Source organism: Hydra vulgaris, chromosome 11 (genome assembly GCF_038396675.1).
Source record: "Hydra vulgaris chromosome 11, alternate assembly HydraT2T_AEP".
NCBI classification, from domain to species: domain Eukaryota; kingdom Metazoa; phylum Cnidaria; class Hydrozoa; order Anthoathecata; family Hydridae; genus Hydra; species Hydra vulgaris.
This window is the reverse complement of record NC_088930.1, coordinates 8,628,331-8,700,419: the sequence shown is the minus strand read 5'-3', so window position 1 is coordinate 8,700,419 and position 72,089 is coordinate 8,628,331. Positions and strand designations below refer to the sequence as shown.

Below are 72,089 nucleotides of genomic sequence, written 5' to 3'. Positions count from 1 at the left end.
TTTTTCTTAATTGTTCTTAATCTTTCATATTTTGGATCTATTTCTTTTTTCTCTTCTTTTACTGGATGTATTCTAGGTCTTCCAATTGGTTTTTTCTCATCACTTGCTTGTGTTGCTTTTGACATGATTGATTCTTTATCTACAGTATTGTGCAAATTAATTGCATCAAACATTTTTTTCTTTTTCTTTTTTGTTTTATACTGTGTTTTCTATAATTTAACTGTGATTAGAAGGATAAATAAATTTAAATAAAGTAAATAAATAAAGATGGACACTACACCAAGAAAAAGATCTAAAATATTAACTTTACTTCAATATTCTGATAAATCTCAAAGGGAGATAGCCAAGTTATGTTCAGTAAACCAATCTACAGTTAGCCGGGTTAAGAAGCCTTACATTGCAACAGGCAGCTTATCAACATTCATACAAGGAAAATTTGGTTGAGACTTAATAACAGTTAACTTGTTTTTTTATTGATTGCAGGTTTTATTTTTGGATGAATCACATTTTGAAGTGCAAGGCCAACGGTCACAGTTTGTTCGTCATTCTGATGGTGAGCCTATACGACCCGGACACATTGAGCAATATGCCAAGCATCCAGAAAAGAAGATGTTTTGGGGTTGTTTTTCTGCTTTTGGACCAGGAAGACTCTACCCAGTTACTAGACTGATGAACTCTGACACTTACATTGAGGCTCTGCAAACACATTTAATTCCAGAGATGTTAAAAGTGTTTCCAAATGGAAACAGGATATTTTTTTTTTTTAAACATCTTTGCTTCCAACAAGGCTGCAAGCAGCCACTAGTTAAAGTTGGAAGTTACTGAAAGAGAAAATATGAAGATTGTAGAGCAAGATAACGATTGACGGACGACTTAAAAGAATGCAAATTATATGAATGAAAGGAAGCGAATTCCAAAGAACTGATGTTCGAGAAAAAAAACTAGTTGAATAAGCGTTTTTGGAGCATATAGGAACAGTCACAGAAAAAGGATGACACTTAATTGAATGACGAGTAACATGAGAATGAATTTTAGTAGATGGCACTAGAGACGCTAGCTCTTTAGAGCAGTGCCCATTATAGTATTTGTAGAAAAGAGAAAGAGAAGCAACATTACAACGATGTGATAATGGTTGGAGGTTGGCTGCAAAACCAGGTCCAACTATGTTTACAATGCGTTTTTGCACCTTGTCTAAAAGAGAAAGGGCATCATTAGAAGATCCGCCCCAGATATGGCAATAGTATTCCATACAAGGCTGGATTTGAAATTTATAGAGATAGAGAATAGAATCCGAAGTAAGAAAGTGACGAGCTCGATAAAGAGATGCAACCTTAGCAGATGCTAATTTTGCAACTGATTAGATATATGGTTTCCAAGAAAGATTAGAAGTAAGAGTTAATCCTAGAAGATGAAGAGTAGGTGACTTATCGAGAAAATCACCGTTCATAAATATAGGAAGATCTAAATTATTGCGATAACGATTGGCTGAAAAAAATTGAGTTTTATCTTAAACAAAGTTCACCAGCCACTTTGAGCCCCATGCTGTAGCAGAAATGAGATCCTTTTCAAGCTCAAATGCCCCCTCCAAGCAATCAGAGGGTGTTGGTTTCTTATCACGACAAGAATAAATGGTAGTATCATCAGCAAACAATGCCACCTTAGATGTGAGAATATCTGGAAGATCGTTAATGTAAATTAAAAAGAGTATAGGGCCAAGGATAGAACCTTGAGGAACCCCTGAAGTTACAGAATAAGAAGAAGAGTGTTGTCCATCGAGGACAACTTTTATACTACGATTAGAAAGGAAGGATTCAATGATCTTAAAGATGTTGCCGGATACACCATAAGAAGAAAGCTTATGGAGAAGACCAACATGCCAAACTTTATCAAAAGCTTTTGAAATGTCAAGAGCGATGGCCATATTACAGCAGGATTTAGCCACATGCCATACTTCCAAAAAAGTCAAGAAATTCATGGTAAAAAATAATATTAAAACCCTTAAATGGCCTGGCAACTCCCCTGATCTTAATCCAATTGAGAATCTCTGGGCAATTGTAAAAAAAGACTTCAAAAACATGACTGCACAACTAAAACTAAGCTTACCACCACTATCCTTCAGATTTGGATTGAAGACACAGAAATCCAAAACATTTGTAAAAATTTAGTGGGCTGTCACCTTTGCATCTAGTGAGTTAATGTATGAACAAGTTAATGCAGAAACAAGTGCAAATATAAGAAGATGGAAAACAAATTATTTAATCAGATGTTATCACATAAGGTGAGTACAGGTCTTTTTCTAATAACGCGCACCAGTTACTAACTTTATATATAGATATAGATTTATCTATAGATAGATATTAGATATAGATATATATAGATAAACAATATTTTTTTAGACTTGTATTTTTATTTTGTACTTCTTTTTTTTTATTTATCTGTCGACTTTTTTGTTATATCTTTTTTTGTTAAATCCTTATTTACTTTTTAGCAATCAGAGTATAAAATTAGAAGGCAAATTACTTTTTTTATTTTTCTACATTGTATGTAGTATTGTTTTCTTAAAATTTAATGATTTAGATAAAAGAAAACAAATACCAACACTAGAAAATCTTGTTGCAAAAATAATTGGCAACTCACCAAGTAAGATTTGTTTTAAAAGTTTGTAATTTAAGATAATTATTAGATAATCATATTATTATTTAAGATTTTATTCGTTTCTTTTCAGCTAAATCAGGTTCATTAGATAAAATTTGATGCGTGCTTTTATAGGAGCTAAATATCGACTGATTCGTTAGATTATGTTTGAAGCGTGCTTTTATAGGAGAATATATCGACTGATTCGTTAGATTAAGTTTGAAGTGCGCTCTTTGTGGATTGAAACGTGCTCTTCGTAAGTTGCAGATCTATGACTTTGTACTTATTACTTATTGGATATAAGGAGGATATTTTAACAAAAGTGCAGCTTTTATTACAAGCTCAAAATGTTCATGTCAAGAACTAATATATTGACTAATAAAACCATGCAATTTAATACGTATTAAATATTTCCTCGACGATGAGTTTTTTTTCTTTACACGAATCCAAACACTTTGTTTTTATAAAGCATAATTATTGCTTAAATATTACGTGCCAAAATTAACGTAAAAAGCACGTCTTTTAGACAGTTCATTGGAACCAAAAAGTCACCTAAATATCACGTGCCAAAAGTAACTATCTACAAAAAGTAGTGAGCTATGTCCGACATCATCTTTTCAAAAGACAATCAATGTTTGTAGAACCAGGTGGGTTGAAAGAACTGATGGTCTTGAAGCCTTTATTGAATTACATCCAGCTATAGGTGCTATTTGTATCAAAGATGTGACATTTAACTATAAATCCAGAGGTGATGCTTCTGCATATGCGGCAATATGTTGTTCTTTTAAGTTTATCATCACCTTAACAACTCATGAAATAGAAAAATGTGGAGGTACCATTTTGGTATACAAGCGGGTATTGAAAAGTGCATACTAGAAAATCCAGAGTATTTTAATAATAATGATAGCATTAATTTACACATAAATGTGGATGGACAGTTTTGGCCGATATTGGGATATTTTGGTTGTCTTGACGTTTTTATAATTTCTTTGTTTTCTGGTAAGAGTAAGTCAGATTGTTTACATGAATTTCTGAGTGAATTCATTGCAGAATTTCAAAATTTAGCTGGAACAGTTATTATAAATGAAAAACGTTTTTCTCTTTTTTTAAAAAATTTGTTTTTTAAAGAAGATTGTTGGCACATATGTTCAACATAGAGTTGTTTTTAATTGTACAAATTTAAGAGAATATCGAACAACAGCAGACTTTAACCGATTTGCATATGCAGGTGTTCATCAAACTGGTCACTCTCCATTAAATCCCATAATAACATCAATTTATCATTGGATTCTATGCACCTCCTATTTCTTGGCGCTGTAAATAGATTGTTGACATTTCTGAAACAAGGTCCACATATATATTGGTTGTCAAGTGTTTTTCGCGTCACGGTAAGAAAGGAGGCGTGAACTTCCTGGTTAAATGCACTTCCGCGGTGCTCTGTGACAAGACCGTTAGGACTTCTTGGGGCACCTAAAATAAAAAATTGAAAAAAAAAAAAAAAGTGTTCAAATTCAAACAATTAACTGTAAACTAATAGAGCTCAGTGAAAATTTACCATTATTATTTATCATTATACCATATTGCACAACAACCACAGATTTGTATGGTCCAGCCTTCACTGAATACAATATGCATGAACTAGTACACTTGCATGAAGATGTTGAATTTTCAGCCAAGTCGCTAAATGAAATTTCAGCGTGCCTATTTGAAAACTTTATGAAATCAATCAAAAAAATCGTAAAAAATACGAACAACCCAATTGCACAAGTAGCGAAACGATTTTCAAAAACCGGATTGCAGAGATCAGTACACATTTGTTGACCTAAAATTTCAGTAAGAGAACGAGATTCTTTTTTTTTTTTTTGAGGAGGAGGAGGAGGAAAGGAGAATATGCAATCGTGATCAACGATGATCATTTCTAGTGTGATACCTTTATATTGGCAAAATGTGAAAACTTCTTTGTATCACCAATAAATTCTAAAGAATTAAACATATCAGTGATAAAAGATTTTAACAATTTGTCTTTCATACCAGTTATTTTAAACACTGCAGAATTATCATGTAAAGTTGCTCGTATAAAGTACCACAGAAGTAGTTGTAGCTCGTATAAACCACAGAAGCTATTGTAGGTTGTTTAAAATATAGTATAAAGTAACAATATTGATTTTGATTTCCCTTTTCCCTCATCACATTTTCTGTTTGTTCTCAAAGAATATGTTGCAATATTTTGAATAAAATGCTTTTTACTTAAAATAATTCCTGTTTCAAATTTGCATTTGCATTGTACAATAATATCAAAATTGGGAACATTTTTTTAAGCCCAAATGAAAACACTTTGTAATAATAAAAACACTACTATAATTGTTGGTTGTGTAATATTTTTTCTAGTTTGTCCATCAACTAATTTTAATTTAACATTATTATGTCTATTTTCCATTTGTAGTGTGTAAATTAGTAGTGTCGTTACTTTGTTAAATTAAAACTTTCAAATCTATGTTTTTTAATTGATTATTTTTAACTTTTTGATTATCTTTTTTAACTGGATTTGTTGCCTTCTAATTGAGTCAATATTACTATTATTTTGTTATTGGTAAATAGATAGGTAAATAAACAAATTCTTAAAATAAATAGTAAAGAAATAGTTGTTTTTACTTTGTTTTTAACAGTTATTGATTGTTTGTTGTAATCTCCACAAATAATTCTTTTTGTATGTTGTCTAATCCTACTCATTTGATGCAGTCATATTTCATTATAGACTCACCTTAATAATTTACTTTCACTCTCTTTAAAAGAAAAATTGTTATCATTTGTAGTATAGTATACATAAAAATGTGGTCTCTTGTTGCGTGGAAAGAAGATGGAAAGTTCATTTAAGATATAGTTCCATACGTTTGGATTGAAGGTGAAATACTTCGATGGTCACCAAAGGGTCTTTCTGCTGACCGTGCCTCATCAAAGAAAATGGTTCCAAAATATTACTGGAGACGCTACTCTATAATGAAAATCAAATTGACACATTGTAAGTATTTTGAAATGAAACAAAATTTGTTTGTTATTGCTCATTTTATTTCTCACGAGTGTTGGGATTCCAAATGTCTTTTCAGTTTTTATTGAAACAATCTATTATCGGGATTATAGTTACTAAAAATTTGAAAATGAAAATTACTTTTACTTATGATTGGGTTTAAATCCAAGTCGTATAGGTTTGTATCATAAATCTCTAATCCTTGGGCCTCGTTTTGATATACTATTTTATCAAAATGAGGACTTTTCATTTTTCTAGCTGATAAGGAAGAATGCATGACCTGCAAATACACTACAGCAGCGGATAGTACCAATAACGAAAAAAAGGTTAAGGAAAACTGTGATCAGAGAGTGGCTTTACCACAACCACCTGCACTTTATCAATCAAGTGGAAAAGAACGCAAGAAAAAAAGACCTGTTATTTGTTCTGAATTTGAAAGTGATGACAGTGAAGTACGCCAGAAGATACCTCAAAAACAAAAGAAACCCCATTTTGATGTAGCTGCAGGTACCATTTTACTTTTAAAAGTAACAACTAAGTTTTCATTAAACACTGTTTTATGAAATTGCTTTTTTGAAGTTGATTAAAGTACGACTTTTTTTCTTGTTTTGATAAGCATGTCTGACGATTGTTTGGAAGATGAGGAATTTGCACCTATGTAAAAATCAAGTGAGTATGACATTTATTTTTAGCTTCGTTTGTTTTAGTGTTTCTTAAAAAACGGTTCGTCTCAAATTAATGCAATGTTTAAAAGTTGGAAAAGATTGTAAACGCTATGTAAAGTTTAGGAATTTGTAACTAAAGCGCTTAGTTCTTTCCTTTCAACGCAAGGTCCTTTGTTGGATGCGCAACAACGGGGGCAGAGCTGGAAACAGTTTAATAAGCAGTCCAATTAACTGCTCCTTAATTAAGTATATGGACATGTTGAACACGACCGATGAGTTAAAGACACACTTCTATCAGTAAAAGTAAGGATGTTATTAACAATTCTTTAATAGATACTTGTATCCAGTTTATTCGGCACCTAAGAGTACATGTAAAATTCTATTTGTTTATTTTAAAATCCATTTAACTGGATTTTACACAGGAAAAGATAAAATTACATCTTTAATAGTGGCACAAAAAAAAACAGCAAAGAAATGTTTAGGGGATTTACATAAATTTTATGTTTAGGGGTGTAAACATAAATTTTAGGCTTTTCCTGTTTACAGCCCAATTAATTGAATCGTTATACATAAGATCTTCTTTTTTTTTTTTTTTTTTTTTTTTTTTAAATGAAGTTTTAGCCTAAACCGATCGTTTTTCACTCTAGCTGACGTATCTTCGCCAAGTAAATTATAAATTTATTTTTCGTCATTTTACACATTTTACAATGTTAGCTATAAATTTAAACAAATATATATAATTAAAAGCTGACTGGGGTAAGTCGAAATCAAAATGACTTATCATCAAGCCCCTTTGTGAAATACAAAAAAATACAATTAAATTTTACATCTTCCAATATTATATAAAAGAGTGAAATTAATAAGTTTAAAAAAAAAAAAGATTTGGTTAGAAATTTTAGAAGGTTAAAAAAGAACTTAAAGTTAAAAAAAGAACTTAAAGTTGAAAAAAGAAGAAATTTAAGATAAAGTTAAAATATAAAACAACAAATAAAAAATTACAAATCTGTACATATTCGTATACATATTAAAGACAATAAACAAAATTTAATTCGCTTCATATGCATATACATATTCAATCCAATATTAAAATTAAATAAAGTACATAAAAAATTAAAAATACAAAATTATTTCGATTTTTTTAAAAAAAATGAGAGAATGTACGTAATGTTTAAATTTAGTAAGTGTTTTTTTATAGTTCTTTTAAATGTAGCAACAAATTTTATTTTTTTCATATTTTCGTCAAGAACCGAATTCCACAAGCGTGGTCCCCGGCATATAGTCGAGAAGTCAGATTTTTTGAGTGATGTTAGTGGGATGTAGTAATTACTCATTGAATGTCTTGTTTCATATTTATGATTAATTCGAGTGAAACTTTTAAAAAAATATTTTGGAATCATTTCATTTTGAAGTTTAAACATAAATAACAAGTTATGGTATATATTTAGTTTGTATACATTTAAAGCATTTATTTCCTTGAGTAACGGCTCGGCACTTTCGTATCTACTTGCGTCCAAAACTAATCTACTTGCTTGCTTTTGTTTTGTATAAATAATTTTTAGGAAAGATAAACGATTGTTTGCCCAGGCAATACTACAATAGTTAATATAACTATGTATAAATGAAAAGTATAAATTTTTTAAACATAAATTATTTAAAAGATGTTTTGTCAAGTGAGTGGATGCAACTGGAAAGACTGCACCAAAAATATCATGAAACGTGTTCTGAGCAATGAGGTAATAGCTAATTTGAACATGCAGGGCCTTGGTAAAGGAACAAGTAGAAAAACTAAATTTGCGGATACGAAAATCGACCTTATATACAATGCTGTACTACATAAATTTCCGAAAACGGAAATTTTTGTAGTACAGCATGCTTTAGCACGCAAGAAAGCTGAACTAAAAAAATAATATATTGAAATAAATACTTACGTTTTAATTAGCTTTTATTGTATTGTACCTTCTAATACATGTGTATTGCATGTTTTTGAAATAATGCTTTTCATCTTTCCAATATAAAGTACTCATCTGATATTTATTTTACATAACACTAATTTAGTACAAATGTTTTATTATTTTTGTAACCTTTTTTAAAGCAAATTAGCAGTCTTCAAAATTACTGGTATGAGGTGTCTAGAAGACATCTGATAGGTGGTAGTCTCACAGATGACTAATTTGAGATGCCTCAAATACATCTGAATTCAGACGTCTAAAAGGGGTTAACAATTAGATTTCTTTTAGATGGCATTTAGTCACCAGTCTTAGACGTTGTTGAGATGTCTAATAGACATCTTGGTGCCCAACAAGATAGGTTATTTTAAAGTTTGATAAAGTTTATTGTAGGGATCCACAAGAAATAATATTTTATGAATCATAAAGAAATTCTTCTATAAGCGCACTTACTAAAATGGCCCATATGATTAATTTTGAAAAAAAAAATTAATTTTTATGAAATAGATTGCATGACACCAAATAAAGACTCAGACCCAGACAATAATTACTACTGTGATTTGCTTACTGACTGGTCTTATTAATATCCAAGCGAATTAGAAGAGTTTTTTTTTTGCAGAATAATTTATATACAAGCGATAAAATTTAAATCTTCACGTAAATATTAGAAGCTTAAGTAGTAATTTTGAAAATCTTCTTGATCTATTAGAAGAATCTAAAAATATTTTTAATATATTTTGTTTAACTGAAACATGGATAACCGCGAACGATTTGAAAAACAATTCAAGTTTAAAAATTTCAATTATTGAAGTTGTTAACAATCAAATAAAAACATCCTCTTAAGCTGTTGTTATCGACCACCTGGTGGCGTGAGCGGGAACTTGATCAGATTTCATGAACAAAATATATTCATAAAAGGGACAAAAGAAAAAATTATACATTGTTTTAGGAGATTTTAACATAAATGCTTTTTTTAGGCGAAGAGATGAAATTAATAGATCCGATGTGTCAAGAGCTCTATGAAATACATCGAAAAGATTATCAATGCGGCTAGTCTTACGTGCATGGTGCAGTCGCTTTTATATATTTTGTTTCGTGACTCAGCTGCATCCTCTCCAAAGTGACCAGCAGGAAGTGCTGTATTCTGCATTATTTGCTTTGAGTGAACTATAACTTTATGTACTGTGGTAGTCATTGGCAACCAGGGGTACTTGCTTTGATATAATTGACCAGTTTGAAATGCTCTTTAAATTTATCCAAATTTAGGGAAAGTTGACAAGATAAACATATTAATATTATTCTCATTCGAAATATTAATTCGGTGTCTACTCCTAAAACTTTCGAAAATTTATCATATTCCGTAAATGCTCTACGCGACGTGTTGCCGTCATTTGTGGAACCACAACCACCTGCTTTCGGAACATCAACACGAAGACTTAATTCTTTCCAAAACTCATTCTGAATATACTCTTTTCTTTTCTTAATTGCATCTTTATCTTCATCCGATCTTATTTGCCATTTTTTTACTTCCATCTTGTATCCTAAATGTAGTAGGAACCTAAAAAATCTAATCCAGCAGTGCAGTGGACTAATTCCGTACTTTAGATTTCCATCGATAGGATGAAGTTTTACGCTGTTATAATCTGTGCCTTTAAGAAAGTCAGTTTGGGTTGCATGGCATATTGGACATTTTTGATTTGATTTTGTATCGGTTAAAACATTCAAAACTTTTCCATCTATAACAGTTAAAAACATTCTGAACGTTATTTTGATTATCTTACAAGCTTCGATTTCAACACGTAAGTTTTTAAGCTCTTGAATTTGTTTATTTAAGTCAGCAGCTTCTCTTGATATCACTTCCTTCGTTTCACTCGTGTACTCTAATTTTAAAGGCCGACAAAATCTTGTGGACTGCGGAAAACAATTATTCCAAATTGGGGCTCCCGCGCTACTCAAGAGTCTCAAGGGAATCACTGTTGTGGCCAAAAGACATGAATCAGCATTTCTTGATGTACTTTGATCAAGGAAAGATTGCTTATATTGAGATTGACCAGAGCTGCTGTCAAAACCGTAGCTAAATATCATTTCCGTTGATATGAAGTTACCCATAATTATCGCAAATACTTCCTTTTGCATCTCTATAATTCTTTTAGCCGTATGCGTTAAAAGCATTTGTAAAGGAACCTTTGCACATTTGTCGTCTACAAGTACACCATCGGGTCTGCACTTACTTTTTATTGCTAATATATTATCATAGGGTGGGTAAATATTAGCGTTACGTTGCTTGCTTTCAGTCCGGATGGAACAGTATTGGCTCTTTGAAAAATTGTTTTCGAGAAGAAATGCTAACGCTTCCTCATCAGATATTACAATAGGTGCTTTTACATCATCGACATATAGCTTCCTAATCTTGGATGGTCTTTATGGACTTTCGATGCTTTCTTTTAAAACAACTGCCAAATCTACTTGTCCTTGTTTTCGAACCGAAATTGATGCTGCTTGAACTAACAGATTTGTTTTGTTGTGTTCTGACATCGAGAGGTTTGCTGCTTGTCTCCTCTTACTTTGTTCAGATTTCTCAGAGTACTTAAGTTGCGGGCGTCCAGTTAGTGATACAATTTTTTTATCTGAACTTAGTTCTACTGTGCATTGAGTCTCTGTGGAAGCAATTTCTAAATTTATTGGCCTGTTTATTACAGTTTCTGAACAAAACCAGCCAGAATATTTAAGTTGAAAATCATCTAATCTTCTATGACACTTTTCCCATTTTGCAGACAAATTATTGTTAAGCATGCGTGCTTTTTCTGTTAAATATTTATAGCATTCATCTGAAATTTTATCGGCTCCACATTTTTGTATAAAATAATTTATTAGTGCGTCCTTATTTTTTTCTTTCTTCTGCTGGGTCAACCAAAAATCAAAAACTGTTGAATTCTGTAAACAAATGACGACTGATAAAAAAGAATTTACTCAAAAACCGCAAAAAACTGCAAATCAAGATAAACATTTTCAAAAACTCAACACTTCAAAGTAATTTTGGTTTTTAATCTTATGCTAAACACTCCTAAACAAAATGAGTTAAGCTTACTCAAACTTAAAAAATAAAATAAATTCCAAAATATTAAAGACTTTTGGAAAAAGTTATTTTATTTTTTAAAGTATCCAATTTTTGAGTATTATATTTTACAAAATTAATAAACTTACCATTACCTTCGTTTTCCATTTAAACTTTTATTTAACACGCTTTGTTTTCAGCTTTAACAAGCAATTGAAGTAAGCATTATAAAACACCGAACGCAATTCTGTTTACAAATGAAGCAAACAAATTCAACTTCGATGACTCACCGAATAACGGTGAATTGCATATTACAACAACAAAATTAATTTTTGGTTGTTTTGGAGTGTTGACTACTAGATTTAAAATGCAAAAACATATTTCGCGAGTGTAAACATTTTGACTTTTGGCCAAGAAAAGTGATGTTTCCGACCATAGTGCAATGGTAACCAGTTTAAAGAACAATTCACTGCTTCATTGGAAGCATATAAATTTTAAAGACAACACTAACTCTATTTACAATATTTTTTTCAACACATTGTACTCTATCTATGATGCCAATTTTCCATCTATTGAATCTATCGGATTACCAAAGAATTTAATATGTCAGCAAAGCTTAAGCAAAAATTATATATAACATATTGACATTAATGGTAATATAGTTATAGACTGTTTTGAACAATTAAAAAATATTCTCTTTAAAGTTTTAAAAGCGTCAATACATCAAGTAATTTTTCCTGATTAATTGAAAATCGCAAAAATTGATTTTTAAAGAAGCTGATAGAACAAATATTAGCAACGACCTGTTTCTGTTTTATATTTTCGAAAATTTAAAAATAAAATAAATTTCCAATAGAGTGTATAACTATTTACATAATAACAACATTATCAAACCGAAAACAATATGTTTCCTGTAATAATGTTTACCTGTGGTGTTCTGCAATGCTCTATATTAGGACCACTCTTTTTCTTAATTTATATAAATGACTTAAATAAAGTCTCAAATCTACTTAGTATTATGCTGGCGGACGACATTAACCTATTGTTTTCTACTTATGATATTTTTAAACTTTTTTCTACAATGAATAACGAACTTAAAACATTTTTACCTGGTTCAAATGTTACAATAAACTTTAAGTATTATTAAAACTAAATATACTATTTTCCATTCGCTTAAAAAAAAAGCGAAAAATCTACCCATAAAACTGCCTTCAATTTTTATCGACCAAATTGAGATTAAAAGAGACTGTGTTATAAAGTTCTTAGGAGTTTTCCTGGATGAACAAATTACATGGAAATATAACATTGATTACATTTCTAAAAATATTGGAATTTTGTATAAAATAAGAGATTATTTAAATAAAAAGAGCTTGTCCTAACTTTATTACTTGTTTATCCATAACTATTTAAATTGTATGCAATTCGTATTAGTAATTTTGCGGATCGCCTTACTCATTCGAAGCCTTTATTCGACGAAATGATATTACTTAATATATGAATTAAATGTATTCAATAAGTTATGTTTTGTAAATATATCCTAAGAGATAATGATTTGCTAAACCAAACTTTTGTCGAACTAAGTTTAATCAGTTTTTTATTAATTATCGCACACCATGTCTTTGGAATAAGGTTATTTTGCAAAATTTTGATTTGTCTTTTTCTTACCCTGTTTTTATAGCTAAACTTAAAAGTTTTATTCTTTCCATGGACAACGTACTCATTTACTACTAGTAGTAACATGTTGAAATTGTTAACTTTCTATTATTTCTAAGCAAATTATTTTTGTTCATATTAATTCATTTTACTTGGTTTATGTGTTTTTTGTTTAGTCAAAAAATTTATAAAGTTTATTTCTTTCATCATTGTAAGAAGATTTTTTATTTATTTTATCTCGTTATTGTAAGTAGTTTATTGATGCATTAAAAAAAACGGTTAATTTAAGGTTCTGATGAAAAGATCTTCGTGATCTTCTTTCAGTTACCTTGTTTATATAGTTTATCATTGTAAACTTGTGAAAGGTACTTGTAATTAGTACTTTTTATTATTATCACTATACAATTGTACAACAACAAACTAATGTAAAAAAATTTAAGTATAACCTTCTTTCAAAGACTCTTCTAACTGGTACTGGGGTAACTGCATAATTAAGAATATGCCATTTAGCACACTTTTGACTTGAAAATCAGTGTTGAAACTTAAAAAGGGAGAGAATACTAGATGTTTAAAAACTGTTTTTAACTAATTTCAATTGTTGTGTTGAATAAATTGCAAACTAGAGGTATATTTTTTACATGCTAAGAAACAAAGAGCCCAAAGGTATTGAGCTATATGAGGACTGAGCTTAAGTAAATTGTGATTAAAAACATTATGATTTGTGGATACATTGAGTTTTTTTTTCAATTTTTATTTAATAATGAATTCATATACACTATTTATATGATGCATGTAAGTTATTTTTAGTTTAATTTTTTCATATATGATGTTTATTTAAACGCATATAATTATCATTTCATTTTTTACTCAATATAGATTGTGGTGTTTTATAATTAAAAAAGGATATATTAAAATAGATACTAATTAAAATTGATATATTTAAATGATACTAAGTTTATCTAAATTTTGTCCAGGTAATTCCAAGCGTTTGGTTTTTTTCAGCATAAAAGTTTTTGTACCCTGACGAGATTTTTAAAACCCTAATTCTGGTTTTTTAAAGTTGTATTGACAATATTCGGTTTTATTTGTCTATGGTGGGATGATGATGTTCATCTATTTAATTGTAATTGATTTTTTTCAATTGCAAACTTTTATACGATTTAATGTTTTGCATTTCGTAAAGCTATTGAAAGCAATCAAAATATATGTTTACACGCAACAACCACCGACCAATTGAATTTCAACCAATATTTAATGAGATATTTTTCATTCCTTTTAATATTTAAATCCAAGCCTTCTTAAATAAGTCGCAACTGTTTATTTTCTGTAAAATTAGCGAAGGCTGACATTTTTACAAGAAAGAATATTTTCAATAAGAATTTTTTTGAGCTTGTTTTATTTAAACTAAAGATGCAAAAAAAAAAATTATAATTTTGATAGAGAAAATAATATATCTTTAGCATCATACAAACATTGTGGAGCAACACCTCAGTTTTCAATTTTAGAAAATTCTGGAGACTTCTTTTATCGGAAATAGCCAACTTTTACAAATTAAACAGTTTTTTTAATCAAATAGTTATTAAGGTGGTAAAGCCCCTTTTTTTTTTTGTCATTTTCTCAAAAATATCTTTTTATTGATTCTTATAAAAAATTTATAATAGAAAACTTTTTATGTTACTTTTTTAAGATAAATGAATGAATGAAATGAAAGTTGTTTTATGTTTTAGAAGCTTGTTAACTTTGCACCTTTAACACAAAAAGCTGTGTCACCAAAAACTTTTTAACACAAAAAGCTGTGTCACCAAAAACTTTTTAACACAAAAAGCTGTGTCACCAAAACCTATTGAACGACATAATGTTGAATTAGTTCTTGAAATTTTATGCGATGAAACAGTTGCTGCATGATAGAAAAAATTAGCAATCAATACTACGAGTGCCTTGCAAAAAACGTCTTTAAAATTAGCAAGCAGTTCAAACTTTTTGTCGAATAAAATTGTATCTTACGAAATATATAAAATTTTTCTATTAAAGTTTTGTTTTGCAACTAATGGGTGCGTAACACTATTAATTTTAAACTCGTTTAACTATTATTTAAAACACTACAAAAACAGTCAGGGAAATATCGGCAACGATCAGGTGACATATCTGATAACTGTTTTTCAAAAACCTAAAATTGAATAAAAATGATCTTGCAATACTTCCTCCTGTTTAACACCACTGTGATAAGTTAGAACTTGAATGCGGAATTTGATATCAATATTTATTTTAAAGTTAATAATTTTATTTTTGGAACCTCATGTGTTAAAAAAACATATAGTTATGAAAGTGAGTTTTAGTCAATTTCAACAAAAAGGAGTTAAAAGCTCTTTAAGTTCCTATGGCAATTAACATTTTACTTCTAAATATAAAAATAATTTGTAAATTGTCTGCTGTTTAATCAAAATCTTATGACCAAAACTTTGTGTTTCTAAAGTTTGTTTACGCAAACATAAAAAAATAATTTTAACCGTAAAAAAAAGTTTGTTTAAGAAAGTCTTATTCAAGTCGAGTAAAAAAATAATATAAATTAGAATAATAAAAGTTAATTACAGTAATAATAATAATAAAGAAAAGGAGAAATAGCTGTCCAATATCATTTAACACAACAGCAATAAAAAGTCATTGGGAAATTTATTTTGATATACAAATAGCATAAATTTACACAGTTTTTAGAGAAAAAGTAATAAAAAAAATTAACAAGTTAAAAATGCAAAAATTACAAAAATATCAAGATACTAATAATAAAAATAAAGATAATTATTCAAAAAGAATTCGATTAGTCTAACAACTTCGACTCGAACTCTGATAAATAAAATATACTGCAGAATTCTGTAAAAATCATTTAAATATATCGTCAAAGTCGCTATAATTTCTCAGCGACCTTTGAATGTTACTTTTTATAGAAACCTTTCAATTAGGTTAATTTACAACCTATAAAACTCAAACTTTGAATAAATAGAATAAAATACATTAGAACATACAAACTTATAAAAAGTCGTCCTCTTGTTGAGGTTTTTGTTTGGACGATGAACCGACATATGGATTTGAATCAAAAGCATCGCCTTTAGGATAACTTGTTATTTTTGACGATTTTGATTCGTTTTTTAGACGATAATATTCTCTAGCGTTTCTATCCGCACACCAAAAAATCAAACCAATAATAACAATAAACAATACTGCTAGAACTATTGCGACAAGCAATATTATTCGATCTATAGGGTTAACTTTCGTAAGGACAACTGAGTCGTCCAAGCCAGGAGATAAAGTAAAAAATTGTCTTGCTGGACCAACAGTGGGCAAAACACCTAGCAAATTATTGTAACAAATATATAGAATGTTTATTACAATATAAATATATTTTAATAAATATATTTCTATTGTAACTTAAAAGTAAACATAATAACAGTTTACGGAATTAATTTATATTTAAAAAATAATTAACAACAAAAAATTAATAAAACATTTATATCTAATAAATAGTTATGATCTTTTTGTACAATAAGCTTGCATGGTAAAATACCTGGTAATGGGAGAGGTGGGCCACATGAACCCGGTAGTGCTGGAACGCTTGATGCTCCAAATGGATTTTGATCAGTGTCAGTCAACGGTTTATTTTGTGCCAGTTTGAAAATATCAAATTCAAAAGATTTACGGAACTTCATAGTGGCATTAGGATAAGGATTGAAAATTATTTTTGCACCACTCATACATCCAGTGTACGGAGCAAATGGCGTGTATGGACCAAAGTCTATGCCAACGTTAGTAAATCGACCAACAGAAAAACTTGATGGAACACCAAATAAATCAATCTTTGTACCCAAATTCTTATTCAAAACATCAATGAAACGCTCTGTTGCATTTGCACCCACTTTTAAACCATAAGTTGGCACACTAAGATATATTTCTTCATTGGAAAATTCAACTCTTGCCACATTATGTTCGTTGTTGCTTAATTTACGGTCTGTAATACGTAAAACTTGTGTTTCCGTATCTGTCACTACTCCAAGAGAATTTCTAATTTTGATTTTTAAAGAGTAAAAAAGGGTCAAATAACCATTGGTTAATCCAAGTGAAATATGGCGGTCATTCATTCCCTGCAACTGAGCTAAGCCAACATTGTCTTCGGTAGTTTTAAACCCAACAACAAAAATGCCATGAGCAATGCGATCAACAATTGTAGTATTTCCTTTTGTAAAATCATATGAATAAAAATGGTCGCTGCTAGTAAAGCTCCTTGGGTAGGTTTCTAAAATAAAATCCAATTTATAATTAATGACTGAATTATGAGATTTATATTTGTTGGTCAAAAATCGTTGTACTAAAATTATGAATTTTTAAAATGCATGCACACTATGGCCCTCAGATTATAAAATGACGGGTGTGATTGCTTTCAAAAGAATAACTCATTTAGTTACTAAACTGATTAACTCAGTTAATATCATAAGTACTATGAGAATGGATGATAATGGAGGTTTTAAGTGGTGCTTTGTTTTAAAATTTTTAAATATTTAAAGAAAGAAATAATTAACAAGCCATATAGCCTCCTTTCAACTAAGTTTTGTCACTTCTGCACTGTCACATAAGAAAGCATTTCTAAATGGTTTTTTTAATCAAATTTACCATTTTGACAATATTTTCCGTCGAATGGTGATACTGAACAATTGCATGAAAACGAATCGTAATGATCAACGCAGTAACCATAATTGCAAGGTTTGTTTAGCAACACACATGCTGAACCACAACCAGGGTAAACTCCAAAATCTTCTTGTCCCTCAGCAATTTGTCGGATATTAGAAACTCTTCCATTTACATACTAAATAAGTGAAATATAATTAAGATTATATAATAAATATAGTTGTTTTTAAAAAAAAAAAAAAATTTTTTTTCTTGATTCCACAAAATAATATGAAAAAATAAAAACAAAATAAATAAAACTTGAAAAAATTGAATCATGCTTATCAAGGCAGTCGCTCAGTGTAAATCGTAATTAAATTTGAGAAAATTTTCAGGAAATTTTAAGTTCACACAATTGCGATATGTAAAAACTAAATTTTCCACATGAAAACTTGAAAAATAAAAAATTTGAAAAACTCATTATTTTTAATTTTAATAACTTTTAAAATCAAATTTTATTAAATTTTTAAAGCTTCTCTATAAAGCTAATTTGAATCTTTTTCACTTTTTCTTTAAATATTTCCTCAAATAGAAGTTGTTTGCAAAAATTTAAAGAATAAAATTTTTATCAAACAAAATTTTTCTTAATTGAAAAAAAAAAAGAAAAATTATTAATTTTTCTAATTAAATAAAAATGATTAAATACAAATTAAAATTAATTTATAAAAAGCAATAAAGAAACACAAAGGTTTAAAACAACACACAAAAAAAATTAATATATGTTTAACATATAATATTGATTAGAGAAACTTAATGCACATATCAGTGTATTCTCAAGTTTCAAACTACTTTCTCTTGAATGAGGAAGTAGTTTCAGAGTACTTTCTCATTTAATAGGGTAAGTTCGTATTCAAAGTAATAAATTGAACTATTTTTATGATTCAAAAACAACCTGCTAAAATTTTAGCTTTTAAGTTTAGGATTCGCTCTGCTCATTGTGAATAAACCACTTTTGTAGCAATCACTAGGCTTTAATTGTAAACCAGTAACAATGTCAACCACGGTCAAAGTATGGCACATAGCTTTAAGTAAAATGCCAGGGGTCAATGATTTTTCGTATTTGAAAGTTGTTATAGTTTTTGACTTTACTAAACCAATAACTTTATAATCTTATTTGTAGCCAGTTGCTGCTTGTTGAGATATTGAGACCAGTTAAAATGTTACTAGGTGAGATATTTATAACTAGATAAAAACCTGCCTGGTGTGATATTGTAACCAGTTAGAAAACTGCTCGATGAGATATTTGTAACCAGTTGAATACCAGGTTGGTTTGGATTAAATTTATTATTTTAAAAACATTGCAAGACAGTGCATACATAAGTATTTAAATTAAATTATTAATTTTATTTTTGTACTGAATAGATGTTTTAATTCTAAATTTAAAAAGATCCTGGGCGAGCTGCTGGTTCTTTTACATCTTTTTAAACAAGTTTTTTTCACTAGAACAGATAGCTGTGGGATAATATTTCTTATCCAAATTCAAATTAGAAATAATTTTGAAGCCTTCTATAAATTAGTCAGATGATTTCTGAAATTGTTTTGTCTTTCACAATGCATACTTAATTTCGGTTATCCTTGTGTTTTAATACATGAGTAGGTATCATCAAATTATTGGTGACAGGAAATATCTGATATTGTAGATAATTTGTTTAATTTTCAAAGATTTAACAGAAATTTTCGGGAACATATGTTCTTGATACATGTTGACACATCAGAAAATGTATTAAAATACTTGCTTAAAACATTTATTTCTGCATTTCATTAGTTCAATAACTATTATCAACACAAGAACATATTACATGCCATCAAATGGCATGTGATATGTTTTTGTGTTGAAAGCACTGTGAACTTAACAACATACCATCAAATGAAAACTCTGTCTTTTGTGAACATTTTGAAAGCCTTTAAAAAACTTTATAGCTTTATAAATTATGGTTGAACAAAATATTTATTGTACATATAAGGAAACATACAGGACTTATGGTGATTTCACAAAAATACAATTTTTTTTTCTTAAAACCTTAAAACTTTCCCAGGTGTTATTTTTTGAAAGTAGGGGTTGGTACAATTCCAGAAAGACATGACATGACCATAATATATTTTTTAGTTTTGAATCTACTTCCTCTAGGCTGTGTAAGTCACATTCTTTCTTGGTGTAATTTAATTCCAATTTTCTTACGATATTTTAATTCTATATTTTAAAAAAATATTTAAAAAAAGGCCCATAAAAAAAATGAAAATGCTTTTTTTTAATAAATTATTAGCCCAACTACAAACTGTCAGTTGATATACCCTCTGTGGGTTGATGACTCAAAATCAATAATATATGTACACTCCATATTATCATGTTACATGTTTTTTTAAGGCCACTACAGTCAAGGAGACTACTATAGTTGTGGTTACAAGTTGTAGTTATTTTATATATACATATACATATATATATATTGTCTCTCTTTTTCAAGATTGTCATCTTCACCAAATTGTCATTGTCCCTACTTTCAAACCTGCTAATCGCCCTATGACAGACACTCTTGATCTCATCATATGTGACTCTCCATATTGTGCTAGCGAAATCAACACCGGTTCTCCACTCAGTTTGTCTGATCAATATGATTGCTCTATCACCTGGCATTACAAACTGGCTTCCAGCATAAAGTTATCATATTTCAACAGCTCTAAATTTATATACAAGCTTGGTAACTACAAAAAAATCAACAAAGTATTCAGTAAGGTTGACTGGTCATCTATTTTTAAAGACATAAACGTAGAACAATGTTACCAACTTTGGCTCAACAAATACAATGAATGTTGTCTTCAATTCATCCCTCGTATGCCAAACAAACCATCCCCTAAAAAACAACCATGGATGACATAAGAACTATTATCTCTTACTCATCTTAAAAAATTGTTCTGGGCTCGTAATGTCAGTTCAAAATAGAAAATCACATCCCTGGTTGGGGAATATAGAGAAACTAGAAAGTTTGTTAAAAAATTAAGTTGTACTTCTCTGAAATCCTTCAAAATTGCTCTTGCCAATGATAAGCGTAACCCTAAAAGACTGTTTTCATAGATAAATAGTAAATGCTCTGTAATAAATCAGATCTCATTTAAGCGAAGCAACAGTTCCAGTGAGATTAGCTCTGACAAAATTACAATAGCCAACTCATTTAACAATCAATTTCAATCAGTTTTCAGCAAAGAGCCATCCAATGACAATCTTCCCTGTTTTGATCATAGAACTAACACATTCCTCAATAGCATATCATTAGATACTCTGGCCACTCTAATGAAAATCTCAGCACTAGATATATCTAAATCACTAGGTGTAGATAAGGTCAGTCCTCACATTTTACGCTTTTGTTCTACCTAAATGTCTTTTCCACTTACTCTCATCTTTCATAAGTCATTTGACAATGGTGAAATTCCAATCTCACGCTCCAAAGCAAATGTAACACCTTTATTTAAGAAGGGCTTCAGAATCGACCCATCAAACTACAGACCAATATCCCTTACCTCGATTCTGTGTAAAATAATGGAAAAATTAGTTAAGAAGGCAATCATGCAGCATCTAAAATCAAACAATCTTTTAACAAATAGTCAACACGGATTTTAGGAGAAAAAAGCATGCATTACAAATCTCCTTGAAACAATGGACTTCTTGACTGGAAATATAGCCAGAAAGCTACCAGTTGACGTCATATTTCTGAATTTTGCTAAGGCTTTTGACAAAGTCCCACATCATTGAATACTTTATAAAATGTACCGAATTGAAGGCAATCTTCTCAATTGGAAAAGCGTTTCTACTCAACAAGTCTCAACAAGTCATCCTTGGCGACACTCCATCGAATTAGTTACCTGTAACAAGTGGAGTTCCGCAAGGATCAGTCTTGGGTCCAATTTTATTTGTCATTTTCATCAATGATCTGCCAAATGTAATAAGCAAAGAAAACAGTTGCAATATCTACGCTGATGACACTAAAATCCTATGCATTGTCAACTCACTTGCTGCTCAACTTCAACTCTAATAAGATATTGACCAAACTGTTCGTTGGACTAAATCTTGGCTCATGGAGCTAAACGCAAAGAAATGCAAGGTCATGCACTTTAGCCAAAAAAAATTAACTCCTTTCAAGTACTCAATGGAGAAATTAGGCCCTTGTTCAATAACGAACTACATTGGAAGCAACCACCCCTGAGCGTGACTTGGGAATTCAAATCACCAATGATCTTTAAGTAGAAACCCAATCCATCATTGCCTCATTTAAAGCAAATCAAATGCTAGGCATCCTAAAACACACTTTCTAATCTCGTGATGCTTCTTTATGGAAACAACTATACTCCACCTACATTCGTTCTACTTGAGTTTACTCCACCTACATCCATCCTTTACTTGAGTCACAATTCCATCAAGTGTAAACCACAGAGAAAGACTTCACTGTAAAAAGTACAGCAATAATTTAGCTTGTTTCTACTTTTTTAACAATTGCATTGCCAATGCATGGAACATGTTACCAGATAAAGTAATCGGTTCTCCAACTGTCAACAGTTCTAAAGCGAGCCTCGATAAACTCTAATATTACTAGAGCTCGCAGCTTTCCTTAGTGAAAGTTGCAATACGAGCTGCACTAAAACTAACTGTTATCTGACAGCCTATGATTTGTATTTTGTCAATTATTTTTACTTTTGTTGTAACAAATATATACTACTACCACTACTACTATATATACATATATATATATATATATATATATATATATATATATATATATATATATATATATATATATATATATATATATATATACATATATATATAAATTACGTTAGTGTATTCTACAAACAGAGTGCTGAATGTACTAAAAGAACAGAGCAATAATAAATTAGTAAAAACACTTATTTAATTTTAGATTACTTCAACACTGTGCTTCACCATCAGTAGGTTCATCAGGAAGCTTCCTGATGAACCTACTGATGGTGAAGCACAGTGTTGAAGCACAGTGTTCTTTATCAATGTAATAGACATATTGGTCCATCCAAATTAGAGAATCTTTAGAATAATGAGAACTTGCTAAATCTGGCCAAAATAAATAGTTAAAGTCTCCATGATACTTGTGAATAAATGGAAGAAGTCGTTTTTCTAAACATTCATTAATATAGATTGATGAATTGATCGCTACAGCCTTGGAAGTGCGAAACAATGGCTCGAACATACCGCGGTCAGATATGGCTATCCACATTAATAATTTTTTTGGAAATTTCTCTTTTCCTATAAAACGAACACTTTCTGGGCATGTCTTTTTGTTGTTTGTGTAGTATCCAGAATTTCCAGGCATGTTGTCCCCTGCAAAACAAAAGTATTTTTCGTCATCAATGACTAGAAGCGATTTTGTGTTATAGAGTTGGTTAACTAGTTTCCTGCTTCTTTTCTTTGCCTTTATTTGTCGTTCTATAGTGTATTTTGGAGTCTTTTCAAGTTTTCTATATTTAATATTCATTTTTTTTAACTGACAACCAATTGTCGATTGATTTACACCGAATTTAATACCTATTTTTCTCTGACTGACCCCTTTTCGATTGTTGACAAGTCTCGTTAATTCGGCTTTCTTTTCTCTAGTCCAGGATGTCGGACGACCAGGGTGCTTTCTATCAGAAAACGATTGAACAGTTTCAAGTCTTTTTAGGTTATCATATATTGTACTTCGAGCAAATCGTTCCTTTTCAAAATGATTTACGATTTTTTTTTTTTTATATTAGGTTTATTTACAAAAAACATTTTTAGTCGCTTTCGAAAAGATTCTCGTTCAGCTGCATTTAAAATCATTTTAAATAATTGTGTTTCAAATAATAAAAATTATATTTTATAGAACGTTTATGCCTACGCATAAAACCACAAAAACTAATTATTATGCTCAAATAATGAAATTAGGATTTGTCCGATAACTTCCGCATCACCTGTTATATATATATATATATATATATATATATATATATATATATATATATATATATATATAATATATATATATATATATATATATATATATATATATATACCAGGTCAACAAGTATGAAATGAGCATTTTTTTTTCAAAATAAAACACTATTTTCTAATTGAAAAGTAAAAAATGTTTTATTCAAAGTATTTGCCATTGCTTTCTACACATTTTGACCACCTTTCTGGCAATTTTTGGATACCACGCCGATAAAACTGATCGTTTTTTGAGGCAAACCATTCGGAGACCCATTTTTTGACTTCTTCGTAGGAATTGAAGGGTTGCTCATTCAATGCGTGTCCGATTGATGAAAATAAATGGTAGTCTGAAGGAGCCTAGTCTGGTGAATATGGCGGGTGAGGTAACTCTTCCCAGCCAAGTGATGTTATCATTTCCTTGACCGCTTTTGCTGTATGACTCAGAGCATTATCATGCAACAAAATTACCTTCTGGCCCATTCTGATCCTTTTTCGATCAATGCATAGTTCAAATTGATCATTTGTTGTTGGTAGCGTTGCGTATCAACAGTTTCGCCAGGTTTTAGAAGTTCATGATACACCACTTCCTTCTAGTCCCACCAAACACAGAGCATTGTCTTTTTTCCGAATCGATCAGGCTTTGCAGTCGATGTTGATGCTTCTCCTGGATTTACCCATGATCTTTTGCATTTGGGATTCCTAAAATAAACCCATTTTTCATCACCAGTCACAATTCGATGCAATACTGACTTCCTTTCGTGTCGTAACAGCAACATTCCACATGTGGTTTTTTGTTTTTCCATCTGCCTGTCATTCAATTCATGTGGCACCCATTTCCAGCACTTTTGGATCTCTTCATCCAGTATTGCTTGCAGTTCTGTGTCTTCAAACTTTTTTGGTGGTTTTCCACATTCTTCATTTCGCACATCAAAATCATTATCTCTGAACCGTTGAAACTATCTTTTGCATGTTGCTTCCGATAGAGCATGATCACAATAAGCCTCGACAAGCATTCGATGCGATTCTGCAGCACTTTTCTTCAAATGAAAACAAAAAATTAGTGCTTTCCGCAAATCATCATTTTCTGGTACAAAATTCGACATTTTTAACACGATTAAAAAATATGACGTTGTTTATACAATGACTTGATGTTTACTAAATATGTTTGACAGATGTTATAGCAACAACATTAAAAAAAAATTAAGGCCCGTTCACAACAAATGCTCTCTATCAATACATTTGTAACTCGACGCTCACTTCATGCTTATAGACCTGGTATAAACACATGCATATACATTTACATATCAGTAGAGGATTGAGGTTTAGTGTTGTGGGGAAGGGGCATGGGAATGAGTAGGGGCAACAAGGGTTAGAGATGGTACATTACCATTAGAAATGGGTTTTTTCACACTTGTGATAAATTTATTTTATTAATGCTTTTATATTCTTTTATTCTTTTATTTTTACTATTAAGTATTTAAAAGACACTAAAAAATCTAAAGTTTGAGTTTGCTAAGTTTACTTTGGTTAACAATTATTAATAAAAAAAAAAAATTTAAAGATATATTTGCACAATACATATTACTGAAAGTAAGCATTAAGAATGAAATTTACTCTCCTGCTAGTTTATACAAATTTTATGACGTAATTACAAAATAATAATTTTTTTTAGCTCATGCTAAATTAAATTTTTTTTTTTAATTTAAAAAAGAAACTTAAAACTTTTAAACTTGTAGTTTGCCATCCATGTTGAAATTACATCATGTGAAAAGTTTTTAAAAAATAACTAAATAAAAAAACATCAAAATTTAACAATTTTTTGACAAATAATTTATATTTTTGCCTGCGTAAACTGACTAACATAGGTGTGAAGGTGGGCACAGGCTATTATCCTGGAAAATTATAAGATTTAGCAGGGGTTGATAGCCGGGGCTAGAAAAAAATTTATAATACTTAATATATTATAATTTTATGCTTAAATTTACTATTTATTAAATACTGTCATAGATTCATATATTTTTAAACTCTAATTTACTTCCAACAAGATTGCAAGCAACCACTATTAAGTTATGAGTTACTTTAAAATCGAGAACAAGTTAAAATACTAGGAAACGTGTAAATGAAGACTTAAAAAGTTGTAAGTTGTATAAAAAAGGAAAACATGAAGATGGGTAAGAGTTATATAGTTTTTTTGATGTTTAAGGAAAAAAAACTGGACTAATTAAAGTTTTTATAGCATGAAGGGACAGAAAAGTAAAAGGGTGCAACATGTTGAATAAATAGTCAAGCAAGAATAAGTTTATCATTATAGAGATGATAGCTTGTTTGATCATTTACCATGATTTTATTTGTAGAGAAAAGAAAGAAATACAACCTTACAACAATGGGAGAGTGGCTCAAGCTTGGCAAATAAAGCAGGTCTAATTAGATTTACAATGTGATTTTCGGGCTTTGTCTTAGAGTAAGAGGGTTGTTATTCGTCGATATAAGACGAATGTCATCAATATTGCAATATTTTTTTGCAGTAAATAAATGAGTTTTGAAGTCTAACAAAAATTGCAGATTTTAAATCCAGAATTAAAATCCATAAGCCACTGCACTGCAGGCCTTACAGAAGAGACTTACTGTTACAAAAGAGAGATCAAATTTAAACTCTGCTGAGTTTAATTTGAACAGAGATGTTCTCATAAAAAAGATTTAAAAAAATGATTAATGTTGAAAAATGTGGAGTAGAGTGAAGCTTAAAATTTAAGAGAAGTAATAAAAGCTTCTAAACTTTTATTATTATGGTAGAAGTAAGAAAATTTGAAGAGAGTGCCTTATAATAATTAGTAGAATTTAATATTGCAACTCTGAGTTTCATGTGTTATCACAATCATCAGGCAAGTAGTAAAAGTTTAATTTTGCTACGATTTGTTTAGTGGACGTTATGGTTTATATTTGTATTTTAGATTGTTACGGGACGGAAATTGATTAGTAGTTAGGTTAATAATATTATTAATTTGTTTTTAGTTGGCTAATAATTGTGAAATAGTTATATGTTTAATGTTGTTTAAAATATTTTTTATGTGTTAATGTGTATTATTTGTGTATTAAAAAATAATAAAATAAAAATAAGAAAATAAGAATTAAAATTGATATTAAAATATACATAATATTATGAAATATATTACAAAAGCTGTGCATGTGAGTAATTTATTAGTTAGCTTAGAGATATATGGAGCAGATTAGTATAGTTATTTTTATTTATAGTTGTTAGTCAGGTTTGTAGCGAGCTTTGTAATTTTTTAATAAGAATTAATTTTCCTGGCAGCACTTTGATATAATTTCGGTTCTCTTATTTAACAGTTCTTCAGGTTTTGGATATGATATAATAGTAAATTTCTCATACAAACATAGTGGGCATCTCTTGGAAATATTTGAGTAGGGGGGTACTGATTTGAGAATAGACCATGTTAGCATAGGGGTTTCATTAAAATTGTTTTTTAAATCCCAGACATAGTTTGATAGGGCGGTCGAATTTTTGTATTTAATATTGTTGAATGATGATTTGTGGTTGTTGTATCTGGTTTTCCACTCACCTTCCGTTAATCCTATATAAACTTTGCTGGGTTGGTTTTTTGCTGCGATGATGCATTTATATATAAATAGGATATATATAGGATTAACGGAAGGTGAGTGGAAAACCAGATAGAACAACCACAAATCATCATTCAACAATATTAAATACAAAAATTCGACCGCCCTATTAAACTATGTCTGGGATTTAAAAAACAATTTCAATTGGTTTTTTGTTGCGATGATGCATTTATATATAAATGCATCATCGCAGCAAAAAACCAACCCAGCAAAGTTTATATAGGATTAACGGAAGGTGAGTGGAAAACCAGATAGAACAACCACAAATCATCATTATATATATATATATATATATATATATATATATATATATATAATATATATATATATATATATATATATATATATTATCAAACCTGGCCCCAGCCCCAGTCAAATATCAACCCCGGTTACTTACTAATATATATATATGTATATATATATATATATATATATATATATATATATATATATATATATATATATATATATATATATATATATATATATATATATATATATATATATTTGATTAAATCAACATAAACTGATAAATTTGAAACATTTTCTTTAAGCACAAAAAACTATATTAAAAATTTATAAAGAAAAAACTTTTACCAGACTACGAATACATCCAACAAAGCCAAACTCATCATGAAAACTTCCACCAACATATAGAGGTTTTCCATCAACATTAAACTGAACAGGATCGTCTTGCAACGGTAATCCTTGTATCATAAGAATTCCATCTAATGTCACATTAAGCTCTTTCATATTAAACATAACATCAAACTCATGCCACTCATTGTCATCTAAATACCTTCCAATTTTTTCAATATCAACATCTTGCTTAATTTCCCCAAATCCAAAATTTAGAAGTACTCTTACCAATGTCCTTGACCATATCATTACCTTGAGATAGTCACCAGAAAATGGTCCCCAAGCATGTACTAAAACTAAATAGTTGTAAGCAACAGAAGTTTTAAATTCAAATGAAACTCCACCTGCATATATATTATCAAAAGGTTGATCAGGAAAGTAGACAGATAAATAAGAGTATGGTTTTCGAAAGGTAGCTCCTACCTCTCTAGCACCATATCCAGCACATCTTAAGTGACCAACTCGTAATTTAGCAGTCACCGAGCCTTTTAAAACTTGATCAAACTGCACTTGGCGAACTGGAAGGTGCTCCTTTGTTGTAAAATTCCCTTCATCAAAAAGATTTTGGTAAGCATTTAAATCATCACAATTACAATATTTTCCAACATTAAAACATGTTTGATCAAGACCGCATGCACAATACCCACGATTATTATTTCCACCTCCCCAATAGTAATGTAAGATGTCATCACCTCCCATCCATCTAACCTGTAGAAAAAAAAAGATAAAATATTAAAAAAAAAAATACATAAGTGAATGAGAAAAGTAAATAAACAAGACTTTTTTTTTTATAAATTATTATTTTTTTAAATTATTGTTTTTCCACATTTTTTACTCACAGATGGGGGACCTTCTGGCGATCTAAATATTGGAGTTCCAAGACACGTATATTTAACATACTGTTCACAAAAAGCACTGTTTAAAATCAGTTCTCTCATCTGAATTATGTTTGCCGCATAATCAATATTAAAAAAGTTTAATCCTGTTGGTGTAGTGACATCTTTGTCATCGTAGTTTGTGTTATTTATTTGAGTAACACTACTTTCAACTGTTTTACCAAGGTCACACAAAGCAAGTACAGGTTGCATAGGACCCATTCCATCAAAATCAATATAATAAACATCACTCCTTTTTTCTCCAGACTTTCGTACTCCAGCACAAGTGTAATTAAAACGAGCTAATTTTTAATTTAAAAAAAAATTATAATAAAATATATTTAAAACAAGTTTAAAAAATAACAACCTCCTATCTCAATCCTCTGACAAAATTTTTTCTGAAAGATTTTTTAAATGCAATAAGATAATTACAGCTTGTACAAAATTGAGTTTTACAAACTTACATAATGATGACTTCATTGAGTTATGTTTACTTACACAATGATGACATAACATAGTTAAAATATTATATACAACTTAGATTAGGTGTGCATATATCACCTAGGATGTTAAAAATTGTACATAACAAAATAAAATATAAATAATTGTACATAAATTACTTTTTTAATTCAAAATTTCTTTTATTTAAAGTTTAATTATAAATTTTTTTTGTGCTAATTCACCTCCCCAAGGCCGAAAAGGCCACTATAGACAAAGAGACTACTTAATTTTAGTTATAACCCCCTCTCAATTCAATAACTCCGAAACACGAACCTTGATAAACAAGTCCGCTGTGCGGAGAAACAACTTGAGCGTGGTACTACCAGGGACATGATGGGGATTGAACTTGGAACCTTTCACTTATGAAGCGAGCGCTCTACCACTATATCACTACCTCAAAAGTTAAACTTTTAATAAGTATAAAATTTTGATAGTAAAATTTATCTTAAGATCCATATTAGATCCATAACTTTCCAACACTTCAATTAGGAGTTATAAAGTTGAGAGAGGGTTATACCACAAATAAGTAGCCTCCTTGCCTGTAGTGGCCTTCTCAGCCTTGAGAAGGTGAATTAACAAAAAAAAAAAAAAGTAACCAGTAACTGAAGTAAAATCTTATTCTTGAAGTAACTCTGATCATTGAATATATCAAGACATTTAAACAATAATATATTCAGTGGTTTTGTGGATTGAGAACCAAGTAATAAAATAATAACATTTTCTTGACAAGCCCTTTTAATAAAATTAAATTTGATTTTATGAGTTTTTACTGAAATTAAAAAAAGAATTGATTCAGCCAGCAAAGCTTTCAAACAATAATAAAGCAGTTTTTCTAATGACTCAAGTGTTATGAGCCAATTTTTGCTACTCTCAGATATAGAAATTAATGAGACTTTAACAATAAATTAGGTTTAACTTGAATACACAGATAGACCAACACTAATGAGATAAAAAATCATACTAGCAACTTATTGGCTAATAACAATTCTGGCTTGTAACATACAAAAATATATAACAAATGTTATATAAGCTTAATATATCAAAGAATAACTTTGTGGCAACAACATCTGCACTTACATAAGGACACTTAAAATAACTTTATAGCCATTCTTAGCTTACTTGGTTTAACTTTTAACAAACTCCATTTTCTAACTAAACTAGAAAACCATCTGCTTTAGAACTTTTAGTGACAGAATAAACAACTTTTGCTTTATCACTCTCATTTGGCAACACCTTTTGAAACCTTTTATGACTTATTAGAACTTTCCAGACAAGTAAAACAATTTTCTTATTTTCTGTGTGAGAATTTACAATTTTTATTCTCACACAGAAAAAGAGGAAACATGCTTATAGAAGAATTAACACTGCCAGAATTCGACGAAGTCAATAAGAAAATATACTTGTAGATATATATGAAAGCCAAAAACAAAAATACATTAAAAAAAAGAGTTGAAACTTTTAATTTTTTAATTTATTGTACTTTTGTGCTTAATGCTAAAAACTAATATTACCATCTTTTAATATGTTGTTATTAGTTGTTAGCATTAACTATAAGCCATAACCATTAACTATCACTATATAGACTCTAAGTCTTTTTTACATTTAAGAAACATCAAAGTTTTAAGCAACGAATCAGACATACAAGATCTACGAGGGCACATTATCAATCCACTCTGACATAAGATACGCTTGATAGGAACTGACATTGCAGGGACACAGAAATACTTGTCAAATATAAATTTTTAATTTTTAAATATTGTTTGTGTACATTTTTTTTTAACGTAGAATCTTTTTAATTTAATTCTAGTGATTGATTCGTTCTTGCTTGTAAAACATGATTTTTTCTAGTATTTGCAAAAAAGTATTTTTTTTTTTGGTAAAAGGCTTTTGAATCTGAGGTGTAACACTATTTGAACAGATGTCAAAGTGGTTTCTGGTGTTGTTCTCGTGACCGAACTATCAAATTAAACTGTTGTTTATTAGTTCAAAAATAGATTTTATAAATAAAATTATAAAAAAAAACTATTAAATATACATTACTAACAACTTTTTTAAACAGATTTAGATAAGTTGAAAAAAAAACAGTATAAATAAATAAAAAAATTCTTTATAATAAATTATAATTTAAAATATAATAAAAACTATTTTAGTTCAAAAAACCTTTAAAACTCTATTTTTAATTTTAAGAAAAAATCATGTATTTAAATTTTTTTTAAATTTTGAAATGTTTTAACTAATAAACAACATTAGGATATATCATATGACTTAATATATAGATGCAATAAATTCCCATTAACCAACCATGCCATTGATTATTGATTTGGCTTTTCAAAAACAGCAATTTAAACTGTGACATAAAACAAAAAATTAAGTTCTAAAGCTTTTAAGTAAACAAAAATAAGTCTTGTAAACAAAATCAACTAAATTCTTAAAAAAAAGGCAGAAGGCCAAGGCCAAAACAATCAAGGTCAAGGTCAAGACCAAGGCCAAGAGTTTCAAGGCCAAGACCAAGACCAAGACCAAGGCCTTCATTTTTGGCCTTAAGGCTAAGGCTAAGGACTAACATCTCTGAATCATGTATCTAATGCTTGCAAGTCTGCAGATTGTGAATATGGAGATGAGAGTAACAAATAAGGCTGCACAAATCTGCAATCATCACATAATGGCTGCACGAATCTGCAAGCAATCGTCACATAATGGCATCAATATTTAAACTCCAAGTCAAGCAGCAGTTTAAACGTTAACATGCAGAAAGACTGCTAAATTAGTATGCTGAGGCTGAAATGATTGAGAACTTGTATATGAAAAATTGGTCCTTAAATTTTGATGACAAGTACATTAAGAAGAGTGAATACACCATCAGGGTTTAATACAAGGTTATGGTATTTATAAACATGCATGCTACAAAATAAATACAACAAATGCAAAATGTATTCCTCGTTTTTGTGGTGACTTTTCCTAAAAAGATATTGAAACTATTTTTTTGTTGTTGTTGCAAAAACTCATAAAATAAGCTACAGAAACATTAGGTTCTAAAAACGTTACAACCCTAATATATTTTGTATATATTGTATGTTGTATATCTTAAATGTATGTATATTATTTGTATATCTTGTATCTTATTAACTATAAATCTTGAAATGAGCTTTATTTAGATAGAGGTAAAGACTATCATAGAGGTATTCAACATATTTTAAAAAGTATTAAAAAATACACCATACAATGCAAGCTTATGAAAACCAACAGGCCTGTTGATTTCCATACCAACCAAAATACAAACCAAAGACTTTGTCTTTGAAATTATTTATATGCGGTAGTGGTGTAGTGGTAGTGCGCTCGCTTCATAACCGAGAGGTTCCGAGTTTGATCCCCACCACGTCCCTGGTAGTACCGCGCTCAACTTGTTTCTCCGCGCAGCGGCCTTGTTCGTCAAGGTTTGTGTTTCGGAGCTATAGAGTTGAGAGAGGGTTATAACCACAATTAAGTAGCCTCCTCATCTGTAGTGGCCTTCTGGGCCTTGGGGAGGTGAAATAACAAAAAAAAAAAAAAAAAAAAAAAACCAAAAGTAATAGCCCTAGCCTCATTGCTTCCATCTAATGCATTACTTTCCTTTTTTTTTCGATAAACAAGTAGTTGTAGAAAAACAAGAAACAAAATCTGTCAGAGAGTTGTAATACTTACTACTATAAGAAGTTTGTTAATTGTTAAAATCTTTGCTTTAATAAAAGTTGACTTAATAAAATTTGATTTGTAAAAATAAAATAGTGACTAATATTAAAACTAAAATATATATAACAAATCTGATAACAGTCTAATAAAATAAAATAAAAAACTAGTAATAAAAAAGTTTTTGCGATGTCTATGACATCACAACTGATAAGTTTAAGATTATAATAACTTTTATTAAGATTATAACATCGCAACTATTTCTCACTTAGACTCCTTTACAAGAAGTATAAGTGAGAAATAACTTGAGCATTGGAAGCAGAAGCGATTTAGATGACAATGGTTTGGAAACAGAAGTGGTTTGGGTGTCTAACAATGGATTAACCTGGTTCTTTGGAATGACAAGAAGAATGAAAAAAATTTGAAGAAATCAATGATGAAATTCTCTAAATTTGACTTTGTTAGAGACTTTTCAAAAGTCTCTAAACCTTCTAAAATAAAAAAGGAAGTTTAGTAATTTGAGAATGGACCAATCAAACAACACCTTTTGCATGGATTTCTTTGCTACGATAAAAAGATGCTTGTTCTATGAAAACTATGGCATTAACCCAAGAAACAACACCAAGCTTTCCAAGGAAAATTAAAATAAGATTTTCAGTCAGATTTAACATAGTAGCAATATGATGTTAATAAGATGTAAAAGAAGCACAAGATAAAAGTAAGATCATGACCATGGTCAAACCACCTAAAGCATGGTCAGAACTATCTAAAGAAAAAAAGAGAACTTGAGCACGAACAAAGGATCAGAGACAAGACACAAATCAAGGAGTAAAAGTAAGTGATTAGGGTTTTCAGGAAAATGAGTCACAAAATAACTATCTGATCATCTGAATATAAACAAATAGCATCAGTTATTACTTGGCAGAGTTTTCATATTGATTATCAAAAAAAAAAAAAAAACTTTAGAAAAAGTCTGTACCCAATAAAATCAACTAATAATTTAAAAAAAAAACAAAATAAAAAACATCACTTCCATCAAAGCTGCAAGCAACCACTATTAGAAGTGGAACAAGAAGACAAAAGATGAAGTTTATAAAGCAAGATAACGATTAACAGACAACTTAAAAGATTGTAAATTAAACGAATCAGGAAAACAAGATAAAGGGGGCAAATTTCAAAGAAATGATGTTCCTTATGAAGAATCACAGTAAAAAGATGACACCTAATTGAATGACGAGTAACACAAGAATAAATTTTACTAGATGGCGCAAGAGACATAAGCTCTTTAAAGCAGTGCCCATTATAATATCTATAGTAAAGAGAAAGAGAAGCAACATTACAACAACCTGATGATGGTTGAAGGTCTGATGATGATGGCTACAAGAGCAGGTCCAGCTATGTTTAGAATATGTTTTTGCACCATTCCTAAAAGAGAAAGGGCATCATTTGAAGGTCCGCATCAGATATGGTAACAGTATTCCATACAAGGATGGATTTGAGATTTATAGAGATTAAGAATAGAATCCAGAGCAAGAAAGTGGTGAGCATGATAAAGAGATGCAACCTTAGCAGATGCTAATTTTGCAATGGATTCGATATATGGTTTCTAGAAAGATTGGAAGTAGAAGTTAATCCTAGAAGACGAAGGGTAGATGACTCATTGAGTACATTACTGTTCATAAATATAGGAAGATCTAGATTATTGCAATAACAATTAGCTAAAAAAAAAATGAGTTCTATTTGAGTTAAAGTTCACCAACCACTGAGAGCCCCCTATTTTTGAGAGAGTGCTGGCTTCTTATCAAGACAAGAATAAATGGTAACATCATTAGCGAACAATGCCAACTTAGATGTGAGAATTTCTGGGATATCGTTAATGCAAATCAAATGAAAGTAAAGTATATATATAATGTAAATGTAAAAAATATAACAGGTATGTTTTCCAGACCACAAGCTGTAGAAGAATCTAAGCAGGAAATCACTTTGGATACAGAAGCTGAAGTGATATGAATGTCAAACAATGGATCAACCTGTTTGTCAGCTATATCATGTAGAATGTTATTAGTGAAATCAAGAGATGAGATAGATGAAAAGTTTTTAGCAAACAACTCATCTTGTCTTTAGGTGAGGTAATAAAATCTAAACCATGCAAGAGAGGAGGAATAACAGATTTGCCCTTATTAAAAACACTGCTGAAGATTCTTAAGTCTTATGAGCCTAATTTTTGAGATGAAATACACAATTTTATGACCTGAGAGTTGTGAGGTTTGGTGTTAGACAACCCTTTTAACAATGGTTCAAATCTTCCCAGGAGATGTGTGTAGTTTTATTCTTGTTTGTTCACAAAAAAGGTTTTTATTTAGACAACTTGGTCACTACTGTTTGTGAGTTTTATTATATTAGGCATTTCAATACTTTGTGAAAAAAACGTTTCAAAACAAAGAAAGCAAAACTCACGAAATTGGAAATTAAAATAAACTTACATAGAAAAAAAAAAATTAATTATTTAAATAATTTGTGTTATGTTTTTATTTTCGTTTTTTTAAGGTGGTTGTTATTAAATTTAGTATTTCAAAAGATTTTTTTTTGCAATACACATACTTGTAACAGTAACATTTACCATTCTCATCCGGACTTAAAAACCAGTTACTTTAGTAGAACACATACAGCCATAAGAGCCTCAGGAAAAAGGAGAAAAGATTATATTAGAGTAAGAGTTATCTAAAAACTATTAAAAGGTGTTGGACAGATTTCCAGTATAAAAGCACAAAATTCAAGCAAAGATTTATTATTAATAACTGTTTACGTATATTTCACCAATAACAATATAAAAGGAAAGGTAGAAAGAAAAGACAAATGGTTACAAAGCAAATAAATAAACAACCAGATGTAAAAGAAAAATAATGAAAAATTGGATAATGGTGGAATTCAGACCATGGCCATTCCATGTATGAAAGTAAACGCTTTATCTAAATAAACGTGCATATACCAATGTACAAATAAGTTAAACGTGCGTATACCAATGTACAAATAAGTTAAACGTGCGTATACCAGCGTACAAATAAGTTAAACGTGCGTATACCAATGTACAATTAAATATAATCGTATAATTAAAAAAGTGATGTGAAAAAGTAAAGCCTATGACATAGATAAGTAAACATGCATACAAGAACAAACCAACAAATGAGTGTATATAAATATATACCCATGCATTACATACACTTATTTGTATAGAGACAATATATACTTGTTACAATAAAACTATACATATATATTTCACAAACAGATAGCAATTTATATTTTCACTTTCCTCTTTAAAAAAATGGGAAAATCAGTCTTTTTAATGTAAAATTAAAACTTTTTTTTGCATTGCCTTATCCAATTTTGTTGCTGAAAATAACAACCACTCTAAAGAAAATAAAATAATAACAGTACACAAATTATTTAAACTATAAATTTTTTTTTTTCTATTAAAATTTATTTCAATTTTCTATTTTTTTAGTTATTCTACAATTAGAAAACAATGGAGAAGAGTGAAGCTTGACTTGGAATCATCCAGAGGGATAAAAGACTCCTTGCCAGCCTGAATCCAAAAAGTTACACAAGAAGCACATTTGTTAGTAGGAAGATGAAAGATTTCTACCTAAGAGCATCAGAAAGAAAATCTCTGTCAGCTTAAGGTAGCTGTAAGAGGTACAATGATAGGGGAACTTTAAGGATGAAGGAGAATGAAATAATAGTTTTAGAGAGATCAAACCATAATCAGAAGTCCCTAAAGATAAATGTGAAGAAACTGAGCACTGACTAGGATCAGAAACAAGACTAGTAAATAACCGGGGTTGAAATTTGATCCAGGCCAGGGACAGGGTTTGGTAAAATATAGCCGGGACTGGGGCTGAGGCCAGGTTTGTGACTAGGGCTGCATAAAAATTTATATACATCCTAAAGTATACTTTTTTTATTCAAAATTCATGTTTTATTTTGTTCATATATGTTTATATAAACATTATGATCATCATTACCATCATTATCCTCATCATCATCCTCATCATCATCCTCATCATCATCATCATCATCATCATCATCATCATCATCATCATCATCATCATCATCATCATCATCATCATCATCATCATCATCATCATCATCATCATCATCATCATCATCATCATCATCATCATTATCATCATCATCATCATCACCATCATCAGACTTTAGCCTTCTTCTTTTATGCTGTTTCTCTAATATTACCAATCTAAAGCATTTTCTTTTCTTAACTAGAGCTCATTCATACAATATGCGGTAGTGGTGTAGTGGAAGAGCGTTCGCTTCATAAGCAAGAGATTCCAAGTTTTATCCCTACCACGCCCCTGGTAGTACTGCGCTCAACTTGTTTATCTGTGCAATGCACTTTTTTTTCAAGGTTCGTATTTTGGATTTATAGAGTTGAGAGAAGATTATAATCACATTTAAGTAGCCTCCTTGTCTGTAGTAGCCTTCTCAGCCTTAGGGTGGTGAACTAAAATAGAATAAAAAAGTTAAAATAATAATAATAAGTAAGGCACACTCATCAAGTTTTTTTACTTCTACCACTACCATTTTCTCGTGAAGCTGCTCTCTAAATGCTGATGCCTAAATCACTTTAATCATCTCTAACAAACATTGTTTGATAGAACATTTTTTTCTAATCTGTCCAAGACTATGCCTCTTTTTCTTGTCTTGTTTGAGTCACACCACAAACCCATCTGATCATCTTCTCTTTTGGCAAATACTACACCATATAAATACTTAAGTTTATATAAATATAAAAGGATATTGTATGTCAGCATCTAAATAAATAGCAAACATATATGTTTATATCCATATTATCTGTGCATAAAAGCCTATCTTGGAAGCTTTTATTCCTTATGAAATAAAAGATTGGAAGCTTTTATTCCTTCTTTTCGATTTTAAGTCAAGCCTCATTCTACTCCACACTTTTCACCATCTTGACCAGTTGCTTTATTAAACCATAATCATTTTTTCATCTTTTTTACAAGAACAAGTTTTTTACAAGAACTCTTAAGAACAAATGCTTTTTTTATTATTGCAAGAAGCCAATGTAAAAAGGTCCTGTCTGATATTAGGCTCTGTTATCCATAGTTTACTAAATCTTGTATTTTATCTCAGATGTTAGGTTCTAGAGACTTTTTGAAAGTCTTTAACAGTGTCATTAACTAAATTAAGTCTTACATTTAATCTCTAATTCATGGGTCTGATTTTTTTACTTTTTCCTAGAATAGGGCAAAGTTATTTGGAAAGAACTTTTTTTCTAATTTGACTCTTGAATCTAATGGCATATTCTTCCTGCCATACCATTTAAACAGATTAACCCATTGTTAAATATCCAAATCACTCTGGCTTCTAATGCTAAAGCTAATTCTTAATTAAACACTTCTACAGTAGGTGCTTCTGACAAGATTTTCATCATAGTTTTAAAAAAGTGTTCTACAGAACTCTTCAACAATACAGAACACTCTTCAATTTTTGCTTAACTATTTATAAGTGCTAAAAAAATTTAAAATTTTAAAAACTCTAATAAACATTTTGACTTCTCTAACTATCCTACGATTAGTCTTCACTCTATTATTAGTTTCTTTATATAAAGTTTTTGAGGTAGTTAAAACATTTCTTTCTAACTGCAGTATTAAAGTTATTTTTGAAGAAAACACTCACAACCTACACTCTTCTTCATTTCTGGTAACTTTAACCAATTTTTAATCTGATCTCTTTTCTGTAACAGCCTAAGGCTAGCAGTGGCTTGTGGATTTTAAGTCTTAACTTAAAACACACAATTTTTGTTAGACAGCAATATTGTTTGCCTTCCTATAATGACGAATAACAACCTTCTTACTCTCAGACAAAGTCTAAAATTGCATTGTAAATGTAATAAGACCTGCTTTATCTGCCAAGCTTGAGCCACTCTCCCATTGCTGTAAGGTTGCATTTCTTTATTTTTTCTACAAATATTATCATGGTCAATGAGCTATTATCACTATTACGATGAACCAAAAGTCATTCTTGCTTGGCTTCATATTCAACAAGTTGCATCTTTTTATTGTATCCGTCCCTTCATACTATAAAAACTTTTATTAATCCGGTTTTTTTTCTTGCACATCAAAAAACTCTTATCCATCTTCATATTTCCGTTTTAATACAACCTACAACTTTTTAAGTCTTCAGTTAACCATTTCCTAGCTTTTTAACCATTTCCTCTATTTAAAGTAACTCATAATTTAATAGTAATTGCATGCAACCTTGTTGGAAGTAAATTAGAATTTAAAAATATACAAATATATGCCAGTATTTAACAAATAGTAAATATAAGTATAAAATTACAATATATAAAGTATTATAATTTTATTTCTAGCCAATCAACTCCTGCTAAATCTTATAACTTTGCCAGGGCTGGAGCCGGATTTGCAAAAAGTCTTATTTTTAGCCAAGGCCAGTGCCAGGGCTCTGGTCACTTCCTAAACAAGATATCTGGTCACTTACAAACAAGTAGAAAAGGTAAAGTGAGTTGGAAAGTTAACTATTTGTGTTGGAGATTGAGAAATGCAAAAGTTATGGTCCTTAAGACCTGCAGAGTCACTAGAATCAAGCCATTCAGTGTGATGAGTATTAAAGTCACTAACAACAACAATATTGGCTGAAGAATAAAGAGATAGGGCTTGTTCAATTTGATCAGAAATAACATTGAAATGAGTGCAGTCTTGAGATTTAGGAGAGCAACATAGAACAAAGAGAAAGGCGATAGAGTAAAGTGGTGCTAAATGAAAGCACATAAAAGATTAGTCTGTAGATTCAAACCTGGTTTCCTGACAAATGGGTGAATTCTTATGAATGTAAATGCCCCGACCAAGCATGTGACTATTGGAGTCTTTACCAAATAAAGGAAGATAACCATCAACACTAAGATTGCAAGATGAGACAGCTGAACTCAAATTAGTCTCATAAAGAGCAAGTAGGTCTTGTGAACTTTGCAAGAGATAAGACTCAACAGAATAAAAATTATTTCGAGGACCACGAATTTTAGTGAATGATGGATTTAGAGAACTTGGTGGTGATGATGGTTTTTTGTGTTTTATAGTTTTTGATACTTGCAATTGCCTCATTGCTATTAATAAACCCAAAGCCCTCACAAAGGGCTTCAAATATGACCTCAACAATGCCCAACAAAAGTAAGAACAGGAACACCAACCATGCGCAACATGGCACTGTTAATACTCTGACATTTTACAGCTGTTGATCAAATCAGCCTCTCTGAACTCTACCACAGAATTCTGGAAACCTGACTACCAGCCAGCCTCAAAAAATTGAGTTTAAGAACTGTACCCTCATTAGGCGATAAAAAAACGAGTTGCCTATTCATAAAAACAGAGACACATGCAAAACCCATGCAATGAGTCAAGAAGATCCAGCATTCAGCATCCTAAACTAGAAACAACGTATTATAAATACATCTACATCAGCCTAATAGATGAAGAATAGGTGTGAAACTGGTCAACAGATAGAATCTGTTTACCCTTTATACTAATTTAGACTAGGGTAAACAGATAGAATCTGTTTACCCTAGTCTAAATTTAAGTTAAAATAAATTTAATGAAAGTTTAAAAAGTATATAACAAGACTTTTTTAAAATTTAGTTTAAAAAAAACGAAACTTTGGAGACATTTTCTTTTTGCCATAGATGACATATAACTTATATTACACTCATATACAACTTCATAAATATAACTCTAATACACTTTGGATAATACACTTTGGGAGAAAATCTTCAGAAACCCCCCAAAAATGAAATAAAATGTAATTGATCAAAAGAACTTAAAAAATAACTTCAATGATGACGGTGATGGCTCATACAGGAACAATTTTTTTATTTTCAAATATAATATTTTTAGTGCAACAAAGCTGCACTTCTTTTCACAAGTTTTCACTTTCTCTACAAACTGCAGTTGTGGGCAGTTATCTAATTTATTTATGTAAACATCTTATGAACTGATAGAATTAACAATGAAATTTTTTAATGATTGAAGTGATACAGAAAAGGGTATAAGTACCCAACTTTGATTTTTTACAATTGCAAGATATCTTTTTTTCTAATAAACATATTTTGCAATTTTTATTTTTAAAGTGTCTCATAATTTTGCCAAAAACAGTTACAATAAAAGAAACAAAAAGCAAACTGAGTTAAAAATAAAATTTTCATTCGTAAACCCTTTGCTTTCATTTGAAAGCTTTTTGCTTTTATTTGTTAATTATTAAACATATTTGTATCATAGAATTTTCTAAAATTTGATGTGGTGTGTTTTTACCAAGTGCACAATAAAAAAAAGTAATTGAAAATGGAATTTTCAACATAAATAATGCAAGAATAAAGTAACATAAAAAATAGGTACTTACGTCTGTGACATGTAGAACCTTCATACAAAGTGTTGTGACAGTCACATTTTATGTTATCTTCTGTCTGATTACAACTGGCACCATGTTGACATGGATTTGGACTGCAATAATCTTTCAAACTGCACGAATTATATATGACACCTGTATCTTCATAAGTAAAAAATTGCTTTGTATCTTTTAAATCTCTTCGTACACTTTTAATATCATCATCATTAATTTTTATATCTCTCATGCATCCAGTGAAACCAAATCCAATATTTATATAACCATTAAAATAAAATGCTTGATTCAAAGATGAAAGTCTTGTCTTTCCATCTACTGTAAATTTGATAACAAAGGAACCATCAGTTGTAGCAACATTGTCAATTTCAAAGGATACATTATGCCATTCTCCATCATGATAGTTTTCTTTTGCTGTTTGAATGATCTGCATGTTTTGTTTAAATTCAACACCAACTCCAACTCGACCTTTTCTGTCAATAATTAACTGGATTTTATCAGCTGTTTGTATTGTAGTATAGTTTGCAAGTATTTGTTCATTAACAACAGTACGAAATTTCATCTCCATTTTCATGGATTGAATTGAATAGTTTTGTACAAGACTAATATGAACAGCAGCAGAAGGAAAAAACAATGGAGTATACACAGGATTTGTACATGGTTGAGCAACATTATTTGTTGGGAAAGATTGTATGTTAGGAGAATTTATTGTCAAAAAGTCATACATCATTCCATTTTTACCAGGTAAATATTGACTAAATATAGCTTCTGAAAAGCAGGCTTTGAGTCCTTTTCGTGACATAGACTTCTGTTTACTGATTTCATTCATTTGAAATGAATAATAACCAGTAAAGGTTACCATAGAAACAGTTAACTCCTCATATGTAGGTGGTGACATTGTAAAAGCTGACTTTTCCATTCTTTCACCCCGATCAATATAAAGTGTATTATCTCGTACTTTCCTAATAAATTCAACAGTATGCCATTGATTATCAGCCAAGTCTTTGCCAAGGTACATTTCATAGAAACCGTCAATCGGACGAAGTTGATTCACTGGCCCATTTCCATAATTAGCTGCAACTCTAAACAATTTTTTTTTTTAATTTTATACATTTTCTACACATGAAAAAAATAACAATGTAATAAACGTAGAACAAGACATTTATACTTAAAGATTTTATACGTCATGGAAATTTGAAGAAATTGAAAGCAAATTAAAAACTTCTAAATTTTTGTTGCTGAAAATTGAAATAAAAAAACTGCAATAAGAAGTAGTAAAAAAATAAATTTTGTATCAAAATAATCAAACTTCTTTAGAAAGTCTCCCAGTTAATTAATGCTATTCATACTTTATATTTATTTGATTCATAATATATCATAGTTGCCTCTATTCAGGGATGTTTTTGCACTTGCTTTTAATGAAGTCAACAATAAACTGACTTTAAAAGTGTCGTTCGTATAGTTGTGAAATTAGTAGAAATTGATTGGGCAGAGCATAATATCTATTCAATATGATATTAGGCCAGGTTTTGATAAAACAAGCAGTGTTTTATAAGTATATGTATTTCTATAAACAAATGGCATTTAGTCAATGCTGAAGACTATTTTTATCTAGACATACACGATGACAGAAAATTTGTCAAAAACCACGATAATAGATCTTTTTTTCCTAATTATTCATTTCTCAAAACAATTATATACATAAATTAATCTTGTATTTGCTTTATCACAATTTAGTTTTTTTTGTTTTTTTATTGTTTTTTTACATAAAGAACTATTCTTAATAAAGATTATAAATAATTTATTTGTAAATTTTATCAGTTCCCGAAAAGATATTTGTAAACATAATTTATATTTATAAACTTTAAAAAAATATTTATAAATTGATATTTATTTATATTAAATAAAATTTATGTCTTAAAAACTTTAAGTGATACTGAATAAGATAAAAAAAATTTAGTTCCATTTGTGATAAGAATTCTCTTAAACAAAAATACTTCTTTTTAAAACAAAAAGTGAAAATTTTTAGTTGCTTTCACACATTTCACAAATTATATCTTTAAGAAATATTGCAAAACCATTTTACATTCTTTCCAAGTTAAATTTAAATTTGAAATTTTTAAAACTATATTTATATTTAAAATTTGTTAATTAAAAAAATTTATTTAACAATCTGTTTTTTTATCTAAAAAAAAACAACTATTTCACAAATGCGGTTAACATGTTTTTTAACAATAATTAATTACGAATTAATGTTATCTAAATAAACATAAGTGATACAACAAAGAACTTAAATATTCAATAAATCTTATTTCTTTATGTAAATTGCAGACCATGCAGGTAAAATTGCTAATTTATACATAAAATGCTTTTTTTTTTTACATGTAACGCTTTTCAACAAGGTCTGCACAATTATATGAGAAAAAAAATATGATAAAATTTTGAGATTGCATTTTATTTAAACATGGTATTAGGAATTCATAAAAGTAAATTTAGGTAGAATATTCATTATTTTAATCGTAAAGCTCTACAAATGATAAGAAACACAAAAACTCCATCAGAGAAAAGTACAGGATTCTGGAATCTACAGTACAAAAGCTCTGGAATCTATCATTTATATTCCTATGCACTATTTCTCCCTGTCTATTTATGTAATTAACTATATTTATATATAAACTGTTTATACATTTATCTAATTATATATATATATATATATATATATATATATATATATATATATATATATATATATATATATATATATATATATATATATATATATATATTATATATATATATATATATATATATATATATATATATATATATATATATATATATATATATATATATATATATATATATATATATATGTAAATTATGTTAGTGTATTTTACAAATAGAGTGCTCAATGTTCTTAAAAAACAGAGTAATAATTAATTAGTAAAAAACACTTATCTAACTTTTATCTTTGACTTGAAGTTTCACCATTGCTGGATCATCAGGAAGAGTAAAAACTCTTAGTAGAACTCTTCCTGATGATCCAGCAATGCTGAAACTTCAAGTCGAAGATAAAAGTTAGATAAGTGTTTTTTACTAATTATATATATATATATATATATATATATATATATATATATATATATATATATATATATATATATATATATATATATATATATATATATAATTCTAAATACATAAAAATAAAATATCTATAACTAATTTATGTATATATAATGTAGATATTAAAAAAGGTTCTTTTTTTAAATTATTTTAACCTTATTTTTCCTCTAAACAGCTCCATAGACAAAAACTCAGTTTTACTTGCTCCCTGAGCAAAGAAAATCAAACCAGTAGCTTCAGTTGTTTTAAACCGCAATTTGATATAATTGTTTTGGGTTGTTATTTGATTCATCCGGAGGATACGAAATCCACTTGTTGAAAAGTCTAACTCTACTATAAAAAAAATTTAAAAAAAAACTATAACTTAGTTTATAAAGAACATAACCAAAAAAAAATTATGCAAATTTCCAATAAAAATCACTTACCGGCTATACTAGGATATACTAATGTAACCATTAAAAGTACTTTTAATGATATCATCTTGATTGTTCACATAAATAATCTCGAATATCTAGAAAATAATTAAAATAAAGAAATTTTATTATATTTTATATGGCATAGTGTGGATCATCATCAATACTTTTGACTAAAACATTTAAATGTTTTAGTCAAAGATTTTTAGTTGAGGGCTCATAAAAACATTTTTACTGATTACTTACTGATACCTTCTTGCTAGAAATAGTTATACTAGAAGGTGAGAATTGGCCGCCATTGTTTTGGTTTTTTAATTAAAAACTTGAAGACGTATTTCATGAATGCATCAAAAATTTGCACAAGAATAAAATACACTTTTTAATATACACTTTTTCATAAGGCAAGTGAACACGCAGTTTAGAGACGCCTAACTGAAGAATGAAGTACGTATTTGTAAAGATTCTTAAAGTTTTTAATAATCTAAATATATAAATATCATTCATTCTATTTTTATAGATGCATTTTTACTTTAATTAAAATTTGGGATTACTTTATTAAATCAATTTTTATTTTTATACTTTGATTAAGTGTTGTTTGAACAAACAATAAATTATAATTGTTTAAAAGTTATTATAAATAATAAATGTAAGTTATTATAAATTATAAATAAATTATACATGTAAGTTATTAGTGCATTACAAAAATAACTATTATAATGTTATTATTTTTTCTACGCAATTAGTGATTGTATTGTTTTTACTATTGTAGTATTAAGTTTATTGTTTTGCTCTGTTTTTTATTAGATTTTTGCTAGCAAATTTAAGTTATTTTGTCCCATAAAAACAAAATGCATGGTTTTGCATAAACTAAAATTTTGAAGACCAGATATTTTTCAGATATCGCAATTCACGATCGCTTAACTCAACCCTTACAATAAAATAGCAGGTAAAGTTATTAACTAGAGTTATTACTTTTGCAATATGTTATGTTTTTTTAATTGTTACTCACTAACCATTTAAAAATGAAAATCCTATCCCCACCTTGTCCTGGTAGTACAGCGCTCAACTTGTTTCCCCACATAGCGGCCTTGTTTGCAAAGGTTCGTGTTTCGGAGATATAGAGTTGAGAGAGAGTTATAACCACAATTAAGGAACCTCCTCATCTGTACAGGCCTTCACGGCCTTGAGAAAGTGAATTGACAAAAAAAAAAATCTTAAACTTGATTATTTAATATCAAAAAAAAAAAAAAAATTAAAATAAATATTCCATAAAATACTTTTTTTTTAATTCTGATTCACTCCCAACAAGGTTGCAAGCAACCACTATTAAGTATGGGAGTTACTAGAAAAAAAATAGAGTTATAGAGCAAGGAAACGGTTGACAGAAGACAGGAAAACATCAAGATAGTAAAGACTTGCAAAGGATTAAAGTGCGGGGAAAAAACCTAGATGAATAAACGTTTTTGGAACATGCAAGGACAGATACAATAAAAGAATGACAAGTCAAGCGAGAATGAGTTTTAGTTGATGGAGCTAGAGATGAAAGCTTTTTTGAGCAGCAGCCATAATAGTATTTGTAGAAAAGAGAAAGAGACGCAACTTTACGACGATGGGAAAGAGGGTCAAGCTTAACAGATAGACCGGGTCCAACTATGTTTACAATGCATTTAAGTAGTGTGATGATAGGGTGAGTCTAAAAATGAAGTACGAGATGAAAGATTTAAAGAGATCATTGCATGGTCAGAAACACGTAAGGGAAAAAAGGAGAAACTGAACACAAGCTAGGATCAGAGACTAGACATAAATCAAGGAGTAAAGGTAAATGTTTAGGGTTGTCAGGAAAATGAGTCACAAAGTTAACTATCTGAGTAAGAGATTGAGAAATGCAGAAGTTATAGGCTTTAGTGCCAGCAGGGTCAGTGGAGTTAAAGCCTAGTCATTCAGTATGATGAGCATTAAAGTCACCAATAACAACAAGATTGGGAGAGGGGTAAAGAGAGAGCGTATGGTCAATTTAATCAGAAATTATATCTAAAAAAAGTGCAGTTTTGGGAAGAAGAAGAACGACAAAGAACAATGACAAATACTGAAGAGAAAACAAAGAGATACTGATGGAAGGTTGCTTCGCAGACCACGAATATTAGTAAAAGATATATTAAAACAGTTAGATGATGGGGATGGTTTTTTTATGTTTAATATTTTAATTTGCTTTTAGCATATGAGTTTAAAGAGAACTTGACTCATTCATAAATAAAGCACAGCCTCCCAAGCAATGAACTATGCAATTTTCTCAGTCCTGTTAATTAACCCTAAGTCGTAACATAGACTCTTTATGCAGTCTCAATTAAATTTTAGAGCTGTACCCTTATTAGGAGATAACAGGAAGAGTTGCATAGCCACTATCAAGGAGGCACAAGAAAAAATCTATGAGAAAAGTCAAAAAGATCCAGCATTCATATATATATATATATATATATATATATATATATATATATATATATATATATATATATATATATATATATATATATATATATATATATATATATATATATATATATATATATATATATAGAACCCTTAGATGTTGTCCGAAAGTTTTTTCCATATTTTGTTGACAAAAAAAAAATTAAAATGCAAGACCGGAATTTTTTTTTTTTAATAATGATAGACTGCCTGCCCCAACCAAACCCTCAGTCGATGTAGCAGCACTCCCTTGTGGGTCAGGCTAATTGTCAGTCGATGTAGCAGCACTCCCTTGCGAGTCAGGCTATTTGTCAGTCGATGTAGCTGCACTCCCTTGCGAGTCAGGCTATTTGTCAGTCGATGTAGCAGCACTCCCTTGCGAGTCAGGCTATAAGATAGTCGATGTAGCAACACTCCGCACATGATTTACAGTAAAAAAAATAAAAATAAAAACATTTTATTAAAAAAAAATAAAAATAAAAACATTTTATTAAAAAAAATAAAAATAAAAACATTGTTTATATTGTTAAAAACATTCAGAATGTTTTAAAAACATTCAGAATGTTTTAAAAACATTCAGAATGTTTTTAAAAACATTCTGGTCAATTAAATTTGCGTTTTTGTGGTTTTTTTAAATAACAATTAATTTGTAATTAAATTAATGGTTTTGACTTTCGTCCAACACGAAAATGTTGGACGAAAGTCAAAAGTAATTAAAAGTGAGCTATGTGTTGGCGTAAGAATCACTTTTTTCCTTCCGCTCTTCCCAAAGCCAACAAACTATAGATCTATATATATATATATATATATATATATATATATATATATATATATATATATATATATATATATATATATATATATATATATATATATATATTAAGATATATATATACATAATAACATTTCTTTATTGGTTTTGATAATTAAGTTGATTTTTTATCTAAATTTATTTAGCGGTAATTAATTATATTGCAAAAGTTTAAAAAAGTTAATGCTTTAAAAAAAAAGAAAAACACTTATCAGAGTTGTTACGACATAATATGTCTGGCAGATCTGTCGACATATTTTCAGACATATTTTTTCTGCCGACATAAAATATGTCCCACATATTTTCTATCAACATATTTTGACATAATTTTATGTCTGAATTATTTTCTGCTGACATAAAATATGTCAGACATATTTTCTATCGACATATTTTGACATATTTTTATGTCTGAATTATTTTCTGCTGACATAAAATATGTCAGACATATTTTCTGTCGACATATTTTAACATAATTTTATGTCTGAATTATTTTCTGCTGACATAAAATATGTCAGACATATTTTCTGTCGACATATTTTGACATAATTTTATGTCTGAATTATTTTCTGCTGACATAAAATATGTCAGACATATTTTCTGTCGACATATTTTGACATAATTTTATGTCTGAATTATTTTCTGCTGACATAAAATATGTAAAATATATTTTCTATGGACATATTTTGACATAATTTTATATCTGAATTATTTGCTGTTTGATATTCTTGAAGAAAAAATCAATCTAACAAATTTATTGCGCATTTCAACTTAATTTACAGAGTTAAGTAAAAATAGTTTAACAAATTTGTTGCTTTTTTTCAATCAATTATAATTGAAGGGGAACAAAAAAATTTTTTTTTTCTGGTGCCGAGCAAACAATTAGTTTTTTGGATTGCATTTCACATTTTGATTTCAAATATGCAACTCATTTTTTACCATCACGTCAAGTTGTAAAGATATTTGGGTTCAGATCTTAAATATTTGGGGTAAAGTTTCTAATATTGTCAAAAAAAAAGTTGTTCAAAAGTATGTCAACTTGGGTCTCAAAAAAAGCGTATTTTAGAAGATAGTATAGAGATTTTAGAAAACATAAAAATTTCTCTATAAAATTTTTTGGCAAAAAAATTATTTGAAAAAAACTCTTAAAAAAATGTCAACAAAATATTTTTCAGCAATAATACAAAAAATACTTATTTTTATTACAAACGAATAACATCTTTAAAATCTCTATGAAAATACGCTTATTTTAAGACTCAGGTTGACATACTTTTGAACAACTTTTTTTTCGACAATGTTAGGGACTTTTCCCCAAATTCTAAAGATTTGAACCCAAATTATCTTTACAACTTGACGTGATGGTAAAAAACAAGTTGCATATTTGAAATCAAAATAAGAAATCCAACATAAAAAACAAATTGTTTTCTTGGCACCAGAAAAAAGTTTTGTTTTTGTTGACCTGTGTTATTCTTCATAAAACTTTTATTTTAAATCTTATAAGCAAATATCTTTTGTTTCGTAAAGGTCTTTTTCTGCCCTTTTTAGCGATGTATCATTTGATAGTATTGAGTCAATACTATCAAATGATACATCGCTAAAAATACTTTGTCAATACTATTGACAATGTATTTTTAACGATGTATCATTTGAGAGTATCGACTAGTATTCAAGCATCATTTGATAATATTTGATAGTATTTGATAGTATTGATTAGTATGGATTAGTATTGGCGATTTACCTTATTAGAATGTAAAAACCATCTCAAGCTGAGTTTTTATTACTGAAAAAGGTTTTTATTAATATGACTAAACTTAAAATTATTCTCTTGATTAAAATAATATTTAAAAAAAAACATTTTTAGTTATTTTTAACTAATAGTTGATTCATTCAATAAATTATTCTCCATTTTTGACTTTAAATCATAAGGAAAACGAAAAAAATAATTATTCCAATATATATTTCACTCAAAACATTTTATGCAAGTTTATGGCAGTTAAGTATGCTGTTATAATGCAATTGTCAATTATTTTATTGTTAAATAAATCATAACTATTATAACTAAAAGTATATTATTCGTAATTAGTTAAAAATTATTACCGGTTAGTCTTCTTAATATGAATTTAATGAGTTGAATATAACTTTTGGGAAGTATTTCAAATTCTTCAGCTTAAATGAATTTAATTTGGCACGAATTTTTTGAAATTCTGTGAACCGTTTTTTTCATAGAATCTTTTGAATTCAATTTTTCATAATGAGATCTTTTTCAGGGTCAACTAGTAATTAAAAATAACTGAAAAAGTTTTTTTTTTATTATTATTTTAATCAAAGAAATAGTTTTAAGTTTTGTCATACTAATAAAAACCACTTTCAGTAATAAAAACTCAGCTTGAGATGGTTTTTACATTCTAATAAGGGAAAGCGCCAATACTAATCAATACTAATCAATACTATCAAGTACTATCAAATGATGCCTCAAAACTAGTCAATATTAGTCAATACTATCAAATGTCAATATTAGTCAATACTATCAATGTCAATATTAGTCATAATCAATAAATAAATCGTAATCAATAAATAAGTCAGTAAATGCCAATATTAGTCAATACTATCAAATGATACATCGCTAAAAAGGGCAGAAAAAGACCTTTATGAAACAACTGATGTTTGCTTATAGGGTTTAAAGTAAAAGTTTTATGAAGCATAATTGATTGCAAAAAAGCAACAAATTTGTTAAACTATTTTCACTTAACTCTGTAAATTAAGTTGAAATGCGCAATAAATTTGTTAGATTGATTTTTTCTTCAAGAATATCAAACAGCAAATAATTCAGATATAAAATTATGTCAAAATATGTCGATAGAAAATATGTCTGACATATTTTATGTCAGCAGAAAATAATTCAGACATAAAATTATGTCAAAATATGTAGACAGAAAATATGTCTGACATATTTTATGTCAGCAGAAAATAATTCAGACATAAAATTATGTCAAAACATGTCAATAGAAATTATGTCTGACATATTTTATGTCAGCAGAATATAATTCAGACATAAAATTATGTCAAAATATGTCGATAGAAAATGTGTGGGACATATTTTATGTCGGCAGAAAATATGTCTCAGACATATTTGACAGATAACAACCCTGACACTTATAATGCCAAAATCACATTAAGCTAATGTGTTAAGCTTTTTTTATTCAAAACTAGGTCTGATATACTAGATGACTTATATACTACAGAATATAAACCATACAACTAAAAAAAAAATAGGGAAAACTAATAATAAAAAAAAGATTTACAATACAGTTTTTAAATTAAGCAAATTCCTTAAATTATCAACATGTAAATATGTTTTATATTTGCAACTGTTACTCTGTTAAATTATCAACATGTAAATATGTGCTACCTGTGCCCTCCACAACTTGCGTTTTATATTTGCAACTATTACTCTGTAAAATTATCAACATGTAAATATGTGCTACCTATGCCCTCCACAACTTGCGTTTTATATTTGCAACTGTTACTCTGTTAAATTATCAACATGTAAATATGTGCTACCTGTGCCCTCCACAACTTTCGTTTGCAACTAGGTCTGATATATTAGATGACTTATATACTACAGAATATAAACCATACAACTAAAAAAAAAATAGGGAAAACTAATAATAAAAAAAAGATTTACAATACAGTTTTTAAATTAAGCAAATTCCTTAAATTATCAACATGTAAATATGTGCTACCTGTGCCCTCCACAACTTGCATTTTATATTTGCAACTATTACTCTGTTAAACTATCAACATGTAAATATGTGCTACCTGTGCCCTCCACAACTTGCGTTTTATATTTGCAACTATTACTCTGTTAAATTATCAACATGTAAATATGTGCTACCTGTGCCCTCCACAACTTGCGTTTTATATTTGCAACTGTTACTCTGTTAAATTATCAACATGTAAATATGTGCTACCTGTGCCCTCCACAACTTTCGTTTTATATTTGCAACTATTACTCTGTTAAATTATCAACATGTAAATATGTGCTACCTGTGCCCTCCACAACTTGCATTTTATATTTGCAACTATTACTCTGTAAAATTATCAACATGTAAATATGTGCTACCTATGCCCTCCACAACTTGCGTTTTTTGAATGTCTTACAAATTTAATCTTAGAAATTTTTATAAAACTTAAACCATGTAATAATAATATTTTTTTTGTGAATAAAAACATATCCAATAAATCACACACGCACACACTCACACACTCAAATTTTTTTTAAATAACAGTAATACATTTTTTTAATGCTAAAGTATAACAAAAAACTATTACTATCATTTTATAAATTTTATTAAACATTCTTTCTTGTTGATTATGGATGTTTATGTTTTCGTTTCATTAACAATCGGAAACTATTATATTAGTTATTTAATTAAAATTTAAAAAAATATTTAAAAAAAAATTTTAAGTACTTTTAAAATTGAAAAACAAAAATAAACCAGGAACTAGTTGCTATTTAGTATTTAGTACTTTGATTTCAAAATTTAATTAAAAATGGAAATTTTTATTCAAATAAACAAATGTTAGTTTAATCAAACTTTTAAACATAACATATTATTTCACTCTTAGTGCAGGTATGCAATACAAAAACATTGCACCACAAAATAAAATTTTTTATAAGGAAATTTTTATAATAATTAAGTTATTTTAAACATTTTGTTAAAGGGTGATTATCAAATTTTTAAACATAACATATTATTTCATTTTTAGTGTAGCTATGCAATACAAAAATATCGCACCACAGAATAAAATATTTTATAAAGGAATTTTTATAACAAATAAGTTGATGCTTATATTATTTTGTTAAAGGATTATAACAAACTATTTCATTTTTATTTCAGCTATGCAATATTAAAAGATTGTATAGCTGTGCATATAACAATTAAGTTAATGTTAACATTATTTTGTTAAAGGATGACAACTTAACCACACATAACAAATATTCATGTTAAAGTCAACTAAATAGATAAACAAGTCCGTTTTGAAAATAAATTTAAAAGATATTTTATTGATTTAAATTTGTGAGTACTACTAAAATTATTTTTGAAATCCTTTCAGTTTAATCATAAATATATATATTTTTTAAACATCACTTCCAATAAAGCTGCAAGTAACCGCTATTATAGTTGCAAGTTACTGGAAGAAAAAAGATGAAGTTTATAAAGCAAGATAATGATTAACAAATGACTTAAAAGATTGCAAATTATACAAATCAGGAAAACAAGATGAAGGAAGCAAATTCATAAGAACTGATGTTTGAGAAAAAAAACTAAGCGAATAAAAATTTTTGGAGCACTTAGGAACAATCAATATAAAAAGATGAGACTTAATTGAATGACGAGTAACATGAGAACAAATTTTAGTAGATGACACAAGAGACGCTGGCTCTTTAGAGCAGCGCCCATTATGAATATTAATAAAAAAGAGAAAGAAAAGCAACATTATAACAATGCAACCATGGTTGAAGGTTGGCTGCAAAAGCAAGACCAACTATGTTCAGAATGCATTTTTGCAATTTGCCTAAATGAGAAAGTGCATTATTCAAAGATCTGCTCCAGAAATGGTAAAGTATTCCATATAAGGACAGATTTAAGCTTCGTAGAGAATAAAAACAGAATTCAGAGGAAAAAAGTGGTGATAAAGAGATAAAGAGATACAACCTTAGCAGATGCTAATTATGCAATGTATTTGATATATGGTTACCAAGAAAGATCAGAAGTACGAGTTAATTCAAGAAGATGAAGGGTAGATGACTCATTGAGTTCATTACCATAATATACCATAATATACCATAAAATACCTTAAATATAGGAAGATCTAGATTATTGAGATAACAATTAGCTTATACAAGTTATTGAGTTTTATCTGAGTTAAAGTTCACCAGCCACTGAGAGTCCCATGCTGTAGCAGAGGTGAGATCTTTTTCAAACTCAAATCTCCCCCCCCCCCCCCCACCAAGAAATTAGAGAGTGTCAGCTTCTTATAAAGATAAGAATAAATGGTAATATCATCAGCGAACAATGCCACCTTAGATGTAGGAATTTCTAGGATATAAATAAACTGTATGTTATATAAATTGCTATTTCTTTTAAATAAAACCAAGTTTACAAGAAAATATGCACTTCATTACATTGCATACTAATCAATCAAATGGTTTAAATAATGTTTAAGTTTCCAAGTTTACCTTAACAACCACATAAAAAAAAGTAATAGCATATTGAATTATTTTGCAATACATGCACATATATTGCCGATTTTGTCTGCTTTTTAAATTTGCTAATCATTAAATTTATAATGTATGTTCTCGTCACTGAGGAACTTACAATGATTTTCATGTTGAGAAAGGGAACTAGCTATCACCATTAGAAAAAAATAGTTCAACATTATTTTTTATTTACACTTCTTATTTACATGTGAAATCATAATGAAGTAGAGTTAAATTCTATTTTTAGCATTTATTTAAAAAGTAATGTTAACTTATTAGAAATATTAAAAATAAAAAATATCTTAGTTTTGTTCTATATAAACATCAGTTTTAAGCTTTAAGTTTGCTGTCTATGTTGAAATTATATCATGTGATAAAAATTTTTGAAGTTGATGTAGCAGCACTTCTTTACAGCAGCAGGCTATAAGATTGTCGATGTATGCACTGAACACCCTAGCATCAGGCTATTTCAATATAATATCAGACGTTATTTAAAGATGCATTTATACTTTATTCTTCTTATCTATTCTTTTGAGAACATTGAGCACTCTATTATGTAAAATACATTTAAAATTATTCATTTATATATATATATATATATATATATATATATATATATATATATATATATATATATATATATATATATATATATATATATATATATATATATATATATATATATATATATATATATATATATATATATATATATATACAGTATTGGCCATTAATAACATTCCATCATGTTATTGTAGTATGGATATAAGTTTGAAATTACATATTTTAAAAATTAAAAGAGATTTTTTCTTCAATTTTTTTTTATTCAAATAAATCAAATAATTACTATATAAATTTATTATAAAGTAATAATAAACTAAAAAAATTAAAAACTGAAATATTAAAATGAAAACAAGTGTTCATATGTACCAAAAAAAAAAGTGGCCAAAATAAACAAACCACATCAACAAAATTAACTAACAAAAGAACAAAAAAAAATTATAATACACAAAAAATGAAAAAAAAAAAATAATTAATATTTTGTTGACAATCCTATAGCTTTTAAGCATTCATTGATCCATTTCGGCATGGAATTCACTAAATTCTTAGTAATATCTTTTGGAAAATTATTTAGTAATTTTGTTACTTCTTCTTTCAGCTGGTCCAGATCTTTTATTTCAACTTTACCAAGATTGTGGTCTAACAAAGACCACAAATTTTCTATGCAATTGAGATCTGGACTATTGGCAGGCCAAGACATGACTTTAATGTTGTTTTCTTCAAACCATTGCTTGCAAATCTTAGCAGTATGACATGGAGCGTTATCTTGTTGGAAGATAATTCCCGTGTCTTTTTGGAAAATGTCAATAGAAGACATCAAATAACTATCCAATATGCCTAAATATCTTTGAGAATCAAGCCTGCCATCAAATAGTTTGAAGCAACCGATACCTTTATAGTTCATGCAGGCCCAGATGCCTATACTACCAATACCTTGTTTTTTTCTATACATAGAACAATCTGGGCGCATTCTTTCATGTGGCATTCTTCTCAGCATTACTTGGTTTTTTCTTGAATCGACCTCAATTTTCATTTCATTGCTGAAAAGAACGTTGTGCCACATGCTCTTAGACCAAATTTTAAGAGCTAAGCATCAGTTTTTCCTTGCTTTCTGATGTTTTTTTAATAGATGGGATTTTTTGCAAGCAGCTTGTCACATGTAATTATGTTTTTGTAGTACTCTTCTAATTGTTCAAGCACTAGCAACAACACCAGAAGCTTCCTGCCATTTTCGACTGAGATCAGTAGATGATAACTTTCTATTTTTTTTCACCATGCGAATAGTGAAGGTTCATTTCTTTCATTTGAAATGCTGGGTCTTCCAGGACGCGGAATATTTTCAATTGTATTATATTCATGGTATCGGTTGATTATTCTGGTAACAGTTGGATGTGTTGTGTTTAAATGTTTCACAATTTTTCTCATTGAGATGTTTTGTTCATTCATAGCTATGATTTTACATTTTGTCATATTATCAATAGTTTTTCCAGTCATTTTGATTTTTTTATTGCTGAAATGTTGTAGTTGTTAATTAGATGCTAAATTTTATATTTCATTTACACAAACTTTTTAAAAATTTATAACAATTTTAAAAAAAAACTCTTTAACAATAATTATTAATTTGCAAATAACTTCAAAGTTTTACTCAAAGACAAACGAAATTTTGAAAAAATTTTGAAATAATAGAGTGGATAGTTAATTTTGACCATTATAATTATTTTAGATTATGAGTTAAGTGTTAAAAAAAAACAGATGATTAGCGCATCAATTGATACTTTTATGAATATCTATATTTATTTAAAAGAAAATATGATACTCATCAATTTACACTTTTTATATTTGAAATAAGTCCAACAATCATTGATTTATTATCAATCAAAGTCGAATAATATCAAAAAAATCATGGTGGATTGTTATATATATATATATATATATATATATATATATATATATATATATATATATATATATATATATATATATATATATATATATGTATATATATACAAAGGTTAATTTCCAGCAGGATATTTATAAATATTAGGCTGAAAATACTTTTAAACCTAAATGCTAACATAGATCATACTAATGATTGCGTATATGGGATACTGAGTTTAAATCTACCTTCTGATTGATTTTTGTGAAATTTTATGTTTTATTTCAACTAGTACTAACTTTTATCAGTATTACCCATTATCAGTGTTTATTAATTTTTATTTATCATTAGGCATCATTTATTAAGGCAAAGTGAAGTGTACACACACGGACTTTGATAGAGTTAAATATATAAATAGGATATATGTGTGTGCGTGTGTGTGCATGTATGTGTGTGCATGCTTGCGTGTGTGTGTCTGTATACATACACAGTTTAATTTCTAAATTTTTTTATAAATCTTTAGTTGGGAGCACAAAGTATGGGTTATTTTTGTTCCAAGACTAATTACAGCAATTTTTTGAAATGCACAGTCATTTGATTATAAGTATAAACATATGGCTACCTATATTAAATGTTAATAAAAGCTGTCTGGATCTCTGAAATTGATGCATGTTACATAGAATGACAGGTTTGGGGTGTCTTTTACAGTACCCAAATAATTCTAGTTTTGTATTAATCTTTAATATTATAGTGATTTTAACTTTAATTTATGTTTAAAAACTGTCATTAAAAAGATTGAAAAGATAAGATAAAAGATCCTTTAGCACAATAAAAACTGATACAAATATACCTTGAAGTAAAAGCTTCATAGAAATCAAAACCATATTCTTTATCTCTTTTTATCTTCTTAAAGGAAACAGAATCAAATCGATGTTTAAAGAATAGTCTTGTTTTTACTGTAGCAACAAAAATGCCAGTGTTCAGGAATATTTTTTTGAGATTTTGTGTCAGATAAATATAGTTTTATATTCAGCATCTAGTTTAAACATAATATTTCTAGGAATTTTTGTTATTCCTTTAAGAAAAGCAAAACTACCACAGCCCAAAATGGTTAAACTAAAAAATTCATTGCAAAATGTAGGACACCTGTCCTAACTCTAGTTTCATATTTATATTCGTTTTGAGTATGATAATGATAATTCCAGAAAATGTAACTATCTCTTCATTGTAAAATGATTATAGTATCTAGCTTCATATTTAACATTTATCCAAGGTATCAAGCTTCATATTAACAAAGGTATCTAGCTTCATATTTAACATTTGTTTAAAGACTTTAATAAAGTACGATAATTCCAGATATTGTAATTTCATTCCAAATAACCATTCGGAAAACTATACAACCCTCATTTAAACATGTATAAAATATTGCATAATATGTATATTATATTCATGTATAATATATTCAAAATGACCTTTATAAAGTAAATTGGAAATTCAAAAAAAATAACACGTTTAGAAGGGGGCAATAATACCTAAAATGCAACCTATAAAGTCTAATTTAGTTTCAGATAAAGATATTACATGTGGAATAATAACTTTTTTGTTATAGTCATTGAAAATTGTGTCAAGGAAGGAACCTATTGTTCCTTCCCAACCCATATTTCCGCACTATATTCCCGAAATTTACCCATTGAAAATTTTTGCATTTTACCAATGCCCATCCGTATATATCCCAGTTTGTCAATAAATCCGATTTAGCGGACGTAAAGGACACTCGTTATTAAAATTGGAGTTTGACAAGAAAGAAAGCCTATTGTAAAAAACAGCTACAATAGGCTTTCTTTCTTGTCAAACTCCAATTTTAATAACTACAATTAAGAGACCATGGTGCAGTGGTTAGAGCGCTTTTTTTAGAAGCAAGAGGTCTAGGATACAATGCGAGTTCTTAGCGCATATTTCACGTCATCGGTAAGGAAGTAGGCACTACCTTCCTAGAAAAATGCTATTCCGGGGTGTACCTAAAACAAAACAAAGCAAAACAAAAAATTACAGCATGATTCTGCAAATTTACGCAAATAGCAACAAACGATCTTAAATGATGTAACTATAAAGAATTTTTATTATAACTTTAATATGTTTAAATATGTTTATGTAATTGTATTTGTACACATAAGATTATTTTAAAAATTAATGCCGGCATTAGTCTTCTTGCCGCCCTCGTGCAAAATTTTTTCGGTCGCCCTACACAACTTTTTAAATTTGCTTGTAAATTGGATTGATAATAATATCAAATTAAATTCAAAAAACGCTCTTATAACAGAACAGCGCGGAAAAGCTTTTAACCAGGAAGTTCACACCTCCTTCGTTACCAATGTCGTTTAAATGGCCAGGGCCGGCACCAAACTTTAGACCTTTTGATTTTGAGGTAGAACTTTAACCACTGCGCCACTTTCCAACACGGCTGCTATTATTTGCTAAGTATTCGTGCCTCTTTATATCAAAACCAGGCAACTTGATCAAATGGCTACTGATAGGCGACATATATTTTTATATAGTTTGAATTACTTGTGTTCAGTGCCTTAAAAAAACATTATAAGAATATTTAAATATAATTTAGGGTAAAATTAATCTATAGATAAGTACTCTCCAGTTATAACTTTGATCTTTTAAGACTTTTTAAGATCACAACGTATATTATATATTTAAACCTAAAAGTTTGGAAAAATATATTCTTTTATAAACAATATATATTTTACAAGCATTGCAATACCAGTTTTTTTACTAAATAATTATATAGAGATATAAAAAACCTTTTTTTAAAGTTCTTTATTTTGTGGTTTTTATAAAAAGGTTTTAAATTTATATTCTTCCGCAATTAACTTAATGGTTTAAACTTTTAAAACACAAACGTATAGCGGATGTTGATAATGACAAAAAGTGAAGCAAAACTATTATCGTGTATATGTACACAAGATATTAAGTTCTTAACATTTTTTAGTATATGTATTTCAAGTTTGATTATTATGTGAAAATAAAAGTTAAACAAACACTCTAACAAAAAGCCACAGATGTCGTTTATTGACTGTGGCGTTGACAATTATTACAAAAACAAGAAAAACCGGAATAATGAATTACAAATTTACATTAATAAACTTTGACGAGCATTACGGTATTATCTTCATGTATATAGAAGATATTAAGTAAGGTTTTGAGTATAGGAGATATTAAGTAAAGGTGTTTATGGGGGAGATATTAAAGATTAAAAAAAAAACTAAAGATAAAGTGCAACAGATAAAAAATGAGTTAAACATTGTCCTCTGAATATAAAAATTTAATATAATGTAAATATAAGAACTAAAATTTTAATCTAAAACTAAATAAAAAAACAATATTAACTAATATTATTATTTTTTAATATATATATATATATATATATATATATATATATATATATATATATATATATATATATATATATATATATATATATATATATATATATATATATATATATATATATATATATATAAAATATTGGTTAATATTAATTTTTTTATTTAGGATTAGATTAAATTTCGGAATAGTTATTTTATTTTACTATTTAAACGTTAAGTCACTTTAACTTAACGTAAACTAATTCAGCATAACTAATTTAGCGGAACATACGTAATATTCCAATATTTATATATTTATATTTTTATTATTCTTTATTTATTTTTTTATTTATGCAAACAAAATAAACTGCTTACACTGGTTATCGTAATGTGATCATTTGGTTTTCAAATTTTAATATTTTTTAAAGAAAGTTCATAATTCATAATTTTCTTTGGTCATCTATCACAAATCAAAAATGATCTGTACATTATGCAACGAAACAATTTGCACCATTACGAATTGGAATAAAATATACTCAAGTTAGTAAAACTTTAAATATTTTTAAAGAATAACTAAAAAATAATTTTACCTTTTTGCAAAAATATCTCCACGAAAGTAAACGTATTTAAACAAAAGTTCGACAAAATTCAGTAAGTAAATAATTATTTTGCGAACAAAGAATTTAAAAAAACATTGCTTGTTCGCTTTTTTTACATACAACTATCTTCATACTGCACCGCAATGTTTCATTTACTCGAGGGTTTATAAAATATAATTTACCTATTCAACTTTTCTATTGTGACGTTTTTATCACGAAGATTTAAGTTTATTTATGCATTGATGGTATTAGTCATTCTTGCAATTTTGTCAATGAAATAACAATGGAAAAATGGCTGCCATTCTAATTATTCAAATGAGTTTCTTCCTTTAAATTGCTTTGACACTTTTAAATGACCGTGATGTCATCGATGGTTTATTAAAATGTGGTTAAACCCCCTCCGAAAACTTTTGAAATTTTAGTGCTTTCTTTATATATATATATGTATACATATATATATATATATATATATATATATATATATATATATATATATATATATATATATATATATATATTTATATATTAAAGCAAATATTTTATGCAGCATTGATCATATTTTTTGGTAAACACGACGGAAGTTTTGTTGTTTATGCATTTATCTATAAATACAAAAACATTTATTTTTAATTTTTGTATTTAAGCATTTATCAATCAAAACAATTGAACAAATTAAAGTTCCTGAAATTAATCTAATTTATGCAAAATTATGCAATATACTTTTATGTAATATAAATGTTTATAATTTTGCATTGACGTTTATAATCTTTATAAAACTTTATCTTATAAATTTAATGCCTTTTATTTTACTCTAAAGATGCATTTTTTGATGTTTGAGGTAGCTAACTTCCTGACATAGAGGAAACTCCAAGTATTTATATGTTTTTACTTATATTAAATAAGAATGCTTTGCAAAAAGTTATATATAATTGAAGCCTGGGAACAATAAGGACCTCAAATTTTAGCTGCACCTACCCCAAACGTGAGAGCAACAAGTTGACAAAGTATTATTTTTAATATTTTCAACTTAGTTTATGTTTATCGATAGATTTTTAATTTTGTAAAATAATCTCTTAGTGTTCAAAAATTATGGCATTACAAAATTTCTAACCCCCTCAAATTGAGGCCTCAATTGTGACCATATGACCAAATATGACTAAAAGACTATTGCTTAAACGCTAAAAGATTATTGTATGAATATTAAAATTTATCTATATATGTAGATTTAGTTAAGAATAGTAAAAAAAATATTTTATTAACTTGTTGCTCTCACGTTTGGAGTAGGTGTAGCTAAAACTTTAGGGCTTTTTTATTCCCAGGCTCCAATCATCGCAATTTTGTGCAAATTTTCTTTATTTTACATAAATATAAACATGTAAATGTTTGGAGTTTTCTCCATGTCCAAGTTAGCTACCTTAATCATTAAAAAGTACTGCATTGGTGTCTAAAAGTTTTACCATGGATTTTTTTAACTTAATAATAAAATGTTTTTACTTAAAAATATGTCATGTCAACAAAAGTTTAGCCATTAACAACATTAGTTGCTAATGGCTAAAAAATTTTAGTTTCTCGGCTTGCTTTCTACGATATCAAGTTAATTACCTTCATGAGTATTTTGTGTTTCTCAATTCGTAGATGTTTAGAATAAATCTCTTTTGTAACATAAGATGCTTAATTATTTGTTTTGATTCATAACTCTAATAATAATTATTTGTTTTGATTCATAACTCTAATAATAATTAAACTACCAGCATTATTTAATAATTTTTGAAAAATATTATGTATTACTAAATTACTATTTGATAAAATCTTAGAACTTAAACCTAAACTTTTTTATTTTTTGGTTGTGGCTTTAACTTTCTTAACCAACTTGGTTAACAGCTTTAAAGCTACTACATGTGGATACAGTAGGCAAAAAAATAAATGGCTTAAGCATTTTTTTGAAGTTTTTTTTTTAACTTATCCGTTTTCTCATATTTTTTTAAAACTGTAAAAAATGTAAATGTACATCAAAGAGTACTACTATTATGAAGATTTTTATATGTATTTTTGCATGATTTTACCAAAGGATTATTGTTTTTAAAAACATTAAAAGCGCACAGGTGTTACATTGGAAGCAAAAAATTAAATGGCAGAAAAACTTTATTTAGTATTTTTTTTGAATTTTTGTGGGGAAAAAAATAAAGTTTTGGTAAGTTCAAGTCTAAAATTATATTTACATATGTAACACATAAGATGCGTTCATATGTTACATATAAAATATATTTGTAACACACAAGTTTTGATTAATTGAATAAAATTGATTAATTTACAGCAACATGCGCATTGTAAAACGACATTGGGCGATTTCTCAAAGAAACTTGGCTGTGGATTTGGTAAATAGTGGCAAGACCTACAGAGAAGTTAATAAACAGACTGGAATCCCTTTTCGAACTGTCGGCAACATTATAAAAAAAGCATAATTTAAATGGGACTACAACTGATATATCAGAAAGAGGCCGTAAAAGAAAAACATCTGCTGCTATTGATAGAAAGATTATTTTACAAGTGAAGAAAAACAGATTTGAAGCTGCTCACAGATTTGAAAGAAAATCAGATTTGAAGCTGCTCAAAAGATTGCTGACAAAGTTAAAAACAACCACAAAATCATGATTTCAACTTAAGCTATCTGAAATAGAATTAGAGAACAAGGATTTCATAGTAGAGTATGTCGCAAAAAACCTTATTTGACTCTAAGACATATGAAACAAAGATTATTATTTGCAATAAAGTATGAGACAAGATTATCGAGTACTAGAAGTAAGTAATTTGGAGTGATGAATCCAAATTTAACCTTATCTCTTCGGATGGACAGCAAAAAGTTTGGCAAAAACAAGGTGAGGCTTACAAGTTGAGTTGGATGAGAACAACAGTAAAACACGGTGGTGGAAATGTCATGGTGTGGGGATTAATGACTTGGAGAGGAGCTGGCAAACTTACTTTCATTGAATAACTATGAACACCAGTTCGTATATAGACATTTTAAAGCAAAATTTGAAACCCTCTGCTCGTAAATTTAGATTTGGAAACAACTTCGTCTTTCAACAGGACAATGACCCAAAACATACTGCCATAGCAACAAAGGAATTGCCTACCCAGTCCCCCGACTTTTATCCGATTTAGCATTTGTGGTACATTTTAGAACGGAAAATTGGAGATCGAGCTTACAGAATTTATCTAAAAGCAGCAATAGTCGAAGCATGGGAGAAAATCACTCCAGAAGAAACCAAATCTCTTGTGGAATCAATGCCTCGATGTCTGCAAGCAGTTATTCTGCCAAAGGGTGGCCCTACTAAATATTGATATACTAAATTTTTTGGGTAAATACTACATTTTTTGTCTGATTTTGGAATTTTTCTTATTTGTGCTATTATTTTTTTTGATCAATAATTTCAAATATTTTTTGATCAATTATTGATCAAAAATATTTGATCAAAAATTGATCAAATATTTTCTCGCAAAAAAAAAATGGCACAAATAAGAAAAAAATAATAATAATATGGATGGAATTTATTTTCCCTAATTATAATGCGAGTTGATTACAATTATAAAAATGGTAAAACTAAGAGAGCAATCAATATAAAACGAGTAGTATTAATATAAACATTTTTTTTTTAATTTTTTTTAGGCGCCCCATGAAGACCTAATGGCCTTGTCATAGAACACTGCGGAAGAGCATTTAACTAGGAAATTAACGCCTACTTCCTTACCGATGATAAAAGCAATTAAAAAAAAAATAATTATGTTTTTACAGATGATTGTGTGATTGCATCAGCTGTTAGCCTTGACATAATCTTAACAGTTTTAAATCGTTATCATTATGAAACTTAAAGGAGCAACAAACGATATTCAGAGATTAGATCAAAGAAAATAGTTCAGGAACACTAAAGAAACAGACCAGCATTCTTTTATTACTTTTACTCCTAATGTAATTGATTAAAATGATTACAATTAAAACTAAATAAAAGGTAAACTCGACAAATGGCATCACTCAAATTGGATGTATTTGATTAACAAAACTATAATGAGTGTTGTTTCAAAAAAGTGAATGTATTGATTTTTAATTCCATGACCAATTTTTAACAATACATCCACCTTCATTGTTTATAAATTCTTTTCAATGCTTAATTAAAGAACGAATGTCGATGGTGTGGAACTCTTTCGAATCAAAAAAAGTGGTTTTGGTGCTGTTGGAGTAACTCATCATTTTCAAATCTTTCATTGCGCATATAACCGTTTGTGATTAGAATAAATAATAATCATTTGATTCATAGTTATCATTTATCTTTCAAACATTTGAATGATAGTGTTGTGTAAAGTGAGTAACCCTTTCTTTTCTAAAGTTGATAGCAAAAATTATTTTTCAAAAAATCTTGGTATAACCGTTCGGTTAGAACATTTTTGACGTCTTAAAAAGAGATTTTACTAACTCAATGATTAAGTAAGCGATAATATTGATGTTTTTATAAGTTTTCCTTAATAAAAAGTAACAACTTTCAACAACAGGATTTTCTTTTTATGCAGTGACTAAAGTATTTCTCACGTTTATGCAACCACAAGAATTATAAATAGATATTTGGCTTTTCTAGGGAACTTAACTTGTTATATTATTTTAAAGTACTGGTTGATGAACTATGCAATTGTGATTCTAATCCTAAATATCGTTTTGAAAAATGAGCAAAACTTAATTAAAGAATTTGAGCGAGTATGAAGACGAAATCAACAACCGACTAACAAAAATTTTATTTCATTAATTATAATCAGTTTTTCCAATAATATAATATAAAAATAAAATATTAAAAAAATATAAAATTATAAAAAAAAACTGCTCACAGAGTTTTGGGGTTCAGACTCATTACATAGGGTTTCGCTTTTAGCGTCATATTTTTATACAATAACTCAGCATGGACATTTATATAAGAGATTTTTGCTCTACATACCAAAATATTATTATATTGGTATGTAGAACTTGAGTTGGTTGAGTGGGACAGATTTCTTACATTAGACCGTTTAACGTAAAATAACCCAGTTTACAAAAGTTTCCTTTCTTATTTTAAACTATAAAACTTTTGAAAGACTGGTGAGAAGATTTTTTACTTTAATTAAGAGACTTATTTGCCTCCCTAATCTCTTTAAAAGTTTGAAGTTGTATAATAGTAGGAAAAATATTGAAACAATTTATCTTCTTCTCTTTAGTTTGCAAATAGTTTGCGAGTAGTGTTAGCAAGTATAGTAGTTGGTAATGCGGTATAGAAGTTCTCTCCAAACAAAGATAAATTCTTGTTTCTTTTTTTCATTCTCAAAACTCGTTTTACCTATGTGGCAGACATTTTGTTAAATATTTTTGTTAAATATTGAAATAAGATTTATAAGGTAATTTTACAAAACTAATAATCTTTCATCCTTTTCCTACAAATTTAACTTTTTGTCTTTCGTCTTACAAATGTATAACAATCACTAATGTAAGATAATGAGTTATGATTGAGATTATGAGATTATGTTTGCACTTAGTTTTGAGAAGCCATCCTATTAAATCCATTAAGCCATCCTATTATATAATTGTTGTAAAAAAACAATAGATAATTAACTTTTTTTAATTATTGAATGAAAATATCGAGCAAAAAACTCTCTTTTAAAAAGTAATAGATTATTGCGAAGAAACTAAAGCGACAAAAGCAAAATATTTAAATTTAGCTAAAAAATGCACAAAAAATCAGTTTAATAATCATGAAACAGAGAAAAAGTTTATTTATTGGACTGTCTTATCAATAGTGATTACCTACAGCATTTTTTTTTTTAAGTAATTATTTAACTTAAGTTTACTAATTAAGCTAAATTAACTTAAATAACTTAAGTTTAGTTTTAACAGAATAAATTGCATAATAGAATAGATACAATTCTTGTATTTTCCAGTATTTTATTCCTGTGTTTAACTACTTTTTTTTTTTCCATATGAAAACAAAAATGAATTTAATTTAGAATAATATTTATTCAATGTTATTCTTAAATAAAAAACATTGGAACTATCTAATTATGCAAAATAATTCAAGAAAATTTAAATTAAAAATAACTTTGAAAAAAACTTTTTCCTCCTATTTATATATAAAAAAAAAAAAGTTTCCTAGCAAAACTTTCCTTGCAAAAAAATTTTTTTCTTCCTGAGAATTCGAATGGTCTCGTATTTTTGAAATATAATAGTTCCAGATTGAAAGTTTTGTTTCATATTTGTGATCAATAAGTTCGAAGTAATTATCAAATATTTTGGGGATCAAATTATTTTTTTAAGCAATAACTGAATGACGCAACAGTTTTTTTTAGTAAACATTAAGAGCTTTCAATTCTCTCATTATTTGTTTACTACTAACATAACTATTGGTATTTGTTATAATACAACATGCTTGTTTTTTGTTTTTTTTAGACTAAAACTAGTTTTTATTGGTGTGTACTTGCCCAGGCAATATGGCAGTAGCTAATGTAACTATGAACAAATGCAAAACATAAACTTTTAAGACATACTTGATTTAAAATATATTTAGATTTATGCATAATCCCGATACTTTAAGATTTATTTCTAATAACTTAATGTGCTCTTTCCTTTTTATATGTTTATCTAGTATTACTCCTAGAAACCTCACAGAAAATGCTCTTTTTAATTCAGTTTTGTGAGCTAAAACTGATTTACTATGTGAAAAATAATATTTGATTAGGTGTAGAAAGCTCGAGTGTCATCTGCAAAAAGAATAAGTTCAGTATACTAGAAAACAAAAACATGTTGTTGGTTTGGATAAAAAAAAGCAAAAACTTAGAATGGATCCCTGGCGAACGTCATAAGTAACGATTTCAAGGGAGGTATAATTATAATTGTAATATAAAGCTTTTTTCCGATTGTTTAGATAGTAACATATTTACTAAGTTTGTAGAAAACTTAGAAGAAACTCGTAATCCATTGTATCGAAAACCTTTGACAAATTGATAAATACTCCAATTGTATATTAATTTTTGTCAAACCCATTCAAGATTTTTGTAAACTAAATTTATTAGTGCATTTTCAGTTGAATGGCTTTTTCTAAATCCGTATTTGTTATTAAAAAGGATATTGTGATTTTGAGATATGTAAAAGGTCTGTTGCATATTATGCGGTCCAGTACTTTTGAGAAGCATGGAAGTATCGAGTTAGGCTAAAACTTCTAAAACTTTGATGATGGCGGGTACCCGGGCACCCGCCCATTGGTTACTGCCTGGGTAGCATTACCGAACGGCGGGTTACCATCATTTGATAAGTTTAAAAAAATTTTCTTGTTGTTAAATATTTTAATAGTTACAACTTCTTTAACAGAATTTCTAAAAACATTCGAAAGTTCGAAAAATTGTTTGAGTTTCTGATTCAGATACTTAGAATCACCTCAATGATTATTATTGTTCCTTTGTACAATATTTTCCTATACGTAAATCAGAATATCTCTAACTTGTTTATTAATTTGTCTCTCGGACAAAATAGCTATACTACATTTGCCCGCAAGTACATGTGCATACCATTGACTTCAGTTGACTTCAGTGCTATCAGGTTGCACTTTCTTATATATTATGATTTAAATAATAATTTATAAGAAATATATAAAAACAAATATATTTAAATCTTTATGCTAGTATTTTTAAACGGACTAGAGCAACATTAAAGTAAAGTAAAATTTAGATATAAGTGAAATGAACTACTCTTAATAAATGACATCATTGAACCAAAAGTTTCATTTAACTGTTTATAAGAACAACTTTATAAAAAATATGTGCTTTTTTAAAGTGGACTTAGGTACCTGCCCGATCGTTCAACGGATACCGAGGCATACATTTTCAGTTTAGAATATTCTAAGCAAGCAGCAGAGCTATTATAGTAGTTCGGCTCAAGGCCATGGAGAGGATAAGAATGTGCAGGTGCAATTATTTTTTTAGGCCCTTACCCCCGCTTGCTATGCATATATATATATATATATATATATATATATATATATATATATATATATATATATATATATATATATATATATGTATATATATATATATGCATATATATATATATATATATATATATATATATATACATATATATATATATATATATATATATATATATATATATATATATATATATATATATATATGTAAATTATGTTAGTGTATTTTACAAATAGAGTTCTCAATGTTCTTAAAGAACAGAGCAATAATAAATTAGTAAAAAACACTTATCTAACTTTTTCTTCTACTTGAAGTTTCACCATTGCTGGATCATCAGGAAGAGTACTCTTCCTGAACTCTTCCTGATGATCCAGCAATGGTGAAACTTCAAGTAGAAGAAAAAGTTAGATAAGTGTTACATATATATATATATATATATATATATATATATATATATATATATATATATATATATATATATATATATATATATATATATATATATATATATATATATATATATATATATATATATATATATATATATATATATATATATATATAATATATATATATATATTGGTAATTCCGCGAGAAAAGGAAAGTAAAAAAAAAAAGCCCCAAGCCCCTTCATGAAATAGAGAAAAATATAATTTTACAAGTTCTAATATTATACAAAAGTGTGAATCAAAAAGTGTAAAAAGAAAATTTTAAATTTAAAGTTAAAAAGTTTGAGAAAAAGTTTAAAAGTTTCCAAAAAAGAAAAAATATTTTAAACAAAAAATAAAAAATTTACATACATATATATATATATATATATATATATATATATATATATATATATATATATATATATATATATATATATATATATATATATAAACAAACTGATTTATATATATATATATGATTGAAAAAAAATTGCGATAATTGGAGTCTGGAAACAGAAAAGCCCTAAAATTTTAGCCACAACTGCCCCAAACAAGAGAGCAACAATTGAAATATTTAAAACACATAAAATATTTTTTGTACTATTCTTAAATGAATTTATATTCATCAAAAAATTCTAAATTTCATACTATAATCTCTTAGTGTTCAAAAACTATGACTGTACAAAGTTTGAACCCTCTCAATTTGAGGGGGTTACATTTTATAAGGTTATAATTTTTGAACGCTAAGAGATTGTTGCAGAAGAGTATACAAAAGAACAATTTTGTTAAAGCAAGGTTGTCTTGCGTGCCTTTTTCTTCGCAAAATTATGTATAATTGTATCAAAGTCTATATGTTTTGCAATATCAGACTTATTACTCAGCCTACCCAGGTCGTTAAGACGATCCTGACTCATAGTAGACCTGAGATAATTTTTAATAAGTTTAAGCTTGCTGAAGCTTCTTTTTGCTGATGCTACTGTTGTTTGTGCTGTAAGAAATATTCTCGAATTGACACGAGGTTGGGAAATATACTTTCTAGCTTGCACTCTGCCAAAGCAATTAATATTTCCAGTGCACCCAAATGTTTTGTCTCGAAATTAGTTTTGTAAATCATTATAATGGGTTTAATTTTTTGCACAAAGTTTTCACTGACTATATTTTTAGAATATTTTTTCGTAAAATTAGCTGTTTCGTGTATTAATTCCTCCTCAGACATTTTTTGGCAGTTCCAAAGAAAGAAGGTTTCAGAAATCTATTTTGCCGCGCTAAAACGAACTTTAAATCCTCCAATAACATTATTATTATTATACTACCTAAAAAATTTGCTTTCGTAATCGGGATTCCAAGGGAGATTTGCCTGCCTCACTCATTTTACTCACATTTTTATCGTGGAATTGTTTTCTGCTATCGTTCCTAAACAATTTTATTTCTATATCAAGACTAGATGCAACAAGCTTAGCTTCACTCCACATTAATTAGAAATTAAGCACATTAATTGGAAATTAAACGAATAGCTTTTAATTATGAAAGTGAGCTTTCTATATTTGAAACTTCAATATCAAAGTCGCGTGGCGGGCTTAAATGACTTTGTTGCGGATGGTAATATTCTTTGCCACACAATTGACATTATAATGCAGGTAAAGGTACTGATACAACAAATTGCTCCACGATTCTCGTTTTTAGTTTTTGGAGTAAGATTTAGCTAGAGCAAATCTTCCGAAAATGCTTTACTCCTGGAAGGTGAGCTACAAATGGTTTTACACTCTCTATTTTATCTGACTACCTTGTGCCAGATATACCGTGAAAGGGACAACCAATACGCTTAGATAATATTTCCCACCTCTTTGGACAACAACTGAATAAGGTGTATATTGTTTGCATAGTTCCGAAGTAGGTTATGGCTTCTGCAATACATTCAGCAGCATCATTATCACCTAAGTTGTGTGGCTGCCACAAAGAGAAAGCAAAGCAGTAGGACACAGCTCTTTTATTATAGCTTGTACTCCTTTGTATTTGCCTGACATATTTGGCGCATTATCATAACTTTGAGCCCTACAATCAGCGAGTGGAATAGCGTTACTTTCTAACGTTTTTGTAATCATTTGAGAAATTTTAGAACCATCTTTGTTACTACAATCTACAAATTTCAAAAATTGTTCCACAATTTCATATCGTGATTCATGGTAAACTAGGTAACGAACTTTACTAGTCAGACTAAATTGGGTCTAAAGTGGTCAGCCGGCTAATGTCAGGCAACGAAGACCTTTTTTTTTTTTTAGATCTATGTCGGCAAAAAAGTTTTTCTAAGTCTTAGACGGCAAATAACAGGAAGGTCACTCCCCCCCTCCTTTAAAATCTTTTTGGGACGGCCCTATTCATGAATGCCATTTTCATTTTTCTCTATTTTCACAAATTTACATCAGTATTTGTTTCTAATTAAATTCGTTGTTTTTTTACACCTAATTGAATGTGTCTTTTTTGTGCTCCCGATTTATGTATTTAGATATTTTTTGTACACAGAATCTTAAAAATATCAAGTTAATAAATTAAAAAAAAAAATTAACAATTTTTTTTCTATAATAAAATAAAGAAAAAATTCCTTTTTTTAAATTTGCATCAACCACGTTTTTTCTCGTTAAGGTGGAATACCCATAGATCTATCAAATTTTTCGAAAATTTTTTTTTTATAAATTAATCAGATAATTATAATCTCTTCAGAGAAAAAATAATCTTTAAAGACTTTTTTTTAAATTT

The 72,089-nt window shown here is 28.5% G+C and overlaps 1 protein-coding gene across 4 annotated transcripts; it reads right to left on the bottom strand.

Moving 5' to 3' along the window:
• Nucleotides 1-15,629: 15,629 nt before the first annotated feature.
• On the bottom strand, nt 15,630-61,239 carry LOC100209747 (contactin-associated protein-like 2). Of its 4 annotated transcripts, XM_065810004.1 has the most exons (10): nt 60,907-61,123; nt 51,802-51,881; nt 44,979-45,064; nt 44,709-44,886; nt 41,428-42,509; nt 28,780-29,117; nt 27,899-28,648; nt 17,638-17,830; nt 16,538-17,263; nt 15,630-16,322 (listed from the first exon to the last, which is right to left on the bottom strand). In XM_065810004.1, the coding sequence occupies exons 3-10, from the start codon at nt 45,031-45,033 to the stop codon at nt 16,003-16,005; spliced, it is 3,642 nt and encodes a 1,213-aa protein (XP_065666076.1). In that variant the 5' UTR covers nt 45,034-45,064; nt 51,802-51,881; nt 60,907-61,123; the 3' UTR covers nt 15,630-16,002. The 4 variants fall into 4 exon arrangements, with proteins under 4 accessions (XP_065666076.1, XP_065666075.1, XP_065666077.1 ...); XM_065810003.1 differs by lacking the exon at nt 51,802-51,881 and having other exon boundaries at nt 60,907-61,239; XM_065810005.1 differs by lacking the exon at nt 51,802-51,881 and having other exon boundaries at nt 60,692-61,065.
• Between the last annotated feature and the right edge of the window lie 10,850 nt (nt 61,240-72,089).

Excerpts from the sequence above, each read along its gene's own strand:
- LOC100209747 (XM_065810003.1), bottom strand. The coding sequence starts at position 45,033 with ATGATATCATTAAAAGTACTTTTAATGGTTACATTAGTATATCCTAGT. Across the intron at positions 29,118-41,427 it reads AGGTTCTACATGTCACAGAC|CTCGTTTTAATTACACTTGT; the intron begins GTAAGTACCTAT and ends ATTAAAAATTAG. Across the intron at positions 17,831-27,898 it reads TTGGATGTATTCGTAGTCTG|TATGTAAATGGAAGAGTTTC; the intron begins GTAAAAGTTTTT and ends TCACTTATTTAG.